At 39.2% G+C, this 72,089-nt stretch overlaps 1 protein-coding gene and 1 pseudogene across 1 annotated transcript; one reads left to right on the top strand and one right to left on the bottom strand.

The window, feature by feature from the left end:
• Positions 1-22,159: 22,159 nt before the first annotated feature.
• LOC109678402 (uncharacterized) lies at positions 22,160-58,668 on the top strand. Its single transcript, XM_074053399.1, has 4 exons — positions 22,160-22,260; positions 55,395-55,521; positions 55,729-55,777; positions 56,336-58,668. The coding sequence occupies exons 1-4, from the start codon at positions 22,240-22,242 to the stop codon at positions 57,942-57,944; spliced, it is 1,806 nt and encodes a 601-aa protein (XP_073909500.1). The 5' UTR covers positions 22,160-22,239; the 3' UTR covers positions 57,945-58,668.
• LOC141417069 (U6 spliceosomal RNA) lies at positions 28,563-28,663 on the bottom strand (annotated as a pseudogene).
• Positions 58,669-72,089: the final 13,421 nt, after the last annotated feature.

Below are 72,089 nucleotides of genomic sequence, written 5' to 3' on the forward strand. Positions count from 1 at the left end.
AGAAAATGATTCTATAATGGTAAAATAAGTAAAAGCACTCAAGAAAGCAGCCTGTTTCAGCCACAGTTCAGAAAGAGAAGGTTAAACATATTCCTATGCTTAGAGACTTTGTCTCTGCAGATGAAGCCCATGGCAACTCACTCTCAGTTAGGGAGAGAAAGAAACTTGAACAACCAGGATATATCACTCTGGGACCTCCACCACACACAACTCTCCCCACCTTCTACCAAGAAACAGCACCCTTTTCCATGAATTCAACTGTGACCATTTTCAAGCACTTATCCACAGTCATTTGAGAGCCCTGGCTTGTGCCAGAATATTTTTCTGATATCACTCTAATGGAAATGTGTGGTATTTCCTCAGAACCAACAAACTCTCCAATGCCAATGGGTATCTCATATTTAAATTCTGGTACAGTATGGATATTGTGCAGCAAAATAGGCTCAAAAATGAGCCCCACCACACTGGCTCCACTGCAGATGCCAGTCCAAAGCATATATTTGCTCTGTATGGCCACCATTCCTCCTCTTGAAGTTATCTGGGGTGGTATTTTGCATCACCTCACTGACATATATTCAGATACCACCAAAAAGGAGCCAAGGATAAACCAAGATGCTTCTACTGGTCAGGATATTCTAAGAGTTTTAACAACTCTGTGCCAGAACATGGTACAAAGAGGAAATATGATTTTTTAAGACATATCACACACTAAAATAATGTCAAGTATATAAAATCTTTCTTTGAGCAGATAGCAGAGCTGTCATGTTTTTACACTCTAATCATAGGCTTTCTCAAGTGTTACAAATTCCATTCTGACTAGACCAACACCTTGAGTGTAAATGAAAACAGCTGAAGTCTTACCCAAGCAAAGTCACCCTGGTAACAGTGGGAACTAAAGAAGCTTGCCCCACCATCCTTTCTGTTACCATTACATTTAGACATCCTTTTTAAATCTACAAGGTATACACTTTGCATTCTTCCACATTCTGCCTTAAATTCATTAGTTTACTTGATCAGCTGAAACAGAACACTTAGTCTTCAAAGTTTCTTAAAGAAATTCTCTCCTTTCTTCAGGCCCAAAATCATCACATGAATCCGTGCTTTATTGTCACCTGAAAGTCTGACATCAGGAAATTAGTCTTTGATCCTGGGGCTAATTCTGGCCATTACTTTGCCCCTGTGATCCGATCTTCTTTCTACTACTGTTTGCTCCTCCATAGGAAGCACAACAGTGCTCTGCTTCACTCTTCAGACACCTCTTGACTTTCCAGTTGCTACTGCGACCACTTTCAATAAGGTCAGGTTGTGTCTGTATCTGCATTTAATTTTTGAACCTACTGTCAAGACACAGGCCAAGTACAACATCATTTATGTCATATAAGGCAAAAACATCAAACTCTCAACACCTTCCCATTATCTCCTCTTCCCCATGTGTCCCAAACCCATGTGCACTGCCTCTACAGTGACTTGGGCAATGTGGTGCTGTAAATTTAGGGCTTAATTACAGGCTTAATCTGGAAATTGATTTGAGACCCTCCTTCTAATCACTGAGCATAATCAGCATTATAAACTCTGCCCCCAAGGACATTGGAGGAAGCTGGGGCCCCTAAGGACCAGAGATCTTCCCACACAGGTATGCAAGATCTTCCACCCACTACAGGGGGGAATGTCACAGGGTTCAGGTGCAGAGTTGTCCTGAGAGGGCTCTGGGCCTTGGCTATCACCCCCTGACATTGAGAACAGGACAGTGGAGTTTTCTCATCTACCCAATCCTTGCCAACCCCAGGGAAGAGAGGAATGAGTGCAAAAAAAGCACCAACAGCAACTTGGGGCACAGAATCCAGAGTTGCACTGGGGAGGCCAAGTCTGTAGCAGCAATTTCAGGTTGCACATGACCTCTTCATTCTCCTGGGCTGGGTAATGCTGGTCACAAATTCACCATTTCAGATCTCTGAGGTGACTTGTGTTCTGTCCACAACCCTAGTGCAACACACTGGTCACAGAAGAAGAAAGATGGAGTCACAGAATTGCTCTCAGCAGCACAGTGTGATCCAGAAACTGTCAGCACCAGAAAGTCATTTCTTATGTTAAGCAGAGGCCTGCCTGTACCAGTATCTGAATGGTCAGCCCTTATAATTCCCACCATCCACCTCTTCTCATTGGTTAGTGATTGGGACACATCCCCAGAGATCTGAGTAACAGGAGAAGTGATTCCTTTCCTAGCATAGTGCCAGGACCAAATCCAGCCATAGCCCTCAGCAGACCAGGCCTCATACCTGGTCCCTATTGAGCTCTTCTTGGGAATTCATTGTTGTTAAGCAGAACCTGTATTTCAGAGTGGAACCTGCTTCTTCCAGTAGGAAATGGGTTAAGGTGTATTCTTATGGAATTCCATACTCACTTTCCCAAAGGTACAGCCTATGATCTCAGAGAAATATTTCCTAGACCAGGCCAGGTGAGAACTCACTGGACCAGGAGGAAAGACCTGGCATTAGTATCTTGCTTGGTGCCTGATTTTAACACACCAAATTCATAATGTCTTATTTGGAAAAATCCAGGTAGAACACATTTATATATCAAGAAACTTTAATATAAGTGAGGGAGGAAATTACAAGGGGCCTGGTAATCTCTGCCAGAAGGTAGATGAGCAGCAAGCAGATCAGAGAGAGGGCTGAACTTTCAGTTTCAAGACATTTGGGGGGGGAAGCAATTCTGGGCTTTGAACTCAGGGTTTCGCTCTTGCTCTATCTTTTGAGCCATTATGCCAGCACTTTTTTCCATAGAATATTTTCAAGATAGGGTCCACAAAGTATCTGATTGTAATCCTCCTGGTCTCTGCCTCATGATTAGCTAGGATTCATTACCTGTATAAACCACTGTAGACTAGCAAACACTTTTAAATCCTTGGTAAACTCTGATAGGGGAAATATTTGGGCAGTTTCTGTAAGCCAATGAGAAATGAAGAGGGATTAGGGTTTTGCCTCTAGATAGAGTCATGGTTCAGTCCAATGTGTGAACAATCTGAGCATATTTGCAATTGAAAGGAACTTTGAAGGTATTAAAAATTTTTTTTGAAGCTTAGCTACTTAAGAGCCAGAGTCAGGAGGACTGAGGTTAAAAACCCAGCAAATTGTTCCCCATGTGGCCCTATCTCGAGAAAACCCATCACTAAAAAGGGCTAAAAGAGTGACTCAAGTGTAAGAGTCACAGCATATCAGAAGCAGGCCCTCAGTTAAAATCACAGTGCTGCCCAAAAAATAAAACAAAGCAAAAGTCTACCAAATCACTACTTATGAAAAACTAAGACAGTAGCAATATCCATGCATCTGACTATACTAACTCTCATAATTCTCTGTGCTTAACCTGACTCCTTTCCTGTGCTTGAAAAGGAGCCTAGAACCAATGCTTCCCATTATCCGTTTCTTAACTTCAGACATTCCTGCACACTTCTTTCAAATGCCAAATTTTTGCCTCAAACATAATGTGAAGTAATCAATGAAAATAATTTGAAAAGGATTTGTAAATATTTTTAAAGTGAATTTTGATGGATCTCAGCCTGAGTGAGCAAAACATATTTTAGTGTCACAATAGACCAAGATGAACCAAGCACTCGTGAATCAGGCTTGTAATGTTTGGTACTTGAGAGACTGACATCAGGAGGGTGGCAGTCAAGGCCAGCCTAGGAGATAGTTTGCAAGATCTCATCTAGAAAATAACCAGTGGAAAATGGACTGAAGCTGTGGTTCTTGCTGTTAAGCACCTTCTTTGCAAATGCCCCTGAGTTCACACCCCAGTTCTCAAAATAAAAGAAGCAAACAAACAAGTCCAATGTGATTACAGGAGAAAACTGATTTTTGCCAAAATTCATGTCTGTCCTATCCCAATTTCTTTCTCCTCCTGTTTTCTCCTTTTAAGGATGCAAAATCTTTGCCTTGAGATTCCTGTATACCTTACTTTTGGGGCTTCCCCATAGACTAATGTCATGCTCTAAGTTTATCAGTATTTCATCATAAGACAATGTCTAGAAACAACGTGCGCACAATTACCAGTTAAGTAAGTAAGGGCAAAAATTGTCCCCTCCACTCCAAAGGTAGGACATGTACATGTGGATCTGAATTTCCAATGAGTCTAGAAGTGGGTGGGATCCATCATGATAGAACAGTAATGATGCCATTTTATAAATCAGCAGTCACTTTATCCTCAGGTCTCACCTCTTGGAAAGTGGAGCCATTCCCAATAAAAAGCCCCACCCTTTACAAAATTTCCCATGCTCTCAGACAAGCTCCACCCAAGCTCCACCCCCATCAGGGATTCCTGTGCATGCACCAACCTCTTATTCTCCCTCTTCTATAAAAGCCACACCTGGCCCAGAATCGCTGCTGCTCCATCTTTCCCCCAGCCAGCCTGGCAGTTTGGGCCTGCCATTAAACTTTGCTGTATGGACGTGAGATTTTTCTCGTGAGCTTTCTTTGTGAGTGGTGTTTTTCCTAACATTTAGTGCCGTGACTCAGATCAGGGTGCAATCCCAGCTCTGACCTTGCTCTCCCAGCCTCCCTCACTCCATCCCTTTCTCTCTCTTTCTCTCTCTCTCAACTCCCATTCCCTTCTTCTGGGATCTGAGCTGTTTTGCTGGAACCCCTGATCCTAGGAAATGCCACTCCCTCACTAGCTCAGAGGGAATTTCCTTCTCCCCAGCATGCCTCCAATGGCCATCTATGTCCTCTCTCTCGGTGGGTCCTTCTTGCACGCAGAGCTGTGATCTCTCTCTCTCATTTCCTCAAAATCCTAGTTCCAGGTCTCATCTCACTCCTGTCCCTGGGAACCGAGGTCCCCACTAGGGACTGTGGACACCTGGGGTGAAGACATTCCCTCTGGGTACTCCACATCTCTCTCTCTCTCCTGAGGACCTGTTATTTTGGGGATGCCTGTCATATCTCTCCTTAGGTCAGGCCTCACCATGGGAGTTGGACCATCCCAAATTCCTTCAAATTCCCTATTGGGATGTCTTCTGGTCAACCTTTGGCCCCTCTGCCTAACACCTGATCTCAAGCCCTGAAAGCTCATTTTTCTCTGTAATCAGGCCTGGCCCCAATACCCATTAGACAATGCCTCCAAATGGCGACTTAATGGCACTTTTGATGCCAATATCTTAAGGGATTTATACAATTTCTGTGAGCATCTTGGTAAATGGAAGGAAATACCCTACACCCAATCCTTTTGCTATCTCCACACCAAACCCTCCCTCTGTACTTCCTGTTCCCCTGCACAGGTTCTATTAGCCTCTAAATAATGTTCTAAATGAACCAAATCCTCTCGTGAACCTCCTCCTTCCCCATGTAAGCAGACTTCTTGCACTGCTCAGGCTGCCTGTCTTTTCCTATCTTCCTGAAGGACTTTCCCATCATGGTGTCAAGCCACTCCTTGCCCACTCTGGCCTCAAGGTGATTCCAGCTCTGGGAGAGCTTCTGTTTCCTCCCTGTGGGCTGAGACCAAGCCTGGGGTTTATTCAGGTATACATCATGTTACACTGTGGGAGTCCTGTTTGATTGTGGCATCTGATGACTGCTTCTCTTCCCCTCCTTCATCTAATGCCCCTTTTTCCTGAAACAGTGACCAGAGAATGGAGGTTTCATGTTGCTGAAAGTGTTCCAGTACCAGTCAATAGGGGTGACCTAGAGGCACAGGTGATGGCATATCCCTCAGGCATATGTTATGACTCCAGGTTCTGCCTTCCACTCCCTTACCTAAGATGTCAGGACACCTTTTCTGCTTCCTCCATGGTCTTACCACTTGTTCTTTGTCTCTGTCTACCTTCCCTTCCCTGGTCTTACTGGGACCCTGCCTCCCATGAAAAACTTGTAGCATGGTACCTTATGACTTAAGTTATTTCAACTAGTTTGACAGGCCTCTCAGTCTAAAGTAACTTTAAATCTGCTGCTAGGCAAAGGCACTTACAAATAAACTGCAGTTGCCACACTAACACCCTAAGTCCAACCACACAACGGGGAGGAGGGAAAGCAAATAGGCATGTTCGTGCACAGTGGGAATGCCTGCCATAGCCAAGAGAATCCATAGGCCAACTCAATACATATCCTAGGCCACCAGCCGCACATGGTGGTGGCTGCAGCCCACCAATACTTCCCCTAGAATAAAAAGTGTGCTGAGTATACAGGAAGGAGGTAGGGACAATGGGCCCCAGGATCAGGCCTATGCAGTTAGGCTCACTTGTCCCAGGTGTGTGTGGAGGGCATCGGTACCTTGCACATGCCCTGCTCCCAGCCCCACCTCACACCTTGGGGCACAAGACCCAGCCCTTGTAAGCCAATTGTTAGCTCAAGGTTATAGTCCAAGAAATAACAAAATAAACATTATTGTGATCTTTAAACTTCTCATTTAAAATTTTCTATACCTTCTGCTGGTCATAAATTTATCCCTCCAAATATTAACACAAGTTGTCCCATATGGTACTGTTATTGGCCTGGGATGCCCTCTGAATGGTCTTCTCTAACTTTACAGATGATTTATTCCTTTGTTAAAAAGATAGTAGCCTTTATTAAAGAGGCTGCCTGCTGTTTGCTAAAAGACAGGATCCTAACATTTTGTTCTTTCTAGATGGGATCTGCACCTTCCAGTCTTCTGGCTTGTAGATGTTAAAAGTTTTGTACTGAGGCCTGGCCTCAATATGCCTTGGGTGACCAAGAGAAGTGACCTTCACAGGGTTCCTTAAGTTACAATACCATACTCCAATTAGACCTTTTCTACAAAATTTAAAAAAGTAAACTGAAGTCCCCTATACAAATTTCTACCTTCTTAAGCCACCCCAATATTCAGAACCTCCTAATGGGTGCTTCCCCCTTCAACAGGTAATGGTAGGAAGAGGGCAAGTCTTATGTCCCCTTCCAGTTATCAGATCTAAGGGAAATTAAAAAAAAATCTGGACAGCTGTTCTGATGCCCAGACAAATACATTCAAGACTTTATCTCTGTGATCCAAACCTTTCAATTGACGTGAAGGGATATTATGCTTCTTCTAGACCACACTCTTATCTCACTAGAAAAACAATAGGTTCTAGCCCAGGCCACTCAGGTTAGAAGTGATTACCATTTACAATGAGCCCCAATACTAGTGGCACCTGGAAATGAGGGACTAAAGGTGCCTACCTACAGGGGCACAGGCAGTCCACTTGACAGATCCACACTAAAAGGGGCCAGTGGTATGGCTCAAGCAGTAGAGTGCCACTTTGCAGGGATAAAGCCCTAAGTTCAAATCCAGTACAGGCAAAGACAAAAAAAGATATTTGGGGCTAAGGAAGTAGCTCAGTGGGAGAATGTCTGCCCAGCATGTGCAAAGCCCTGGGTTGAATTCCCCAACATTGCTAAATACAAAAAAAATTGTAAGGAAGATAAGTGGCATTAATGTCACTTCAGCCATCTCCTAGTGGAAGAAAGTAGTTTAACCTAGACCAGATCCCTCATTCTTCAAGTGAGGAAACTGAGGCCCAGAACAGTTCAGAGACCTGCTCTCCAGAGTGTCAGGTGTCAATGTAAAATAACAACTTTGCTTTATAGTAATGTCCTAAAGAAAATCCCCTTACTGTTCTACGGCATCTTAAGGACTCTATCAGAAAGCTTACCACAGTGGATCCAGTGTCACAAGTGAGAGAGGTTCTCCTCAAACATAAATTTCTAATAGTCAGCTCCAGATATTTGTAGAAAACAGTCTGTGGCTAAAGGAGAAAAGTCATTGGATCAACTAATACAACTAGCCATGTCTGTATACTATAACCAGGACATCAATAACAGAGAGAAAAGATAAGAGACATGACTTCATTGCTGCCCCCACCCAACTGGGGCCTATATCATAAACATGGTGGACAGCAGGGGCATTTCTGCAGAGAATGCTTAAGGGGGAACAACCCAGGAGATAGCCCTGCCCTCTCTGGAAAGGTAACCACTGGATGTCTAAGTGCCCCTATCTCCAGATGGAAGGCGAGATGCCACCTCCTATGGATTAATGGGTCCTGGCCCCCTGTCCATTTTGCATTTCTTTGCATAGATGTTGAGGAGCCTCATGGGAGTCCTATGGAAGAAAAAAAATAGATCATTTTCCAGCTAGATAGTGGAGCTCATTTCTCTGTTTTATCTTTCTCTCCTGGTCTCCAGTGCAATGACATGGTTATCATTTGGGGGCATATCTGGCAAGCCCCTAGCGTGCTATTTTACCAGGCCTCTGGCCTGCTCTTTGGGAGACCTCCTCTTCTGTCATTCTTTCCTCATAGTACCTAAAACTTCGGTGTCCCTGCTGAGGCGGGATTTACTATCTCAACTAAAAGCTCAAATTCTCCTCCCTCCAAGCAGCTATTTATGCTTCCCCCTCCTTCAGGAACAAATAGATTCCATAGTGTGGACTGATGATATGATGAGATGACTTTAGGGTGATTTTTTTTTTAGGGTGAGCCTGGAAGGCCCTCCCTATTCAAATAAAACTCAAAGATCCCTCACAATTTCCACACCCAAAACAATATCTCCTCAAGCCTGAGGAACAATGAGGCCTTATGCCTATCATAAATTCCTTAAAAAAACATAAGGGCTACTTATTAGTTGCTCCAGCCCAAATAATAAATTTAAAATTCTTATAAAAATGAATTTTAAAATTCAAGTTACAAAGTAAACAACTGGAAAGGATATAGATAGGTATCGAATGTATTTTTTGAGAAGTTAAATGAAAAAGGAATGGTTTTGAATGAAAAAGGATATTATAAAGAAAGGTTTGTCCTAAAGATTGTTTCAAATAGGAGGGATAAAGAGAAGCCATCAAAGCATTTAGTATGTTATATAAAGGTCTCAGTAAGTTTTTTAAAAGTATAATAAAAAGCTTTGATGTGTAATACAGTTAAAGTTGAGTATAATCTAAGAGTTGCCTAAAAGATTTTTAGGGTCATGTCAAACTAAAATCAAATCCCCTGTGTCTATAAAATAACAAGGTTTTCTTAATATTGTTCTGCTCTGAGTAACATCTACAAAAAACTGTTACAGAGAAGATTTTATTAGAGAAATTATTTGTGTTTTCTGCTGATCTTGTTAAGCTTTAAGTATTATTAAATCAGAGTTCATTTACATATTTGCTTATGTATCTTAAATGACCACCTTGTAACAGTGTTGTGTCTATACTTTATCTAAATATGGTACAAACATTTACAAAGTTATATACAAAATGAGCTAGTGCTCTCTTTTATCCAAAAGTGTTACATTTAACCTAAATCCTCACAGCCCCTGCCTCCCACAGGTCACCTACCTAGGTGTGCCTTAAAGGGACAGACTCACTCCCTGAGTCATGAGTGCATCAACTTAATCTTCCATTTCCCTCCCCCCATTACCATAAGACAGGTTAGAGCTTTCTTGGGAGTTACAGGATTTTGCAGAATTTAGATCCCTAGGTATGCAGTCCCTTAGCAGACACCTTTTTATGCTCCTCCTTATATTCCTATTTGGGTCTTAAATAATGTATGGCCACCCATGGCTCTTTAAAACTTCCTCCAACAGACCCTGCTCCTCTGGCTGACTACCTGCCTTACCTTATCAGGGAACTTCTCAGAGAACATGCAGATGAGATCCTGCCCCACTCTATAACAATTTCTGTTAAGCCAGGGAATCTTGTTCTCCTAAAGAATCTTCTACCCTCTCCATTGGGACTTCAGGGTACCAGCCCTCATCTGGTCATTCTCATGACACCCACTGCTGTCAAAAACAACATTTCACAGAGGTTCTCCTGGCCAATGCCCATCCTAATGCCTATGTTTCTTGCTCTCCTATTCTTAGGCTTCCTCCCTTGTATCATACTACGTGTCTGCTATTGCTAATCAAAAGCTTAACCAGTTGTACCTCCAGGGATATCAACCTACCAGGACGCCATAGGAGCCTGAGGATCCTGCCCGATACAACACCCCCTGCCAGCAGGAAGCAGCTAAATAGACTGATGCTTCACCCCAATTCCTGATCCTCAGTCCCTACCTTCATCATTATTAAAGAAAACATGGGGGAATGATAGAACAATAATGCTGCCATTTTATAAATCAGTGGCCAGTTTATCCTCAGGTCTCACCTCTTGGAAAATAGAGCCATTCCCAATAAACAGCCCTGCCCTTTAACAAAATTTCCCATGCTCTCAGACAAGCTCCACCAAAGCTCCACCCCCATCAGGGACCCCTGTGCATGTGCCAACCTCTTACCCTCCCTCTTCTTTAAAAGCCACACTTGGCCCAAAATCACTGCTGTGCCATCTTTCCCCTAGCCAGCCTGGCAGTTTGGGCCTGCCATTAAACTTTGTTCTAAGGACCTGAGACTTTTCTAATGGCTTTCATTGTGAGCGGCATTTTTCCTAACACATCGAAGTTCAGGGATTTACTGGCAGTGCTGGGAAGTGTTGTCTTGAAGGGACAGGACATTGAATTTAGCTCGTGCTTCACTTGAACCTGCAGGACTACAAAGGAAAACAAGTTCCAGAAAAGAGAAAGGAGATGTGAGCACAAAATCCATAAATAGTCAACAGTGTCCCATGACACAGCATTGTCACTTCACAGTCTTAGAGACAAGCATTTGCATACAGAGCAGCCCTGGGAGGGCTGCAGGCTGGAACGAAGTCACCACATGTGGACACAGGACAGAAGGGGGTTCCAGGCTCCAGATTCAGCCTCACACTCCAGGCAGTAGGGGACCTAAATCCCCAACAGTGGGATCAGGTCCCATGCTGTCAGCTCTAGCTAACAGGGGCTAAGGCAACACCACTCCAACTGCATTTTCTAAAGGCCTCTACCCCAGAACTACAGACGGACAGCCACACTCTCACAGTTTTCTGCTTCTCATGTATCCAGGTGACCTCCCTATAGCACTGCAGTCAGTAGAAATCACACAGCTGTTCTAGCTGAGTAGCCTGAGAACCCTTTCAGCAGAAGACAGAGAGCAAATATGGCGAGTATGTGGTAGGCAAGGTGGACTTGCTGCCACTGGTGCCCTCATTGGATTGTTGGTGCATGTGATTAATCACCTGCTCTGATTGGCTAACACATACAGGGCCTACATCCAAAGACTTGAGTCACAGAAAGGGGATCCTATATCTATTCTGTCCCTCAGCAGTCCTTGCCAGATCCCTTTTCCTTACATGGAGACCAGTTTCAGTTAGAGTGGAGAGGTAATTGCATTCAGCAGAATTTGTCCTTGTTCTCCAGACCAGGTACTTCCTTTTTGTCATGCTCATTGACATATTCCTGCTTGCATATTCCTGCTGAAATTGTCTGCTCAGAGTACTTCTGAATCAGTATTCCATGTTGAAAACCCATGTCAGTTAAGGAGGAGATACACAGGAATGCTAGGAGGCAAGAAATCAATGTAGGTTTGATGCTCTAACTCTAGATATCAGAATGAAGCAGATGGCCAGGACTTCCTCACAGCTCATGTTTCAATCTAACAATTTTCAGCCAAGAAATTAAAACACAGAAAAATATGAAATAAAACAGTAATTTCATGTATGGAGAAAATGGATTTTTATGGCAATTATATTTCATAAAAGATTTAAGAGAAATAAAAAGGAGGTATAGCTGAAGCAGTAGGGTGCTTACTGTGCAAGAATGAAATACAGATTTCAACTTATTCTGATCTAAAAAAAGATAGAAAGAAAAAGAGGAATTAAAAGTAAACTGTGTACAATTTCAGACAAGGATGTTGTGTTGCCCAGTCACAAGTAAATCCCACTTTCATGAGTTTGAAGAGATTTGTCAGCATGCTGAGTACAGTGACTCTGAAAAGGAAGACTTAAAGTGGATCTTTCCTTAATGATGATAAGAATAACCTAAGGATTTAATGTTTGGAATCCATAAAGCACTTCTAGCACCACCTCCTACCAAAAATAAATCTCCCCTTGTACAGATAAGTATTCATCAGAGAGAAAATCTCTTCAACACTTTAAGATGGTGACATCATTCCACTTACATGTTGCTTTCCCAAAGCCTGAGAGTCATTGATTTTCTCCATATGTGAATAGTTGGGCCATCTTGCAGGATATTCATGTCAAACCAAAACACTGTGGAGAAAACAGTCCAATGACGACCTGAACTATTACCTCAGGAAGGACAATTCTAAACATCATGCACATCTGTGTTCAGTGTCTGTGCAACTTCACACTGTCAACACTCCTCATGGAATGTTGATTTCTAGATATATTCATGCTACAGTACAAACATTGCATATCTGTGAAGATTCCATTTGATCATGAAGAGACAGGTAGTCTGCAGTTTTGGGCTGATAAATTCTTTGACAATAATTGAATCATGGTGGTTGGTGAGGTTTTCAAGTTAACCTTTACCTTTACTGATTTTCTGCTTTCTTCATGTGTCACTACCTGGTGTATTGAAGTGTTCAACTGAATTTTGGTTTTTTGGTGGGACTATTGTTTGTACTCAGCACTTCACACTTACAAAGCAAGCATTCTACTGCTTCAGCCACACCTCCAGTCAATTTTGTTCAGGTTATTTTAGAGATGGAGAACTATTTGCCAAGGCTGGACTTGAACCTCAATGCTCTTAATCTTGGTCTTCCAAGTAGCTAGAATTATAGACAGCAGACAGAGATGCACAACTCAAATTAAATTCTTGATTGATGATTTTCTTTGCAGTTTGATAATTTTTTGCAATCTTATAATCTGTTATATGATGTTATCCTATAGCTCTCTGGAAATTATTCTTCCTCTAGAAATGAAGTTTCTCATCCTTGACCAACTACTTCACATTAATGTCTTTTTATTTTATTTTATTTTTTGGTGGTGCTGGGGTTTGAACTCTGGGCCACATGCTTCCTATGGAAATGAAATTTTTAATTCTTTCACCAATTACTCCACACATACCACACTAAGATCTTTTATAAATTTGTATTTGGTGGTACTGTGGTTTGAACCCAGGGCCTCATGATTGCTATGCAGGTGCTCCATATCTTGACCTCCATGCTAGGCCTTTTTGTGTTGGGTATTTATGAGACAGGGTCTTCTGATCTATTCACTCTGGGCTGACTTCAAATCAAGATCACCCTGCTCTCTGCTTCCTTAGCAGCTAGGATTAGAGGTGTGAGTCACCAGTGCACAGCCACACTAAGGTCTTTATATTTAAAATGGCTTTCTTAAACATTACACAAGATCTTGTCTTGGATTTTAATCCACCATGTCTTTTACTTCATGTATTTAGATAATTCAAAATTAAAGGGATAATTGATATAGATGGAATTCTAGTACTATATTTGCAAATATTTCCTTTAGGGTGGACATGCTTCTGTGGTTTCAAAACTTTCCCTATATCTTTATCTTCTCTATTTTTCTCTAGTACTGGTGTTTGAACTCAGAGACTCAGACATGAGTCAGGCATGATACCAATTGAGCCTTTCCATTAGCCCTTTTTTGTGTTGGGTATTTTTTGCATAGTCCTGTTGCATGAGGCTGGATTCAACCTGAGACTCTCTTGACCTTGACTCCTGAGTAGCTGGGATTACAGGAGAGGACTACCAGTCCCTGGCTCTACCTTCCCATTTTAATTGTGCTTTCTCAATATTCCTTTTTGTTTTCACTGTTAGGATAGCAAATATATTTGTTTCCTATTTTTATCTTTCATGTTGCCATGTATATTTGCAACTTATGTCAATGCACTTTCCATATTTTGATTCATATGTGTGTGTTTGTATAATCTGTGTTATGAATTGAGCCCAATGCCTTACAACCACTAGGTGACATTTATAGTGGTGTGCTACACCTTTTAGACTTTTATTTTCAGAGAAAATCTCAATAAGTGGCCCTGACTGGCATTCAATTCATGGTATTTTGGCCAGAGCCTCCACACTAGCTGGGATATTAAGTGTGTACCAATACATCTGGGCCCTTCATTCACTTTTCTGTTATGTTGGCATCTGAACTCAGGCCTTGCACTTGCTAGGCAGGCACTGTACCCCTTGAGTTGCACTCCAATCCTTTTGTCCACTGTGAAATAACACTATCCAGGTGCAGGGGCAATGCAGGTATCTTGGAATGCTCCTCAGCCCTCCCTGCCATCCTATATGTGGTTGCTCTCATTAATCATTTTCCTCATCAGCAGATGTGAGTGGGCTGGTGATGTGACTAAATTCGTGGAGTACCTGCCTAGCAAGCATAAGGACATGAGTTCAAATCCGAGTACAAATAAAAACAAAATACAAGTACCCAGCATAATGTTGACATTTTTAATTTGGACATTTATGTATGATAACAAATGTGAATAAAGAATGAATTTGGGGGTCTGGTTGTGTAGGCATGTTAGGCCACATGCCTACTAAGCTTGAGGCCCTGAGTTCAAATACTATTATGCCCAAGGGAGAGAAAGGATTTGGTTGACCTTTGTTTAATTCTTTTAGCACTCTTTCTTTGAGTGCTTTTCATTTCTAAACATTTTTTGTTTTGTACCCAAAAACTTATTGTAATTCTTTTTAACGCAGGTGTCCATGTAACACATTCTCTAAATATTATTCTCTTTTAAGTTTGTCCTTCAGAATGCATAATTTTTATTGTTTTGTGAAGAGCTGTGCAGCTGGGCAGAATTATATGAGAGGATTCCCAAAGCCCAAGTCATGTTATGTGTGTTGGCGTGGAGTAGTGACTCATGCAGTGAAGCACCTGCTTTGGAGTTGCAAAGGTCTAATTTGGAACCCCCTTCTCATCAAATAAAAATTTGAAATAACTTTTTGTTGGTGGCATTAAAAAAGACACTGTAGGACATCAGTTACAAGGTGATTTTGTAAAGGATGGCAAAATTGAGGTGACTGAAATATGCTGATGCAAAGCAAAGAATAGGGGCTTTGTTTTTGTAATAATTATTGCATGGTGACATATGCCCTGTATTAGGAGCAACATGAAAGCATTGGCGGAGGATCATAGTTTGAGGCAGCCATAGGCAAAAATGGGAAACCATTGTTGAAAAATAACTAAAATAGCACAAAAGAGCTAGGGGCCTGGCTAAGATAGTAGTGTCTGCTTTGGAAATACAAAGTTCTGTGTACAATAGGAATTATTGCCAAAATAAATGAATAAAAGTAATACTACATTCTGGATAGTCAGAACTGTGATAGAAGGAAGCCCTGTCAAAACTTAATTCTAATTTCTAGAATCTTTAGTGGTGGTCACAGAAGTGGTTTTGTTGATTATGATTATTTTGGGTAAAGAGGAAATTTCAGTGATTGTGGTGGCATTGGTGCCACCCATGGTGGTGGTTAGTATAATGACAGTTGGGATGGCTAGTGAATTTGGAAATGAAGTAACAAATTTTGGCAGTAGTAAGACACTATGTCAAATTTGGCAGATAAAACAATAAATTTTCACATTTTGGACCCATGTGTGGAAGAAAGTTGGAGGCAGAAACTCTGGCCCTGATGGTGCTTGAGGCCAATATGGAAAATCAGGAAACTAAGGTGACTATGGTAGTTCTAGAAATAGTAGGCTGTATGGCAGAGGCTGAATATTTTAATTACTTCCAAGCCAAATTTTAAGAGAAGAGGAGAGCCAGAGAAGCAACAGAGAAGCTACATTTTACTGCTACATTTAGTGAGCTCAGCCTATAAATTGGTAGCATATCCCAACTGTCAGAAGAAACACATGTTGCAGTTTCATATGTCTTTTTCATCATTTGGGGATGAATTCTGGACACAATGCATGCTCAATATGCACTTCACCACTTGGAGCACAAAGCCAGTCCAGAAGACACATTTTAGGCCATACTCATGTGCAGGAATAAAAACTTGGAGGACTGTATTTGTGACTTACTGTACAACAGGTTCTTTTTTTTTTTTCATTTTTCTTTTATTATTCATATGTGCATACAAGGCTTGGTTCATTTCTCCCCCCTGCCCCCACCTCCTCCCTTACCACCCACTCCACCCCCTCCCTCTCCCCCCCTCAATACCCAGCAGAAACTATTTTGCCCTTATCTCTAATTTTGTTGTAGAGAGAGTATAAGCAATAATAGGAAGGAACAAGTGTTTTTGCTGGTTGAGATAAGGATAGCTATACAGGGCATTGACTCACATTGATTTCCTGTGCGTGGGTGTTACTTTCTAGGTTAATTCTTTTTTATTTCACCTTTTCTCTAGTTCCTGGTCCCCTTTTCCTATTGGCCTCAGTTGCTTTAAGGTATCTGCTTTAGTTTCTCTGCGTTAAGGGCAACAAATGCTAGCTAATTTTTTAGGCGTCTTACCTATCCTCACCCCTCCCTTGTGTGCTCTCGCTTTTATCATGTGCTCAAAGTCCAATCCCCTTGTTGTGTTTGCCCTTGATCTAATGTCCACATATGAGGGAGAACATACGATTTTTGGTCTTTTGAGCCAGGCTAACCTCACTCAGAATGATGTTCTCCAATTCCATCCATTTACCAGCGAATGATAACATTTCGTTCTTCTTCATGGCTGCCTAAAATTCCATTGTGTATAGATACCACATTTTCTTAATCCATTCGTCAGTGGTGGGACATCTTGGCTGTTTCCATAACTTGGCTATTGTGAATAGTGCCGCAATAAACATGGATGTGCAGGTGCCTCTGGAGTAACAATCTTTTGGGTATATCCCCAAGAGTGGTATTGCTGGATCAAATGGTAGATCGATGTCCAGCTTTTTAAGTAGCCTCCAAATTTTTTTCCAGAGTGGTTGTACTAGTCTACATTCCCACCAACAGTGTAAGAGGGTTCCTTTTTCCCCGCATCCTCGCCAACACCTGTTGTTGGTGGTGTTGCTGATGATGGCTATTCTAACAGGGGTGAGGTGGAATCTTAGCGTGGTTTTAATTTGCATTTCCTTTATTGCTAGAGATGGTGAGCATTTTTTCATGTGTTTTCTGGCCATTTGAATTTCTTCTTTTGAGAAAGTTCTGTTTAGTTCACGTGCCCATTTCTTTATTGGTTCATTAGTTTTGGGAGAATTTAGTTTTTTAAGTTCCCTATATATTCTGGTTATCAGTCCTTTGTCTGATGTATAGTTGGCAAATATTTTCTCCCACTCTGTGGGTGTTCTCTTCAGTTTAGAGACCATTTCTTTTGATGAACAGAAGCTTTTTAGTTTTATGAGGTCCCATTTATCTATGCTATCACTTAGTTGCTCTGCTGCTGGGGTTTCATTGAGAAAGTTCTTACCTATACCTACTAACTCCAGAGTATTTCCTACTCTTTCTTGTATCAACTTAAGAGTTTGGGGTCTGATATTAAGATCCTTGATCCATTTTGAGTTAATCTTGGTATAGGGTGATATACATGGATCTAGTTTCAGTTTTTTGCAGACTGCTAACCAGTTTTCCCAGCAGTTTTTGTTGAAGAGGCTGCTATTTCTCCATCGTATATTTTTAGCTCCTTTGTCAAAGATAAGTTGTTTATAGTTGTTTGGCTTCATATCTGGATCCTCTATTCTGTTCCACTGGTCTTCATGTCTGTTTTTGTGCCAGTACCATGCTGTTTTTATTGTTATTGTTTGTAATATAGTTTGAAGTCAGGTATTGTGATACCTCCAGCATTGTTCTTTTGACTGAGTATTGCCTTGGCTATTCATGGCCTCTTGTGTTTCCATATAAATTTAACAGTAGATTTTTCAATCTCTTTAATGAATGTCATTGGAATTTTGATGGGAATTGCATTAAACATGTAGATTACTTTGGGGAGTATCGACATTTTTACTATGTTGATTCTACCAATCCATGAGCATGGGAGATCTCTCCACTTTCTATAGTCTTCCTCAATCTCTTTCTTCAGAAGTGTATAGTTTTCCTTGTAGAGGTCTTTCACATCTTTTTTACGTTTACACCTAGGTATTTGATTTTGTTTGAGGCTATTGTAAATGGAATTGTTTTCACACATTCTTTTTCAGTTTGCTCATTGTTAGTGTATAGAAATGCTAATGATTTTTCTATGTTGATTTTATATCCTGCTACCTTGCTATGGCTATTGATGATGTCTAGAAGCTTCTGAGTAGAGTTTTTTGAGTCTTTAAGGTATAGGATCATATCGTCTGCAAATAGGGATATTTTGACAGTTTCTTTACCTATTTGTATTCCTTTTATTCCTTCTTCTTGCCTAATTGCTCTGGCTAGGAATTCCAGTACTATGTTGAATAGGAGTGGAGATAGTGGGCATCCTTGTCTGGTTCCTACAACAGGTTCTTTAGATTCTGTCCTTTGGAAAATGTGAAGTGTTCCAATTAGTGGTTTTATATGGACTTTAGTTGTGCACACATGCTACTTGTGGCTGCTCTTCAACTTCCAACCCTCTTCTGGACTCTCATGACTAGCTTTGACTCCAGACATGTGCCAACATTCCTGCCTCCCCATATCTCATCGAAATGCACATGTATATCCACATATCTCCCCTGTCACATTTACATACATGTGAGTATGCATATGCAAAGGACTTGGAACCAAACCCTGGAAATGCTATTTTTGGGGGTTTGGAACTGGGATTTGAACTGAGAGTGTCATACTTCCTAGGCAGGTGCTCTTACCACCTAAGGCAGTCCTCCAGCCCTTTTTTGTCTGATCAGTTCTTTTGAGATAGGGTCTTATGAACAATTTGACTTGTGCTGGATTTGAAATACAATCCTCCTGATCTCTGCCTCATGATTATAAGATTACAGGGGTAAGGCACTAGGACTGGGATTTCCTTGGTTATTTTGTCACAAAGACTCAGCTCACTATTTTTTGTGGTCCTGTGGTTTGAACTCAGGTGTTCATGCCTGCTAACCAGGCACTGTACCACCTGAGCCACACTGGCAGCTGGAGCTCACTATTTATCCCAGGCTGGCCTTATATTTCAAGATCCCTGCCTCAGCCTACAGATGCCTCATTACAGATGTGTCCTACCATGCCTAGCTTAACATTTAGGGTTTCTGATCAATGAAGCATATTGTGGGTAAAGTTAAGAGGTAGATGGTATATTGGGGAAACACATCTTCCCTGTCCAAAACTGATATGACAATATTATCTACAAATTAAGAAACCAGTTACATTTACAATAGGCATCTGTCTGCAAAAAGAAATATTTAATTGATAGAACAAATAATTTAGAAAAAGTTGCCCAGCCAAATGAAAGAAGAATGAAAAGAAAGGAGAAATGAAGAAAGAATAAGTAGGAAGAAGGAAGAAAGAAAGGAAGCAAAGAAGAGATGAACAGCAGAAACAAATGACAGCAACTGAAGCAAGGCATGGGGGGGACAAGTCTTCAAGTCAGCACTTGGGAAGGATCAGTCATGAAGATCAAAAATTCCAGGTCAGAACTGATGGCAGTGGCTCATGCCTGTCATCATAGCTACTCAGCATGGAGAGATCAGGAAGATTGAGGTTCAAAACCACCCCAGGTAAATAGTTTGCAAGACAGTATGTTGAAACTATCCAATACCACAAAGGTCTGTTGGAGTGGATCAAATGTTAGAGCCTGAGCTAGCATGCATGAGTCCTGAGTTCAAATCCCATTACCATAAAAAAAAATAAGTGTTGAAGATCAATCTGGGCTTCCCAGGGAATCCATGTCTTAAACCCACGCGCGCACACACACACACACACACACACACACACACTCATATAGATATACACACACACACACAAGGTTGATGATATAGCTCAGTCATACAGTGCTTGCTTAGCACCAAAAATAACCTGGATTACAGTCCAGTACAAAGAAATGTACATGATAGCATACTGTATGGTCCAGTAATGAACAGGATTACAGCAGCAATGGCAAGATCCAACAAGATTTCTCAACTTCAGCACTAGCAACATTAGGGGCTTGATATTAATTGTGGTCCATGTCCTGACCACTGCACAATGTTTAACAATATCAAGGTTCATCCACACGATGTCACTAAAACTAGTGCCTGCTTCATGTCATGACAAGAGAAAATCTCTCCACCCACACACATTTGTTCCCTAGGGATGAGAATTCTGGCAGAAAGAAGTATATGGTAGAGTTGCTAATTCACAATTGTTGGTCCCTGAGTTCAAACCCCAGAACAACAACAACAAAAAAATCCTGCAATAATTTAAAGGAGTATAACACAATCAATTGTGGCCCAGAATAAGGAAAAAACAGCCTATAGGATGCAAACACAAAATACCCTGCTAGTTAGCAAGGCAGATTACTTGAAATACCTCAGATCAAAATTTTGTTTCTTGGGGAAATTGAGGACCACCTCTGTGACTGCACCAAATACAACATTTAGAAACTTCACCTAGATTCTTACAAACCAACACAAATATAATATGAAATAAGACTCATTACTGACAACTCAGATAAAATTAGCTGTTTCCATTAAGCATGTGAAATCACAATGAACAAAGGAGAATGTGGCACATGTCCTTACAAATAGATCTATTTCAACATGTCACAGCATCTAGTTGGATGCATACAATTCTCTACTCCCAATGTTGGGGAAGATGGTATCCAAGATATGAGACACTGAGGCAGCATAGCAGGAAGCAACATTTATTATGCAGCACAGGCCCATCAGACTGCTGTCCAGAGGCTGAGCCCCAAGAGCAAAGTGGTCTCACCTTATATACCCTTGCAAGCTGGTTACAGAAGCAAAAAGCAAGGTCTAATCTATACATGGTTATATTTACATTTATTGGCTACTTTATCCTAGTGCTATGTAACTTTTCCCTTCCCCTTGCTTGGGTTTTATCTCTCTGCTATGCCATTTCTACCTCCCTGCTACTTTATCAGGACTCAAGCCTACACTGTTTTTTTTTCTGATCCTCCTCCCTGCTACACTTCCCCCCCTTTGATGCTTTGACCCACCCATGCATTAAACATGTAGATTACTTTTGGGAGTATAGACATTTTTACTATGTTGATTCTACCAATCCATGAGCATGGGAGATCTCTTTACTTTCTGTAGTCTTCCTCAATCTCTTTCTTTAGAAGTTTATAGTTTTCCTTGTAGAGGTCATTCACATCTTTTTTTAGGTTTACACCTAGGTATTTGATTTTTTTTTGAGGCTATTGTAAATGGAATTGTTTTCACACATTCTTTTTCAGTTTGCTCATTGTTAGTGTATAGAAATGCTAATGATTTTTCTATGTTGATTTTACATCCTGCTACCTTGCTATAGCTATTGATGATGTCCAGAAGCTTCTGAGTAGAGGTTTTTGAGTTTTTAAGGTATAGGATCATGTCATCTGCAAATAGGGATATTTTGACAGTTTCTTTACCTATTTGTATTCCTTTTATTCCTTCTTCTTGCCTAATTGCTCTGGCTAGGAATTCCAGTACTGTGATGAATAGGAGTGGAGATAGCAGGCATCCTTGTCTGGTTCCTGATTTTAGAGGGAATGGTTTCAGTTTTTCTCCGTTAAGTATAATGCTGGCTGTATATCATTTGTTCTTGTTTGTTTCCTTGTTTTATTTTTGGGGTCTGAAGTTTGAACTCATAGCTTAGCATTTACAGAGCAGGTGCTCAACTGCTTGAACCACATCTCCAGTCTATTTTATCTGGTTCTTTTTGAGGGGGGTGCATACATGAACTAAGTAAATTACTTTTTTTGGCAATGTGTTTTCATTTTCTTGGGTGCAAATGATTAGGTTGAAACACGTGGTATGAGAAATTCCTGGCCATCTGCTTCATTCCAGTTTCCAGAATTTGACCATCAGCCCTACATCAACTACCTGTGTCCTAGATACCTGAGTCTCCTCTCCTTAACAGACATGATGAATTTTCTCCTAGCCATATTGTGTCTAGAATTCTCTGAGCAAGCCTGTTGTCCCATTTTCTGGAGGAGTATGCAGGAAGGTCACAGTGAGTAAGATAAGAGGCAGGCGCTGGGTCCAGAGGGCAAGGACAAGTTCTGCTGAATGTAATTATCTGACAGACTAAAAAGTATCTCCAACAAAGAAAGCCTGATTGGCATGAGCTACTGGTTCTTTCATTTTCAATTCACCAGTTGAAAATGTTAGTTAGCACATCCTAAACCACTCCAGGGTCCCATCACTCAAGGGATTGGGGGTGGGCCCTGGACCCATTAGCCAATCACAGCGGCTGTTCAATCCTCTACCCACCGGTCCAATGAGGAGCGGCAGTGGGAGGCGATTCACGATGCCTTCCTCATTAATCGCCATATTTGCCATGTGCCTGCTGGAGGGACCTTGCTCAGGCTACACAGCTCAGGAAACTGTGAAATCTTCTGACTGCAGGACCATAGGGACGTCACGTGGATGCTTCAGAAGCCGGAAATGGTGAGCAGTGACTGGGCATCTGCAGTGCTGGGTGGAGGGACAGTTGGATCCAGAAGCAGCGGTGGTTTTGACTGGGCCGAGTCTGTTCCGGAGTCTGCGACCTGATCACATGGTTGGGGCCTTAATTCTGCGGGCAACTGGAGGGTGGCGATGAACTGGGAGCTTTGAGCCTATCTTGTGTCTTTATGAGGTTACTTAATCCCAGCCCACAGCCCTGCTGGGACTCTCCATCTGCAAATTTCTTTCTTGCAGACTGAGGTTGCTTGGAGTCTCCTGAGTACTTACGGAGTTTGTTCTGGGACAGAGCGCTCCTGTGCAGTGTCTCCATAAATCCTTACTGGGACCTGGCTTCCCTTTGAGTCCATCAGGTTCAAAAGAAGCCTGGGCCAAACTCTATGCCCTGTCCCCTCAATGCAGTGCTTCTCAGTGCTGCTAATCAGTCCCTAAATTTCCACGAATTCTGCACACTTTTAGAGTAATTGAAAATGCGAATCCACGTGTGCACGTGGTTGGCTTCTGAGTGGAGGGGCACTTTTTGCCCTTCCTGATTTAACTGTTAATTTTCCACAGGTTGTTTTACAAATATGGTTCATAATGAAATGCTAATTAACTTAGACCATGACTTTAAGAGAATTACTTTAGGGGGAAAGCCCCAAAAGTAAGGTATGTAGGCATCTCAAGTCAGAAGGGAAATTTGCCCTCAAAAAGAAGAGAAAACAGAAGAAATAAATAGGGAGTGGACAGACAAGGAGATTGGCAAGGACAGTTTTCTCCTGTGATCATCTTGGTCTTGTTTCCTTGTTACTTGTTTCATTTTGGGAGATCTAAGTTTAAAATCACAGAGCAGCACTTAACTGCTTGAACCATGTCTCCAGTCTCTTTTGCTCTGTATATTTTGGAGATGGGGTTTCCTAAAGTATTTTTCCTAGCTGACCTTGACCGTCATCCTGATCAGTCTCCCGAATACCTAGGTTTATAGACAGGAGCTAGCAGTGCTAGGATCTTTGTGGTCTGGTTGGGTCTGGAGACCTAAGACAGATGAGTGAGTATCGCATCCCCCATGGAGAGCAATATCATTCCTGCATCCTGAGGAGGTGGAGGCCTGCACTCCTGCATCCTGAGAGGGAGCTGTAAACTGCATTTCTGCATCCTAAAGAAAGATACAGGGTCTGATAGATCTGCCATAGGACTGGTGAGCAAAATGCTCTCAAGATTGTTTCCCCTCCTCCAATAAAGGTGCAAACGAAACCAGTTCACCTGAGAAAGCCTGCGAATCCATGGCCAATGAGAAAAACCCACCTAATCCAGAGTTAGAATGGCCATAAAAACCCCAGCCTTCACCTGAGCTGGGAGCTACCAGCTTCCTGGCTTCCCAGCTGTGCTCTAGTTGAAGTCTTTACTTTCTCTCTTCTAAATCCTACTTTATATATACTGGCTTTGGCTTATCAATCAACTTCCTCATGAGGCAGTACCCTGGCCTGTGAAGGCAAGGACACTTGACCCTGGCCCACAGCACTTCCACACTGGCACAAAAGAGTTGTTTTTTTTTTTTTTTTTTTTACTGCACTTGAATTTGAACTCAGGTCCTCGTGCTTGCTTGGTAAATGCTCTTACCACTTGTGTGACTCCTATCCTTTTTTTCTGATGGGTTGTTTTCAAGATAGGGTCTCAAGAACTTTTTGCTAGCATGGGCTTTGAACCAAGACCCTCCTGATCTCTGTCCGCTGAACAGCTAGGATTACAGGCAGGAACCACAGGGACCTGGGTTCTTCATGAACTTATGATGACATGAATGTGTGATTTGTTTGATGACTCAGGGTCAGATTCCTCAAATTCACTTTACAAGTATTTACAAATCATTTTCAAGATATTTGCAATGATTACTTCATAGTCATTTTTGATGCCAAAAAAGGACATTTAGGAAGTGTGTGGAAGAAGTTTGCAAAGGGGCTAATGGGAAGAATGTTGGTTCTGTGATTCTTTTGTAGTGCAGAAATGATTGGAAATGTGAGTTAATTGCAGATATTTATGAGTGTTACAACCTCAGAATATATTATTCCACCACTTTCCTTTGTGTTGAGGTACATGGTTTGGCAGAGTGTAGTTTGTGCCAATGAAGACAAGTTTGGGAGGCCCAGGCTCAGAGAAAGACACCTTTATATTTTTCCTGATGGGGCAAAAAGTTGATGCATTTGGAAGGTGATGTGGGTGTGTAGTATAAATTAAAAATTTTAGTCCTTGTGTCAGTTTCTAGCAGAGATTCTGAAATCCTTGAAATTTCTGAGGCAATAGGATTGTATTTTGTTGTTTTCCTAAGCCCCATTGAGGCAATGTTTGCATTTATTCTAATGACTTGTCTCAGAGTAGTAGCTTTGTATGACTTTAGAAAGGTGACTAGTGTGACCAGACATAGGAAACATGTTCTATGGCTTGTTGTCTGTTTCACACTGCCCAGAAGCTGGAGGGACTGTGCTAAGTCAGGAGGTGTCAAGTTTAAATTGAAAGACAGTAAGTCAGTGTTTGAAATTTGGTTGGTGTTGGTAATACCACATATTTGTTAGCAGAAGTGATGACAAAGAAATACAGCACAACTAATAACATTTGAGGTCTTTGAGTGTCCATTCTTGGTCCTTAATGCCTTGCGTGAGGTGAATTCAGGGAAGGCACTGGAGTTGAGCAAAAGTTAAACCTGGTTCCTGAAGGAAAGAGTACACATTGAACAGACTTCATAGGTAGCAGTTAGGCATAAACCTTGTGGATATATTATGCAAACCTAAAATTGTGGAAGAGATCAGATTTCTGAAAGTAAACATTGCAATTACTACATCTCAATGTACGTTGACAAAGATTAAGATAGATCAGTAAGGTCATAGGAAGTTAGAAGGTGACTGAGTATTTCCCTCACCTTAAAGTGGGTGTATGACAACAGTTTCTGGAGCAACAGATCTCTCATGAAGATTCAAGCCCATAAACCATATACCTTGTGGTAAGATTGACCCAAAAAATTTTGCTCATTTTCATTTTGTAAAGTTGCCCTAGTGTTTTACACTATAAGCAGAATATTCCTTTAGGGTGGAGATTTTAGGATTGATGCTCTGTAGAGTATGGATAATTTAAATTTACTAGGGAGTTTTGATAGTGTATGAATTTACCTGAACTTTTATGAATGTTTTCTTATTCTGTGATTTGACAACAGGTGGAATGTTCTAATTTATTACACTTGTCCATGTAGCATTAAATAGCTTCTTTGAATGCTGATATTTGTACTATACTGATGAACTGTGGTGTTGAGCACTTTTTCCTACTTGTTCCTTCATGTTACTCTCACCCCTTCCTCTCTGCCTCTCATTTTTCTTTTGCTGTTCCATTTTTCTGTGTAAATGGTGGTCTACTATTAATGTGAAGTTTGGATGGTTATTTTTAATTCACCAAAATGATGTGCTGTGCATTTAGCTGGTGTAGTACAATCTTGCTGAAATCCTTTATATACCTATTTATTTACTTATTTTTTACTCAGGGTCCTGTGATTGCTGAGGCATGCACTACACCACTTGAGTCAGTCTGACAGGTGCACTCCTTTATTTATTATATTATCCCATTTTCTGTTCCCCTTTATGATACCAAGTATGTGTAAAATGTATTGTTAGTAATTGCCTGAATACGTAAAATCCTTTTCTAAGTAAACTACATGCATTTCAATTAAAGATATGCTGCTTCATGGACAGGGCAAGAATATTGGTATGTTCACCACTATTGTTCTTCCCATATTTAACTGTTCCCATATATAACCCATATATAATTATTCTTACTAATTTTTCCTTTTACAAGGTATCACCTAGTCCATAGTTAAATTTCAATGACTTTTAGCAAAGGTTTTCCTTGAATACCAGTAGTGGGGAAGAAAGTAAAGAATTTTCATTCATTTCTTATTTTCCTAAAACTATTTTTCTCTATGTGATCTAAGCTCTTAGCTTACATGTGTTTGTTTCACTCTAGAGAACTTTAAACAACTTACAAAATTCAGATACTGGTGACACATTCTACGAATTTTAAAGTGTTTTCTTTCTTTTCTGGCTGCATTCTTTAATCATTTTCATGTTGATTTTTTTTGTTCTTCTTATTCTTGTTCTCCATTAAGCACCTTTACTGTTGGTTTCATTGAATTTATTGTATCTCCATCTTCATAATTTCTATATAATCCTTTTATGATTTCTAAGTCTGTACTGATATTAACTTCTTTGTGCATAGTATTTACACTTTGGTATTTGCTTAACATGCTTGCCTACAATCCTTTGATTCTACTTTAGACAGTCCCAAGAAAGGCTTTGTGAAATGAGTTCACTGCCTGAGATTTTTCAGCAATCAATATTCTCATTCTGAAAATAGAACTTTGGAGGCAGCTTAAGCCCTGAGCTCATGTTCACCATCTGCAGGGTACAGACACGAGATTTAAATAGGCAAAGAACTGGGGGTAGGGACCAAAGATATGCATAGTTAAACAGTTCCAGTCACAGGTGTGGTCTATAACTGAGCTGTAGGTTTGGGAGAGGTTCTGGTGTTGTTATCTGGAGGATGGTCCATCCAGAGGTGGGTCTACTGTTGGGGGTCGATTTGGTTTCATGTCATGAAGAAAATAAATATCTATTTTCTCCTTCCTAGATTCTGAGGGGGTTGCAAGGTGAATGGAGAGAATGGCTCAGAGAAAAAGTGATTGAAAATGGAGACTTGCCATGTTTTTTCCCACTTTTGTTTAATTCATGGACTGAGTATGGAGTCCATGTTTTTTAGCAAAGCAGTCTAAGGAACTCCTACAATGCATTTTGACTGACAATCCACATTTCTCTGTCTCTTCATATTTGTTTTTATTTGTTCCTTGTGTGTGAAAAGTGAATATGATATTATCTTCATGCAGTTTTACTATTTTCCTGTTTCTTCACCATGTTTCCCTTTTTCTCATGAGGAAAATTTGCACTATCATATGCAACAGGTATTTCATCATGATTTTTCTGGTTTATTGTTTTTAGTGGTCCTATGATTTGAACTCAAGGTCCCATGCTTGATAGGCAGGCACTTTTTCACTTGAGTCACTCCACCAGCTCTGTGATTTCTAAAACATTCAAGTTTTATCATTCCCATTTCAGTGTATACATATGAATTTGATATCCATAGCTATAGACTTTATGTGGTGCCCACAAGACCTCATTCAGGAAAGAACATGAATGCTCAGGATTCATAGTGTTCTGTGTTCTAAAGTTACTCCAGTTTACTTCTTCCATATGTATATTAGGTCCCAGCATCCAGAACATGAAATCGCATACAATATGCTACATTACTGTCTCCAAAATAATGTTTTTGTAAACATTTACAGTAATCAAAAACTAGATCTTAATATTTTGTGCTCTGTATCTTGAATTTGAGTATATTTGTCTCATTTTTCCCATGACTCTGTTGTACTTATGTTAAAGAAATGCTAGCTCTCCACAAATTGCATATTTTTACTCTATCACAAAAATTCAGCCTATTATGTACTGTTTTTACCATGTGAGCCTTGCCATGTACTTTAGGTTCTCTTCCTATGGGATCTGTCTAAGGAACATAGCAGAAACATGGAAATAATCATAGTTATCACAGAGAGTGTATTTTAGTTTACCATCCTGTAGGCTCCCTGTCATGAACCTTGTAGAAATGTGCAAATAATTATTTTTATAATGGAGGCAAATTCAGTAGTAGGGTGATGTTGGTGTAAATTGCTTCAGAACAGTCTCTCCTTTTTACAGTTAAATTGTTCAAGTTCATTCCAAGAATGGTTCCCAGATACCAGTAGACATGGATTTCTTCTCATGCGTTTATAACATTATTCAGTCTTAGGCCACTTGGTGTTAGTTTTATGGGAACAAGAAGTAGGAATTTGTACTGAGAAGTGCTAGTATCCCAATGTACAACATGCAATTGTTGGGACCAGTTACCAAATAGGTGTTTTACTGTCAATTTAAAAAATAGTTCCAGTGAGGTGTCAGAAGTACTATTTGATTTGTAAATGTAGATGGAGAATGAGATCATGATGACCTTGAACTGAAATAAGTATTTGATGGATCCTTCATCATGTTACATTCTTGCAAAGAAAGTTCCTTTCTTAGCTGGCATGATTTTCATGGTTCTTCTTGCAGATGATTTGGGATGGGGTAGGAGCCAATGACTTTTGAGAATGTGCTGCTACTTGTCTTTGGCTTGGTTTCATTCACAGATATGATAGATGTAACTCTGTTATTTATGTTTGAGTTTCATGGATACTGTCTTTTTGTAAAAATAGGTAATGCATCAAGAAGTTGCATGTCATCCTTGTGTGTGGCCATGTTAATCTTTGTACCTTTCCAATTTCAGTATATGTGCTGCTTAAGTGAACATGATAGTATTTTATTCAGGTCAGATCATTTGATAATATATGGGGAACAGATTAAAGCCTATGAGAACTGGATGTAAGCAAAGTGAGGTGCTGTTAATTGCTTTTACCTGTAAGCCAAGATAGGCACAACTCCCAGCCATGAAACAGAGAAAAGCTGAACAAGCTGTGCTTGCTAAGTTTCATTCAGAGAAGCAAGAATGCAGGTTTCTCTTGTTGCAGTGTCACACTCCTCCCCTTCTCTGCCCTGTATGCTGCTGTTTATAAAAGACCCCTTAAGGAGGAAGAGGGGCTTTTGCTTGGCTTTTTGCTTTTGCTTTGGGGAAGAAGCTTTTACTTTGGGTTTGGTGTGGGATGATTTTGGAAGGGAAAAGAATTGTTGAAGGGAAAAGAATTGCTAAAGTTGGATTCATAGAAAGTCTGCTCTGAGATGTTTAACATAGACTTTAGAAAGCAAAGCTAAGAAAGAACTTCATGTGCAGGGCTCAGGAAAGCTAAGCTAAAGAAAAAACAAAGAGAACATGGGACAGTTCACAGTGCGAGTCCAAGGACCAAGACTTAAGTTATGATATGCAGGTTGTAGGCCTGGCTGTTTGCAATTTTGTGTACCAAGACTTTGAGAGAGCTAAAGGGGGATGGGACAGTGCAAGCCTGGGGGAAAAAGACTTCAAAAGCAATTAAGCTAAAGGTAAACTAAGAACAAACATGGGACAGTGGAAGCCTAAGGAAAGAGGATTTAAGCAAGGTTTTAAAGAAGTGAAAGGATTAAAGCCTTAAAGAATCAAGATAAAGAAGTAATGAGACTTGTGTGTCTCCACCAGAGCACTCAACACACCTGACCCCACTGTCTGTCTGTCTGTCCTGTGTCTTTTCTGAAACCTCCAGTTGCCCCCAGTTAAGCCCAGTTAGGTCCAGTAATAACCAGGAAGGAGAGAGAAAATCTCTTGAGAAAAAATAAGTTGTTTCTTTTTTTTAATTTAAATCTGTGTTGGATTTATGAGTGAATTCAAATACATTTTTCAAAATTTTCCACTAGGCTTTAATTTGATGCAACATTTGAGAATTTGTCCTTAATATGTTTCCCTACCAATGACCCAAATGGAAAGAGATTTCCTCTGTCTCCTGCATATCTGACCAGTTTCCCCCCACATGGAGCTCTGCTCTGATCTCACTTGAGACCTTTCCCATGTAGCTATATCAGCACTAATGGCCAGCACTCACTGGATCAGCAACTGACCCTTGTTGGGAGTTCCCAGACGTAGGACAATGCAGGGACCTTTGAATGCTAAAGTTCCAGACTCAGGAGCTTGTCAGTATGGCCTGCCACCACTGCACCTTGACATTATGCTTAGAAGAAGAGAGAACTTTCCTAGTGCCACCATGAGAAGAAGAGTCCATGTGTCTTTAGACTCTATACTGACAGTGTTCATTGTGGTTCTTCAGTCTCATTTTTCTTTCATTTTAGCTTCTGGTCTTTGCTACACACCGAGGCTCTCTTTTTCTCCAAGTGTGCACTATGTACATATTATGAGGTTCATATATTTCTATTTTCCATGGAACTGCACTGAATATTTTGTGAGGCTCCTTATTTCTGTTACTTAAGTCTGCTCCCTGATCCTGTGGATGCCACAGGCTCATGCTTTTTACCTCTCTCTCTCCTGATCCTCAGTTGTCTACTTTGTATAGGGTGCTGTCCATAACTGAACCTCCAGTGCCTTACCATCATTGCCCAATTTGAAAAATAATGCTTCACCATCTTTCTGGCACTGTGCCTCAGAGGTACTAATAATTCATTGGTACACTAGTCCAGTCCACCATCTTCACATTTATTAATGACTTGTGCAGATATTGATCCCTCCCTTCAATCATATTTACATGCTCTGTGTTTTATGTGTTATTGATATGATTTCATTTGTTGTTGTGTCTCTATTAGAAATCATTTCTTCACTGGTAGAATTGCTGAAGTGGTAGAGCATCTGCCTAGCAAGCATGTAGCTAGGAGTTCAAATCCCAGTACTGCCAAAAGAAAAAAAAGGTTTCTTCAGAGTTACCAGAAGGGTTACATAAAATATATTATGGCTATTCAAAATTTAGCAAACAAAACTTAGCTTTAGTTGAATATAAAGATAATTTACTTTTATTTTCTTCCCACTCCACATTTGATATATTATGACCACACTTTACATCTTTCTATACTTTATATTCATTAAGAAATAATATATGCTCATTTGTTTTTAATGTTTGTTTCCCACTGAGGTTAAAAAAAACAATTCATATTACTCTGCTTTGAACACAGGGCAGGCACTCTGCCACTATGCCAGCCCTGAAGTTAAAAAATTTAATGCTGCCCTACAGCATAACAGTATTCTAAACATGACTAAGATTTAGTTTTGTCCAGTGGGATTAATATAATTTTCATGCCATTTTAAGGTCACTTTGTATAATTTTTGCTTTGTCATATGGAAATTGTCTCACCACCTTCTTAAGGAGGACACACAGAATATTCTATACAGATCATCAGCTTTGATAAATGTAGAAGAGACAGCACAAGCCTGAGGAATCCATACTTCAATTAGGACAAGTGGGTTTTATTGTTGTCCTCACCTAAAAACAGAGTTCCATGGTCTATCTGTTTGTGCATAGATGCTCAGAGCACAATTTTGGTTGATGTATTACCTACCAATACTGACTCATAGCAGAAATGTTTACCTGTTTGATTTATTTTCTTATTTGATGATTGAACTCTTCATGTACTGTGAGAAAAGGAACAAAAATCAGTGAGCTTTTTTAGCATACACTAATTATGCAAATTAATGGATCTCGGGGCTTTACACTTGCTTGGCAGGTAACTGTACTACTTGAGTCACACATCTAGCCCTTGTCTCTTTGGCTATTTTTTGAGAGCAGGTGTTTCCCAGTTTTTGTTTTTGTTTTTGTTTTTATTGACTTGGACTGACTGGATCCAATCCTCCTCATCTCAGCCTCACAAGCACCTCAGTTTACAGACAATGGCCATTGGAGTCTGGTTCAGTATCTTTTCATACATCTGTGTGGTGTACTTTGATCAGAAACACTCTTCTACACACCTCCTGCTTATACTTTTCCTTTCCTCAGATAGTCCCTACTGTTTTCACATCTTTTAAAATAGTCATATGTCACAGAAAAACTCTTCTTACATAGAATTATTTACACAATTCTTTTTATATAGATACTTGAATCATAAAACTATTCAAGATATTAATGTAAACTTTATAGATACATTGTAAAACTTTTGAAAGGTACAAAAAATATAGAATTTTGTATAAACATGAATTCTCCATATAAATGTAGAAGATAAATAAATGTTCTTATTTGAAAAATTCACGGAATAAATTATCTTTGTATCATAATACATGAGACAAAATGGTGAGCAGAAAGCACTCACCTGGTACATCTCATTGGCCCTAGATCTTGATACTCACAAAGATAGTAATTTTGCTTGGCACCTGTGGATCATACTTAAAGGCTAATTACTTGGAAAGCTGAGATTGGGAAGATTGTATTGAAGGGTAGCATGGGTGAAAAAGTGACCCCCATCTTTAAATAATCAGAGCAAAATGGGCTGTAATAGAGCACCAGGTTTAGAAACACCAAGCCATGAGTTAAAACCCAAATCCCACAACCCAAAACAAGCTAAAAAGTAACATATGTAGTGTACTTTATACTTTCCTCAGACTGGTGCATTTTACTGTAAGCAAGTGAAATTGGTCTAACACAGGAGGGAAGGTTCTATATTCAGTCCTGCACAGAACCTATTAAGAAAAGGGTTTGTGGTAGAAAAAAATGCCTTGGTATTTATACAGTCTTCATGGATCTGAAGGGTGACATTTACAAGGAAATGCTTTGCTAATGAAATGAGCAATTGGTATATAGCTAGGGAAAGGGCTAGACAGGGACATATAGGGAAAGGAAGATAATGATAATTCCACATAAACAATGAATTTTGCATGGTATTACCAGGATGCAGAAAATGGAAAAAATGGTGGCTACACCTGATGGGCCTGGAGGCTCTTATTCAGAAAATAGAAAAGCACAGAGAAGGTGCTACTACTGATAATTTTGAGATCTTCAGGAAAAGAGATAAGATGATGTCCCAGGGGCTGGTGAAGAAATCATGGAATGAAAAAGGTGTTGACAGTTATTCTAAATGGATCTTAGCAAGTTTGAAATGGCAGATTCCAGGTGCTGGGAGAATAGGAAACAGTATATTAGTGAGTTTTCTCCCTGTAACAAACTCTTGAGGTAGTGAAGCTATAAGAATTAACATTGATTTTTGGTTGCTAGTTATGGAGGTTCCATCTATGATGAAATGGCTCTGTGGGATTTGGACACGGGGCGTGGCAGCACATTGGGTGAGGAGCATGAGATGGAGCAAAACCATAAACACCACAGCAGGGAGCAGAAGAGCAGAAGTAGAGTAGGGTCCATTGAACTCCCTTGATGGCTTGTCTCCAAAGACCCGAAGGCTTGTACTTGGCCCCAACTCTTAATAAGTTTGAAAACCTTCCAATAATCCCAAGCAAGGGACAAATCCCTCACTCATTTGCCTTTGGGTGACATTGGTTCAAACAAAACCAGGTAGGAGGGAATGGGGCATGTTTTGAAAATAAGCAGTAAGTTACAGCAACAATAAAGAGTCATACTTTCCATACATGAAGACATGTTTGACAATCTATTCATTACAAGATTGGACTTTTATCTAGGCATGCATGGAAGTGGGGTCATGCTGTCATTTCACGAAGTCTGTGAAATTAGGCTTAGAGAAAGACTTACGGAAGCAGGTGTATAAAAGAGTTTATGAATAGATCACTTCCTTTTTATCAGAATGTTAAAGTATCTCCATGTGATTTTTCACTGTTTAAGGTCAATATTGAAGGAGGGAGCATCATTATGCAAGGAAAAGGGGGCAGCAGGCATGCTGAGGCCCCAGATTTAAACTGTTAGGTGTGCCTCCTGCAACACCTGGGTCTATTGCACTGTGAGGCACCAATCAGTTGTTCAAATTGGTATTGAAGCTTGGGAATAGGCTGTATCTTCTGTGTGTAGGTCTTCATTGTAACTTGAGGTCAAACAGACACCTTGTCTGAACTACTCCAAAGAGTTTTTATTTTAATCATTTTTTTTAATCATCACTTTTTCTTTATACAGTTCTGGTGAGAACACTACACTTTCTCCTTGTTCACATGTTCTTACTTTGTTTGGGTAATACAGTTTAGGTTGAGATTTCAGGTGTATAAATGCTTGTCCATGAAGAGAAGTGCATGATCCCAATTCCTGAAATGTGACAAAATCAGGCCTTTCCTCCTGGTCAAGTGAGTCCTTACCTGGCCTGGCCCAGAACTGCAACTTTTCTGAGCCCAAAGGTTGTCCCTATAGGAAAATGAGTGTGAAATTCTCTCAGCTTGTTGCTGGCTCAATTTCCCAGTGGAATATGTGTGTGGAATGTCTGAGGTTTTTAAGGGGGTAATGGGTAGATTTTGGTTCTGTGCTCCTTTTGTAGCTAAGAAAAAATTGTGATGTCTGGGTTAATCACAGCTTTTTATGAGGGTTATGTTATTCAGGATAAATCATTCTACCAGTTTCCTTTTGCCTTCAGGTAATTGGGTACACAGTATGATTTCTGCCATTGAAGTCAAATCTGAGAAACCCAGGTTGAGAGAAAGACATTATTACATTTGTTTTTTTTCAGATTTTAAAATAACCTTTATTTGTTTTTTAGTTAACATATGCATTATTGGAAACAAACACATAAAGATAAGAAAAAATTCACCTGTAGCCACAAGCCATATAATTTGAATGTCCTAAATTCTGTATATACACACAATGATCCACTTTAGGAAACTCAGATCATATGGTCTGACATGCTTGTTCACTCATTGTGGATGCTCAGCAACACAAAGTCCCAAAACTACATGAATATTTTGATAATGAAATATGTACTCTAGCCACTCAATCTGTTAGACAATAATGATAATCCTGCCTTCCTTGGGGTCAAAAATTTCACTAAAGACTTAAATGGCAACAGGCCTCTCTCTAGGCAGAAGTGTCGGCAAAGTTACAATATTGCATTTCCACAATTCTCCACTTACCATGAGACATAAAGCCACAAAGTACACTTTGCATAGTTTCTAAGACCATTCATTGTAACATCTATGCTATTAAAATATTACCAAGAAGGCATGTTCAATGAATTAGTGTATCTCTGTTGTACAGCCAGAAGCTACATGCATGTCAGTGGCTCTCATCAAACCATAAATCTGAGCACACCTGCACATTACTCTCCCTGTGGACTTCCTTCTGCCCCACTGCTGCCAGCCTAATGAACAAGTACTACACACATTGCCTGGAGGTAGTGACAATTCCATGTCCAAGATGCATCCCTTCTGTTGATTACAATCTACTTACAAGTTCCCTAATTCAGTAGCTCTATGTTTCATTATACTCTGTCACCTCAGACATGTATCAACTTAGATTTTATAACAATGAACTTTGTGCACAATAAACATGATTACCTTAATCAAATGCACGTATGAACTTTGGTTATAATTAAGATTCATCTACATCTGGAGACACTAGCAAAGAGCCCTCCCTCACCCATAGAGTAGATATTTACTACCTCTAATTTTCAGAAAGACAATTTCATACTCTTTCATGGTGCAAAGCATTTGCATATATTGCATATATGATGTGTGTATGTAGTTCAATTTAAGTATTTCTGTGTTTGTATCAGTGTCTAGCACAGACATTCTGAAATCTATGGAATTTCTGAGGCTTTAGGATTATATATAGTTGTACTTCATATGCCCCATTCAGGCAATGCTGGAATTGACTCTAATGATTTGTGTCAGGGTGCCACCTCTCTAAATATTCAGTAGAATGACTGGTGACCAGACAGAGAAAACACATGCTATAGCCTTGTGTCTGTTTCAAACTGATGCACAGAAATTGTAGTGAGAGTGCTCATTGAGGTGTAGTAGAAATGTTGATTGTTATTGACAACCACATATCTGTTTTCAGAGGTATGGCAAAGAAATACAGCACAGATCGTAGCCTTCAGGGTCTTTGGGAGGAAGGTATTTTAATGTTACCAGAGTATCCATTCTTGGTACTTACATCTTTCTTTTTTTTTTTTTTTCTTGTTTGATACTTATGTCTCATGTGACACAAATGCAGGCAGGACACAGAAGTACAGTGACAGTGAAGCAAGGTTTGTTAAGGAAGAAAGGTGCTTTGAAATTTTGAAATAGACTTTATAGGTAGCTGTTAGGCAGTGACCGTGTGGATATACAAAGCAAACCTAAAAACTGTCCAAGGAATTCCTTCACCTGATGCATTTCCTTTTCCTTTGACCTTGAAAATTATGTGGAAAGAAAAGTTTCTTTAAGACTTTTCCAATCAGGTACATTCTGATATTAGGAAGAAAAACTGGTCCAACACAGACAGCGTATTATATCAGTGTCACCAAGAAAAATACTTGTGGCAGCAAAAACTGCTTTCATAAATTCTGCCTTTAAAGGATGATATTTCATAGGAAAATACCTGTTTCTGAAATGAGGAAAATGCATATAAATGTAGCGTCAGTTGAAGGAAGAATGTATAGGAAAGGAAGATCATAAATATTCCCATGAGTAAATTATAGAAAGGTTATACAAAGAGCCTAAAATGGAAGAAGTGGTATCTACGAACAATGGGTCTGGGGCCTGTGCTTAGCCAGAAAGCTGAAAAGCATGTGAGAGAAGATGACCCTACTGATGACAATTTTGAGATATTCTGAAGAAGAGGGAAAATGATGGCTGTAAGACTGGAGAAGAAGTCCACAGAATGAAAAGTGGTGTTGAAAATGCCCTGTACATTGATCTCCTCACATTCAGAATATCAGTTACCAGATGCTGGGGAATGAGGAAGGAATACATTAACACCTATCCACACTATGGCCAAGTCATGAGGTTGAAGCCTCTTGATTAAAATTGTTTTAGGAAGTTATGCTGGTGCATATTTGATCAAATGGCTCTATTACTTTTGGACATGGGGCCAGGCAGCACATGGTGTGGGAAGCATGTCATGAAGGAAAATAATTCACATCATGGCAGGGAGCAAAAGAGCGGAAGCAGAGAAACCTAGGATCCAATGAACTCCCTTGACAGCCTATCTCCAAAGATCTGCAGACTCATACTGATTCCTTTCTCTTACATGAGCCAACACCTTCCAATAGTCCCAAGCAAGAGCCAAAATCGCTCACATTTTGTGAATACTGGTCCCAGCCATCCCAGGGAGGAAGGAACAGAGATAGGTTTGTCAATAGTTAGTAAGTTCAGTGACAATAAGGACTAGTAAGTTCTATACATGCAGATGTGGTTGCTGTTTTATCCATTCAAAGATTACAAAACTGGATGTTTTTCTAGGCAGTATTTGTTTGGCATGCTTAGAGTTCCTAGGGTCAAATTGTAATTTCAATATGTGAATAAAGTATGTGAAAGTCAGGTTTAGAAAGACTCTTAGAAGCAGGCTCATGAGCAAATTATGTTATGAATATGACAGTTTCTTTGCTTTTGAAGTTTAAATTGACTCCATGTAAAAGTCCCTGTATTAGCTATTAAGATATGAATGATGGAGCATTACTACCAACCTAAGAAGAGGGGATAGAAGGCATATCAAGGCCCCAGACTTAAATCGTTAAGTGTCCCTTCCACATCATCAGACACCATTTTTCAGTGGGGCAAAATTTCAGTGTTCAGTCTGGCTCTCAGTCTTGTATATTCAGTACCTTCTGAATGTGTGTCATCAGTGTAACCTTGCAAATTTGTGTCAGTCTACTTCTCTGAACTGTTTCAAAGTGTTTTTATAAGTTTGTGTGTGTGTATTTATTCTTCAGTCTTTGATCAACATTGTTTTGAAGGTTAAGTTTCTCCTTGTACTTAATAATTGTGTTTACCTGTTGGTATATTCTTATGTACTTGGTTAATCAATTGTAGCTTGAGAGATCAGGTGTAAGAAATCCTTATCCATTAAGTCAAGTGTCTGATCCCCATTTCCTGAAGTGGGATAATAAGGCAGGCTAAGATCGGGAGAGACTGAGACTTTGATAATGTAACATTAATTTCACAGTGAAAAATTTTCTCTCTCTGAAACTCAATTGGAAGAAAAAAATTATTGGCACTGGGGTTTGAACTCAGGGTATTATGCTTGCTAGGCCAATGCTCTTACCACTTGAGACACCCCACCAATCTTTTTATGGTGGGTTTTTTCAAGATAGGGTCTCCCAAGCTATTTGTCCAGAATTTTCTTTGAACCAAGATCCTCCTAATCTCTGCCTCCCGGGTAGATAGGATTACAGGCATGAGTCAACAGCACCCCTGCCTACAAAATAATTTGTAATAGCTACCAAGACTCCCTTTGATCACAAGTATGCACTGACTGTTCACGCCTGAGCCTGAGCCACCACCCCAGACCTGGAGACCACACTTATCCCTCCTCATGCACCATTGGCCATCAGAAACTGGCCAAGTCTTTCCCCTCCCACAGGTTACCAAGTGCTTAAAAGTCTTTGCCTCATGCCAGTGGATCACTCCTGTTATCCTTGCTACTCAGGAGGAAGAGATCAGGAGGATGTAGTTAGTTCATGGGAGCAAATCTCCAAATATCCAACAGAGGAAAGGGCTAATGGAGTGATTCCAGTTGTACAGCATCTGCCTACTAAGCATGAGCTTCTGAGTTCAAATTTTATTACTGCCCCCCCACCCCCAAAAGCCTTGAAACAAAAAGCCCACCCTAATTGTCCCCTGCTCACTACTGTTCTACTGCATATGGCAGAGATCACAACACACACTAGGATTCTTTCCCTCACATATGATAAAATTCTTTAATGCACCCATGTGTTCTGCCTGGAATGTTTCACAACATACATGAAGAATCTGGTTGTCTTATCACCAGGGAACATGCAAGATTTCAAAACCAGGACTTTCTTCCTAGTCCAGTGAGTTCTCCCCTAGCCTGACCTAAGAATCACTCCTCTTAGGTAACAATCTGTCCCACTAGGAATGTGATCATGGAATTATCTCAGGATATTCCTGGCCCCAGCTCCCAGTGGAAGAAGCAGTGTCCATTCTGAAGAGCAGGTTCTTGTTAACTACAATTAATATCAAATCTGGGCTGGGTAAGGACCAGGGAGGAGGCCTGGACTACTGAGGACTGTGACTGGAATCTGGTATTTGGTTCTAGCACTGTGCCAAGTAGGGGAGCACTTGTTCTGTAACTCAGATCTCAGTGTATGGGGCTCAGGTCATTAGCCAATTAAAAGGACTGGAGGGAAGAAACTGTAAGAACAGATGAATCAGAAACTTTACAAATTCGTTAATGGAGGAAATGCTTTCCTGGCTCTGTCAATTTCTGAGTTGACAGAAATTGTTGTGTTGCCGAGAGCAATTCTGCAACTCTCCTATTGTGACCTGTAGGTGGCACCAGGAGGGTGGGCAGAACTCTAAACACCACCCAAGCCTGAAATGGTGAGTTTTTGACTGGTGTACCCTGTCCTGGGAGGATGAGGTTACAACCATCCAGAAACAGTTGCTATAGACAACAGGCCTCCCCACTATACTCCCCTCTGGAGTCTGTGAGCATTGCTGCAGCTTTGCACTCCTCTGCAAAGAGGGGGGTAGCATATGGGTGAATTCTAGCAACTTGTCCTCTTTGTGCAGGCAATTGCCCCTGGCCCAGAGCCATCTTGGGGCACTCTGCACCTGACCCCCTATTTCTCAACAGAAAGTAGGCAAAATTTGTGGGTTCCTGCATGGGAGGAGCTGTGGTCCTTTGAGGTTCTCACTTCCTCTAATATCCACAGGGGAGAGGTGATTGCCCTGAATTGCCTAAATGTTTCAAAATGGGCTCTCAAATTGAGGGCCCCTACACCTTGTCTTTTAGAGCAATCATTAATCCCTAAATTTACAGCTATTTTTGCATTGCCCAACTCACAGGAAAGACGATGCACATGCATTTGAATTTTGTGAAGGTGAAATATTGGGAAGGTGTGGAGGATTGGAGGTTTTTGCCCTCTCTGACATAAATTTTGTTGCCTTGCCTGTGTGTAGACTGTATGTTGAAAAATTAATTCCGGATATAGGCAGGATGTGACCTTATGGAAAGAGAGGTGGCAGTAGCAGTTTTCATGTCTTTTGAGATATTAAAAATATTTATTTTTTTTAATGTAAAATATGTATTTTAATCTCTATTGAGGATTTAACCTCTCTTGGAGGTTTTCCAACTATGCCTTTGCTGTTGATTTCCTGTTGTATTGCAACATGGTCTGCAATCCTATTTTGGTCCTCTTCCTCCTACCAAACTCCTAACTTTGGATATCAATCCACTTCCAGTAGATTTGCTATTCTTTTTTACTCCCCCTTCTTTTCCGTCAAGAGTTTTCCATAGGACACCATGTAGGGAATTCTGAATATATGTAGTTGTGTTTGATAAACTCCACTCAAGCTCTGTTTAATTTAGTCTAATGACATTAGGGAGGTGACTGGTGACCAGAGAACAAACATATGGTATGGCCTGGTATCTTTTTTAAACAAATGCCCTGAAGTTGTAGGGAGTGTACTAAGAATGAGTGGTGTCAGATTTGAATTGTATGAAACCCAGTTGGTTTTGGAAAGTTAATTGTTATCGACAACACCATGTATTTGTTGTCAGAAGTGATAGCAAAGAAATACAATGCTGGTTATAACATTTAGGTTCTTTATTGAATGTTTGGCAGTGTTACCAGAGTGTCCATTCTTGGTGCCTAGGTCTTGTGTGAGATGAGCACAGGGAAAACACAGAAGTAGAGTGAGAGTGACACAAAGTTCATCAAGAAAAGAATATATTTTCATAGATTTCATAGGTAGCAGGTAGATAGTAACCATGTGGGTATACAAAGAAAACCTATCAGAGAGGAGAAATCAAAAGGTTTCTGATAACCCACATTGTAACTAAAATGTCCCCAACTTACATTGAACAAAGATTGAAATATCCTCACAAGGTCCCAAGATGTCACCAATGGCAACAGTTCCTGGAGCAACAGATATTTACTTTAAAAATATTCAAGAAACAGGAAGCAGTGGCTCATGTTGGTAATCCTTGCTATTCAAGAGGCAGAGATCAGGATGATTGCGCTTTGAAGCCAGCCCAGGTAAATAGTTCATGAGACCCTTTCTGCAAAAATCCTTCACAAAAATAGGGTTGATGGAGTGGCTCAAGTTGATGGCCCTGAGTTCAAGCCCCAGTACCTCCAAAAGCAAAGAAAGAAACAAAAAATGCTTAAGACCATAAGCCATATTCCTAATGATGGGGAGGACAGAAAATTTTGATACATTTTAATTACATAAAGTTACACTATCCTTGTTCCACTCTCAGCAGAATTTTCTTTTAAGAGGGCAACGGAGGATTGCTACTCTGTAAATTATGGATAGTTTAAATTTAGTAGGAAGTTTAGATGGTGTATGGATTTGTGATCTGAAATTTTATACATTTGCTTATTGTGTTTTTTCTCAATACTTGCAATGTTCTCAGTTATTACACTTGTCTTTTGGCATTAAACAGCTTCTTTGTTTGCTGTCATGTGCCCTGTAGTGATGACTTCTGGTGGTGTTTCTCCTATTTCTTCATGTTATTTAAAATTGGACCTCCCTCTTTCTCTCACATCCCAACTCATCTCTCCTGTCCTCCCTGTCTTCCTTCTTTAGCTATTTCAATGTTCTATATAACTGGTGTTCTAGTTTTCAATTGTAGCCCACTTGCTCATAATAAACTTAGCAATATGAAGTATTGTGTATTAAGCTGTGTTTCTCCAGTCATACTCAAATCCTTTATTTACTTACATATTCATTTATTTTTGTTGGTACAGTGGGGTGAACACAGAGCCTTGTGATTACTAGGCAAGCATTATACCATTTGAGACACTCTGCCACCTGCAGTCCTTTATTAAAGTAATTAATTACATTATCACATTTTCTCTCCCACAGGATATCAAGTATTTTTCAAATGTATGGTTATTTCCTGAACATATAAAATCCTTTTAGAAGTTAGCTAAATGCACTTCAAATAACAATGTGCTGGTTGATGCAGGTACATTATTATGTTCTCCTCTCTTTATCCATACCCCATATCATGAGCTATGATCGATGGGATGTGGTCTGGGGTTTCCCTATACCCAGGTCTCTGTTTATCTATGTTCCATTCACTCACTCTTCCTGTTCTCCTAAACAAAAATACTCCCCCCTTTCCAGGTTTTTCTGTCTTCCATTGAAAACCTCCTTCTCTAACTTCAACGTATCCCTATGTCATCCTTACATCTTTCCTCATCTCACAAGATATAAAAAGTGTTTAACTTTGAAACTCTCCTCTCTAAATCTGTCTCAGCCATGATGGAGGTTACTTTTACCCTCCTAATCTATAGCATGCTATTGTGTCCTCTCCCAGACTGTTGATATGAGTGAGGACAACAGGGACAGAAATGGACAAGGAGAAATGGAAAGAAAAGTCCTGCTCAAGTCACACTGTCAGTTCTCTTAGCCTCCTCAGTGACTGACATGGTCCCAGGACTGCAAACATGAAATCAATTGCAAATATAAATAACATGTGGCTGATGATGGGAGCTACTTTTCTTCCCTGACCTGCTGGTCTTCCACCTAAAACTAAGCCTCTAAATGTGCCTAAACACCTTAACAGTTTTCTCCTTTAAGTCTTGCTTTGGGGAAGGGTTTATTTCCCATTGCCAATATGTCAAGACCAGGAGAGGGAACAGGGCATATGCAGGTTGCTGCTTGTGGTGACCCTGGGGTGGTCTGTTCATTCTTCTTGGCAAGGCACCATGTGGTCTGGATTATGGACCCATGCCCTCAGCCTCACTTGCACACAGACTGAAGGGAGCAAAGACAGAATTTCAGTTCTGTGTCTAAAAATGCCCTGTGTAATTAAATTTAAAATCTCAGTTCCAGTGGTAAATGTAAAGCCTTTAGTATCTTTGAGTGCACTCAGAATTAATGTGATTTTTTTTGTGTCATTGGATGAATTTTGTATATGTCTGTTGTATGAGTAACCTATTAGATACAAAAATCTGATAAATATGGCAGCATTCATTTTGGAGACTATGACTGTCTAAAAAAACTTTCCTAGACTTGATTCTTCTTTAGCTATCAAGCTGCCAAAATGAGTCCTAAAAGAACAGAATGGAATAAGCATCAATTTGATCCTAAAAATTAAAAAATAACTGACCATTTTAATTGTGGCCTCTTTTGTAATGAACTCTGTGCATGGTTAAATTGACATTCATGGTATGCCTAATTTAAAACTTTCGTGCATATACATGTGTTTTACATCATTATTATGCTTCTTATTATTGGATTAATCCCAAGAAATGAAAGGCTTCTGTTCCCTCCCCTACCTCTTCTGCTGTTACTTAAATGAAAAGACAGTTTTTCAATGTTTTATGTCTATCAGGTCTAACTAAAATACAGGCATTATTTTGCAGATAGTAACCGCAATCTGTTTCATTTTGTCATGAGTGTAATTTACATTGAGTTCTTTTATAGTTAAACCCATTAAAAAGTGTCTTTAAGTTACTTACAGATAAACAGTTTAAAATTGCCTTTCTTCAGGGGTCTGCCCAGTAAAAACATAAGGGTAATTGGAAAAACAATTTTATTTGAATTTAAATTTCATGTTAAAGTCATTTTAAAAATACAGGTTACAAAGTCAACAAATCAACAAGTAGAAAGGAAATAGAAAGGGATTGAGCATGTATTTTGGGGGAAAAGTTGAAGGGAAAAAGACAGTAAGGTTGGCTGTGATCTACCTGAAAGATTTTCCAGTGTCGGGCTGGTGGAGTGCCTGAAGTGGTAGAGCACCTGCCTAGCAAACAGGAGGCACTGAGTTCAAACCCCAGTACCACAAAACAAACAAATAACAACAAGATTTTTGAGGGTCATGTTAAACTAAACTTGATTCTCTGTGTTCTATTGTTCTACCCTGAGTAAGATCTGTAAAAAATGATTGTATGTAAAAGTGTAATCAGTGTAAATACTTGTGTTTTCTGTTGATCTTGTGAAACTCTTAAACACCACTAAATCAGAGTTCAATTAAGTATTTGCTCACGTGAAGATCTCTTAAGTGACCATCTTATACCTGTGCTCTGTGTCTAGACTTTATCTAAATACTGTACAGACATTTGCAAATTTAAATGTGCCAGTTTATCTAAAAGGATCAGCTAAGGCTCTCTTTTATCCAAAAGTATTACACTTAAATTTTGGCATACAAAATGGTTAATGAAACTTTTGATAGTTGTGCTCTTTTTAATCAGTAACAGTCAGAAAAATTCTGTCACTTGAGCAATCCTGCTCTTTCTAGACTGGTATATATTTGTCTTAGCCAGAGAAGTGTTTCTATATATATATATATAAAATTTTCTTGAGTATTAGGAAATAAGGTTATTTGGCATCACATGCATTTTTCCCTTAACTTCTAAGAGATCCAAAATTAATGATGCTAGACTTTTGCAAGCTTTTGTCCATGTGTTCCTAATTCTAACAAGGAACATTTGGTGCTGCTGTTTTAATGCTGTCAGTCATAACTATTTTCCTAAAAATGCTGTCTGCAATAGAAATAACTACATGTTCTCAAAATTACCAAACTACTTTTCAGTACTTTAACCATAGTTATTCTAAATCTTCTCATCCATGGTCTGTGTGCATCTTTGGAGCATTTGCAATCAAACCCCAAAAGGAGTCTTCCAAGTACCTCATTTTCAGTGCACTTAGCTGACTGCTTAGGTGGAACACCCTACAGATAACAACTCTGGAACCTCTCGCAGAACAGGGACTGAGATGGTGACCAACATGTCACACCATGGTTGGAACCTTTTGCTAAGCATGTCTTTGTCCCCTGCCCCCAGTTCTTTTGTCTACTTAAACCTACAGCCAGTGTCTGTTCCAAATTCCCTTGGTTTTCCCTTCTCATGTTGATTGCCATTGACCCATGTGCATTTCACTGCATGTCACTTTATCTCCCAAAGCCTACATTCCTTCACACAGGTTGCCACCCAAAACCTTGGGCCAAGAATTCTGGTGTTATATCAATGCTGCTTTACTTCAGCCAGATAATGATTGTTCATGATAACACTAAGAGACTTCCAGACATGCTGCCAATCTCCAACAACCAACAATGACCAGCTGGGAACAGTGGTCATCCTGGGCTATGTGGATGCCATGTGTCCTCCACTTTGTTTTCCAGAGGCCACAGGCTTTTGTCCACAATAAAGCTTGTGCTGGCATTGGAGCTGAACGCCCACCTATCCATTCTATGTCATTCATTCATTTCTACCACATCCATTTTCCAGTTTTCTACCATTGTTAAGAAACTCTTGTTAACAATTTACACAATTTAGACACTGGTGACATATTTGGTTTATTTTATATTGTTTTCTTTCTCTTCAGAGTGCATAATTTTAATAATTTTCTCTTTCTGTGAGATCAGATGGTATATCCTTGGCCACTGATTATGGAATTCCCTCTAGAGACTGCTGGCCAAATTTCAAATTGTAAGAAGCAGTTTCCACCCTGAAAATTCAGGAGAAAGTTCTGCTTATGTACAATGAATCCCAGGCTGGGCTGTGTATTGACCAGAATGGAGGCTATAGCTGGAAACAGGTATTTCCTCCTAGCACTCTGCCAAAAGAAGATTTCTTTTCCAGTTAATTGTCCTGGATCAGAATCCAAGGGAAGTGCTGCAAGAAGCAAAGTATAGGGAAAGACCAACAAGAGGCCATCAGGATGAAGTCCCACTTCTTAACACAAAATGCATTTCCTGATGCTCCATTTTCTGGATCACTCTGGGCTTCTGAGATCCATCTCTGTGATGCAGTTTCTCACTGTGCATTGCTTTTTCCACGGATGATGTGGGAGAACTGGCCACCATAGAAGCAGGAGATGGTAAGTATCTGACCTGCATCACAGACTAGGAAGGATCAGAGGTTGGACATTGGCCTCGATGGCTGGGATAGAACTCGGCGTCTCCATCACAGCCCTGAAGCCTGTAGGTCATGTCATTGGTGCTGCTGCTTGTCACTTGTTCTTCTCTTTTTTAGGGCTGGGGCTTGGTGGAGGGTTTGAAACATATCATTTTGGCAGCCACCTCCTTGTAATGTGTTCCAGACCCAGAACACCATCAGGGAGCTCTTCATTTGAGCTCATGCCTCTCCAGACTGTGGAGATGGCAGAGGTCATGGGTCTTGTATAGACTGATCTGTGGTCCTTGGGTTCCCTGATCCTTCAGATCTCTAGGTACATCTGATTTACCTGAGTAAATATTTGAAGTCTCAAATCCAGCATCAGTTCCCCAACCAAGTACTTTTTATGACTATAATAAACCCCTAAATTTACAGTTATTCCTGCCTTGCCCAACTCAGTGAATAGGGATTGCATATGCATTTGGTGTTCAAATTGAAAAATAGATTGGGGGATGTGTTTAGAGTTTGAGATTCTTGCCTTCTCTGATATAATTGTGCTTGATATAATTGGCCTTGGCTTATGCCTAGACTGTATTTTCACAAATGAAATGCAGATTGAGGTAAGACATGTACTTAGGAAAAGGACGTCACAATGTTGGGATAAAACCAACTGGAAGACTGTCAGAAGCAAAGACCCTCAAGTTGCTGAAAACAGAAACACAAGAGAATTATATACTTCCCTATTTAGCTCTGTCTTGACAGACTCTGCCACACATTTTTGATCATGGACATGCCGTTTGGAACTCAAGCCAGGCTCCCTAGTTATTTAGTGTTATTTTAGTTATTATTCATGTAGGGCCTCCCATTTTGACCATGACTGCTTCATACTATAATCCATGCACAGATAATTCCCTTGTTGGTAGAATTGTTTGTAAAACCCATGTTGTACAGTTATTATCTGAGTTGAAGTTGCATTAACTTTTTGCCCAGGTTGATCTCAAACCATGATCCTACCAATTTTTGTCTCCCAAGTATATTAGTAGACAGCCCTATGCCACCACATACCAGCACACACTAGAATATTTCTGAAATACAATTTTTCCTTGGTGTCATGATCATTGATGTTTACAAAAACAAACTCCCTTTTTTTTGCATTGCAACTGGAGCTGTGATTTAAGACACTTAACTTTTGCCATCCTTTACAAAATCATCTTATAATCGATTATTTTCATTATCTTCTTTAATGCTACCAACAATGGTATATTTCACCGTTTTTGGTGGAATTATGTTTTGAACAAAGGGCTTTGCACTTGTAAAGCAGGTACTCTACTTCTTAAGTCACACCTCACATTTCAGAGATGACTTGGATTTTGAAAATCTTCTCTTTTGAAAGCTCTCTGTGATTCCACACCTCTTCGTAAAGTAATTGACATTGTTCATTCTGACAAGAGCATGAAAATGACAACAGAGTGAGCATGACTATCTCCTAGACCAGCTGTCCTTTCCCATGATTGACACTGTCTTCAGGTGACCATAAAATGTGGTGGTTGTGTTGCCTCAGTTTGAGGGTAGGTCATAGAATTCAGAAGTGTAAAAAGACAATGTTCAGGAAAGCTTGCTTATTAAGTGTTCTGTTTCATCTGATCAATTAAGGTAAAGTTTTTGAGGTAGAAAGTGGGACTATCAAAAGTGTGAGCCCTACCTTGTTTTAGGGTTACTGAGGAAAGATATGTAAGTTTAATGGGAATACAAAAGATGGTGTCATTTAATCACGAGTGTTTTTTAGGATTACTTTGTTTGGTAATATTTTAGCTGTTTGTATTTTCTTTTTTTTGTTTTGTTTTTAGTACTGTGGTTTGAACTCAGTGTCTCACACTTGCTAGGCTGGCCGTGTACCACTTGAGCCCCTGCACCAACAAGTTGTTTGCTTTTTCATTAAGGGAGTTGGTCTTGTCAGAACGTATCTCTTGTGACAATTGAGAAAGCCTGTGAAGTACAGTGGAAAAACAAGACACATTCCGTTCTGTCTGCTAGAACACAGGTTTTTATTATCTTGAGGGTTTTTTTGAGTGTATGCAATTGGTGTCATAGCTACAGCTTCTCTTCTACTTTTTGGTGCACCAGCCTTTTTTTGTGAAGGGTTTTTTAAAGATATGGTCTCTCAAACCATTTTCCTGATCTGGCTTCAAAACATGATCCTCCCTATCTCTTCTTCCAGAGTAGCTAGGATTACAGGTGTTAGCCACCGGTGCCAAGCTTGTTCTTACTTTCTTGGGTGATAATGGGTAGATTGAGAGAACAGGTATGAGAAATCCTTATCCAACCAAAACATTTTAAAAAACAGGAGAAAAATGCAGAAAATAAGGATAGGTATCACAGCATGTTCATCAGCCAACTGATTAGTCAACACCAAATAAAAATATATTTCATGAACACAATGAATTTTTCCCAAAGAATAACGTAAAAGTACAGAACTCAACAAAGTCTGCTGTTCCCTGAGAAGGTGTGTTTCCAGTGTGAAGCTTCATAGTACCTGAAGTCAGGTGAGCCACAGGTCAATGCTGATAGGTGTTCTTTCCTCTCTAAAGATATAACTGTGGCTATCATGGGACCATTTTCTCTTCAGTGTTTTGACTTTGGCTTGCATAGTTATTCTGGATTTACACTTCTCCATGAACACATGAAGAATACCTGTGAGGGTCAGAGTCAAAGATAGCTACATTTTGGTAGTCTCATAAAGACTGAGTTTTTCCATTTGACATTTTGTTAGTAGAAACTTCAAGAGACTGAATTGAGATGTTCAATTGAGATGTTCTGTATAAAGTGTAGAGACTAGAGTTTTCTCAGTAGGAGATGGGAGAAAAAGGACATGATGGGTTCCAGAGTTATAGCCTCAGGTTTTTATGATGATCAATAGAAACTTATGCCTTGCAGGCTAATTTTCAGTACTGAGTGTATTCTTTATCCATGAAGGTTTTATGGAATTATTGCACTATGCAGGTTATCCCAAATTAAGGAATGCAGATGTCCCAATTGGTAGGCAGTAAAGATCTTCTGTTTATAAGAAAGGAGAAGAACTTAGGAAGTAACAGATGATGACAGGTGGGCAAACAAACTTTCAGTGTCAGAAAATTATTCCCTGTGATAATTCTGTTCTGAGGGTGACAGAAAAGAGGGCTTTTCTGCTGATTCAGGGTGGGTAACAGTAAGCATGACTGCAGGAAGAACACCAAACTTTAAAATGTTTGCTTCATTAGCATTTTCTTTGTACAAACTGAGAAAATCTGAGAGGCATAATCTAACAGAAAGACAAGTTTGGGTTCTTTCTGTTACTTAATGCTTTTGTGCATTTGAGAGATGTAGGTTGTTAGTAAAATTTTTACAATTTGGTTATTCTGTGAGTTTCTGGCATACAGATGACCACTACTTTTAAGACCTTTGGAACTTGATTAACTGATCAAATGCATAAATTTTTGACATTAAAAGTGATGTAACAACAGACAAAAGACATAGGGAACTACTTAGTGAATTAATCTAAGGATAATTCTGAAATACATGGAAAGATCTGCACATGCATGCACATGAGTTGTCTAGATGCCCTGGTAGATGTGAATAAAATGTTTCTGTACACAAATTAGTACATTAGTTGGCTACCACCTTAATCCTTTCCCTACTTTTCCTATTTGACTCTTCTGTTTTGTTCTTCTATTTTTGACCCTTTGGAATTAGAAAAAGTATTAAATCTATTCCATAAAAAAGTCTTCTGGGTACTGTCTTTGAGTGTTTTTCACAAACCATCTTGTGTGATGTTGAAACAAACTATTTTCACATCTGTTTCTGTGGTCATGGTTTTGGGCCTTTTCTAGATGTCTTCTGCACGATGTGAAAAATTGTTGTGATTAACATTCATAATACATCCAGTGGGTAATAGAAACAATTTCAGGACTTTGTTTCATAATTATAATTAGAGAAATGTCAGTGGAGACTGTATCAATTGCCACTTCTTTTATGTACTTGGATTTTGAACACTTATTTTGCTTAGCCAACTCCTTAATCATGGGCCTAGATCTTGATTTGTACCTGGTATTTTATGTTGAAGAGACATGTGCATTTCTCAATTACATTCTCATCCATTAGTGTATACATTTCACTAATCCTTAAGTTTGGCTTGTATTGCAGATATTTAGCCTCATTTTTTGTATGTTGTCAATCTAATCTTTTAACATTCCACATTCACTTTGTATGTTCCTTGCATGGAGACTTTCAAAATGTTCCTCTTTTTGTGCTGCTTTCAGACAGAAACTTCATGCATAGCTCTTGAACTGTGCTAGTCCGGTCCTACTTTAGTTTTGCAAATGTTGGGATGACATGCATGTGACACCATAACTTCAAGAGTATTCAGATTTAATCTTCCCTATTTCCCATGCAGTGCATCATTGTCCATGACATTGTAGAATACAATGTGTATTTTCAAGGAGAAACCAGGTTCCAGATTTTGTGTTTTAGTTACCATTGTATGATGTTTTTTTTTGTCATGAATCAATTTTCTCCTTGACTAATACCAGTCAAGGGAAGACTGGTTCCCTTTCCACTGAGGCCTATTAGTTAATCTGTTTCTTGTAATACAGTGTTCTTGGTAATGTAGTTTGAACATTGTTTATTAATATTAGACAATAGAACATTGTGTTCTTTGCTTTGCTGTCTCCCATTCTTCCTCATTATTATTCTGTCTTTGTTGACAATGGCTCTTGCTATGTACATCACTCCAATTTTTTTTAATGTGCATACAATGTTTGGGTCAATTCTCCTCCCTTCCTCCACCGCCTCCCTTACCCCTCCCTCCCCCCCACTCCCTCCCTTTCCCCCTCACCCCCTCACTACCTGGCAGAAACTATTTTGTCCTTATCTCTAATTTTGTTATAGACAGAGTATAAGAAATAATAGGAAGGACCAAGGGTTTTTGCTAGTTGAGCTAAGCATAGCTATACAGGGAGTTGACTCACTGTGTCAACTCCCTGTATTATCACTGTGTTATCTTCTAGGTTCATTCTTCTTGATCTAACCTTTTCTCTAGTTCCTGGTCCCCTTCTTCTATTGGCCTCAGTTGCTTTAAAGTATCTGCTTTAGTTTCTCTGCATTGAGGGCAACAGATGCTATCTAGGTTTTTAGGTGTCTTACCTATCCTCATACCTCGCTTGTGTGCTCTCACTTTTATCATGTCTCAAAGTCCAATCCTGTTGTTGTGCTTGCCCTTGATCTAATGTCCACATATGAGGGAGAACATATGATTTTTGGTCATTTGGGCCAGGCTAACCTCACTCAGAAGGATGTTCTCCAATTCCATTCATTTTGAAGTGAAGGATAAAATTTTGTTCTTCTTCATGGCTGCATAAAATTCCATTGTGTATAAATACCACATTTTCTTAATCCATTCATCAGTAGTGGGGCATCATGGCTGTTTCCATATCTTGGCTATTGTGAATAGTGCTGCAATAAACATGGGTGTGCAGGTGCCTCTGGAGTAACCTGTGTCACAGTCTTCTGGGTATATCCCCAAGAGTGGTATTTCTGGATCGTATGGTAGATCAATGTTTAGCCTTTTAAGTAGCTTCAAATTTTTTCCAGAGTAGTTGTAGTAGTTTACATTCCCACCAGCAGTGTAAGAGGGTTCCTTTTTACCCACATCCTCACCAACACTTGTTGTTGGTGGTGTTGCTAATGATAGCTATTCTAACAGGGTGAGGTGGAATGTTAGTGTGGTTTTAATTTGCATTTCCTTTATTGCTAGAGATGGTGAGCATTTTTGCATGTATGTTTTTTCCATTTGAATTTCTTCTTTTGAGAAATTTCTCTTTAGTTCACTTGCCCATTTCTTTATTGGTTCATTAATTTTGGGAGAATTTAGTTTTTTAAGTTCCCTGTATATTTTGGTTATCAGTCCTTTGTCTGATGTGTAGCTGTCAAGTATTTCCTCCCACTCTGTGGGTGGTCTCTTCAGTTTAGACACCATTTCTTTTGGTCAGAAGAAGCTTTTTAGTTTTATGAAGTCCCATTTATCTATGCTATCTTTTAGTTGCTGTGCTGCTGAGTATCCATTGAGAAAATTTTTACCTATACCTTGTTTTTCTAGGATTTTGAGATGTATCATTAAGTTATTGATTTGGGATCTTTCAGTCTTTTTAATATATGCACTCATGGGTATAAACTTTCCTTCAGGACTGCCTTTGCTGTGTCCCATAAGTTCCGGTAGATTGTGTTTTCATTTTCATCCACTTCCAGGAACTTTTTAATTTCCTTTTTTATTTCATCAATGACCCATTATTCTTTAAGCAATGAGTTATTCAGATCCCAGCTGTTTGCATGTTTTTTGTCTTTACTTTTGTTGTTTGTTTTATTTTTATTGCATTGTGATCAGATAGAATGCATGGTATAATTTCTATTTTCTTATATTTGCTGAGGCTTGCTTTGTGCCATAGGATATGATGTATTTTGGGGAAGGTTCCATGGGCTGCTGAGAAGAATGTATATTGTGTAGAAGTTGGATGAAATGTTCTGTTGATATCAAGTGGGTCCATTTGATCTATTGTATATTTTAGATCTAGGATTTCTTTATTGATTTTTTTGTTTGAATGACCTATCTATTGATGATAATGGGGTGTTAAAGTCTCCCACAACCACTGTATTGGAGTTAATATATGCTTTTAGGTCTTCCAGGGTATGATTCATGAAAATGGGTTCGTTGACATTGGTGCATATAGGTTGATAACTGTTTTTTCCTTTTGGTCTATTTCCCCTTTTATTAGTATGGAATATCCTTCTTTATCTCATTTGATCAATGTAGGTTTGAAGTCTACTTTGTCAGAGATAAGTATAGCCACTCCTGCCTGTTTTCAGGGCCATTGGCTTGGGAAATCTTCTTCCAGCCTTTCATCCTAAGCCTATGCTCATTTCTGTCAGTGAGATGGGTCTCTTGTAAGCAACAAATTGTTGAATCTTCCTTTTATAATCCATTTTGTCAAATGGTTCCTTTTGATGGGGGGAAATAAGTCCATTAATATTACATGTTAGTACTGATAGATATGTGGTGGTTCCTGTCATTTAGTTGTCTTAGTTATTTGAAGGTTTGATTGTGTGTACCTAAGTTGAGGTTACTCTCAATGAAAACTGGTTTCCCTGTTTTTTCTGCCTTCCCGTCATTGCCCTTGGTGTTGTTATTGTCCCTGTACTGTGTGCAATTAAGTATTTTCTAGCTTTTAATAATAACAATGGTGATATTTAGTATAGAAGGGTGAGAGGAGATGGAAAGCAAAGAAGTTAATGAGAAAGCGAAAAAGAAATAAAGAAGTAGAAAAAAACAAAGGAAACAAACAACAAAAGTTTCAAAGATATAAACAGGGAGAGATAGTGTACTAATCAGCAGTAAGGTGAACAGGCATTAGAGACAGAGAGAGGATTGAAAACAAAAAAACCCAAATAAATAAATAATAAAAATAAAAAGTAAATAAATGAAAGAAGAATAAAATATATTAAAAAAATCTCAAAGTTCAAATGCAATAAAGTGTCAGTCTTAATAATTTTGTTGTTCGTCCCTCAGCCTCCAATCCTGGACATGGTGTTCTTCTATTGTTGTCTCATCAAAGGGGAGCAAAAATTTAACTAAACAAAACAAAACAGCACAAAACAAACAAACAAAAAAAACCCACAAAGTGTCCCAAGTTCAAATGCAGTACAGTTTCAGTAAGTTTTTCAGCATGCAGGTGTCGTTTGGTTATTGTCTCATCAAAGGGAGAGCAAAAAAAAAAAAAAGACTCTGGAGAAAGTTCTCTGAATGGCTATCTGAGGCTGTGACTCGCCTGTCCACTGCTGTCATCCTGCTGTTGCTGGAGGCTTACTCTCCAGTGCTTGAGCCTCTCCTACAAGCTTTCCCCTTTCCAAGCACAGTGGGGGAGGTGACACTGCACCTGCTTTCTTAGGCCTGCATGTTTGTTTACAGTTTATGTGGGAAGTGGGTCTTCCCCCATCTCCTGTGGCATTTTCTTCCCTCTGCCAAATTTACAAGCTTTCTCACTCCTGATTGCTGGGCGTGTGCCACCACTTCTGCCTTCTCCAGGCAGCTTGTTTATTTACAACTTACATGGAAAGTGGTCTTACCCCTCCCCTGGGGAATTTTCCTCCCTTCACCACTTTTACAAGCTTTCCTGCTCCTGATTGCCAGGTGTGTGCAGCCACTCCTGCCTTCTCCAGCTGGCTTGTGTGGGATTTCCCCTCACCCCCCTTCGGCACTCCGGGTGCCCTGCCCTCTTTGCTATGTGTCTTTTTTGTTGTTATTGCGTATTTTTTAGTTTCTCTTTTTTTCCCTGGGTGGTGATTGGTCTGTCTAGGGGGCTGTGCTGATCCGGCCCAGGATTGTCTGTGGGAGTACTGCATACTACTTAGCTCACCTTGTGGTCCGTATCTTCCCACGCTGTCTGGGTGCTGGCATCTGGCAGCAGACTGGCAGCCCTCCTGGTTTCTCCATTTAACATGAAGTGGAGAGGCTATGCACAGGCTGGAGGTGTGGAGGAGTCAAAGTTTTGTCACTTCTGAGTGGTTATTCTTGTAAGGTTATCTCCAGCGTCTCTCCAAGATTTAACTTTAGCAGGCACCATTTCTGGTTCCTCCCTCTAGCCGCCATCTTGGACTTCTTCCACTCCAATGTCTAACCTGTGATTCTTCTTGTGGAATTATGAGATTAGGCCTCCACAAGTGGCTCAAGGAATCACTCTGTGATTCCAATTATTTTTCATTGCAGTTTGCAATTTATCACACTGATTACACTTTGTAAAGTAGTTTGTTTATGAGTTTTAAGGTGTATTTTAGAAATTGCAAAATTGTGTCCATCTAGTTTTATGGGATGATTTGTTGAAATCCCTCTATTTTTAGGGACACATGCCACATTTCTCCTTTCTACATTATGTTATTGCATGCTAATGGCAAAACTGTAACTTTATCTGTATGATTCTTCATGAGACTGATTTAACTTTAAATTTGGGTTGGTCTGTTCTAAAGCAGGTAGAAACTTCCAAATGTTCTCTTGATACAGTCACTATGGAAGTGCTGAATTCCAAAAAGAAAAATTGTTTTGGAAAGAGATATTAAATACTGTTTCTCATACCAACTTTCTGTTCATAAGCATGAGTGCATTGTTGGTTCTCTTACTATAGACTCTCTGGTGAACATTTCAGAAATGTGCAAATAATCATAAATAGTATGTATACAATAGGATATTTTTGGAAGAAATTGCTTCAGTACACAATCCCCTTTTTACACTTCCTATTTGGTTTTGTGAGGTTGATCGCATTAGCATTTCTGCAATGCCAGTAGACATAAAATTTTTACTCATGTATTAGAAACATTATTCCTGTAGTCTATTTGTACCTGTTATTACTCCAATAGGAAATAAGAAGAAATAATTTGTTAGTAGATTCCTAAAATCTCAGTGTATAACATGTAATTTTTGTGACCATGTTCTGCTTTGAATTTAACAAATAGGTTCAGAGAGTTGTCAGAATTATTATGATGTGCCTGTGAGTAGACATGGAGAATGAGAATGTGCTAAAAATAGAATGCATTGAATATGTGGAGAGCACATCAGTGTGTGAATTTATTACACAGAGATTGTCTGTTTCCACTACTGTTAACACTCAAAATTCTTCTCACAATGTGTGTGGGACATATTAGGAGCCCCTGACCTTTGAGGATCTTGCTGTGAAGTTCACCCCAGAAGAATGGGCCTGCTTGGATCCTTCCCAAAAGAAGCTTTACAGAGAAGTCATGCTTGAAACCTGTAGCAACCTGTCCTACATAGGTAAATAGGGGATCATTACCTTATTCAAATTGTGCACTACTTTTCTGGGTCATTGGTGGTGTTGCTTCATGAGGTGTTTAAAAAGTAATGGTTCATATATATGCATGATCATATTATACCATGAAAACAGCTGATCTCTCAAATTGTTCTTTATATTGATTAAATACTAATGATTTCTCCATGTCTATATCTTACAAACAAACCCAGAAAATGACAATATAGAAGAGGACATCAGGAATCCCAGAAGAAATATGAGGTAATTTCTACTCATAAACAAAATATTGAACATCTGATGTGGCATTGAAAAGAATGTTGAAAAACAAGAAAATGAGACTACAAATTCTACTTATAAATTGCTGAAATCAGTGAAAAGTTTCTCTAAGATTGGAAAAATAAGTTAAGCATCCACAATCAGAAAATTCAATGTCTGATATTTGCCATTTTTCCTAATAGGTTTTGTCCTAAGAAGTCACAAGAGACACTGTCCTATTGCTCAAAATACAAAATACCCCCTTGCTGTACACAAACTAATTTAACGATATTATATAAAATTTCCATACAGTGGGCTTATCATGTGTAGGTATAGGCAGGCACATTTTTCAACATGATTTTGACCCAATGCATCAGAATAAGTACTTTAACTGTGTGTCAACGTAGTAAAAGTGGAAATAGTATCATGGAAGCACATAGGAACACTGTTTTGATAATAGCTTTCCTCAGGCCCTGCTGCAGAACACATAGTACATTTGTGTTAATAGCTTCAGTTAATAAATCATTAATAGAATAGCAATTGTAATCTTTGTGTGTTTTCCAGACCAGAAGTGTTAGAGAAACTGTATGAACATAAACAACATATTCAGTGTGGAGAATCCTTTCAACAGACTTCAGAAAACCCTCTAATCAAGGAAACTCTGCTTAAAAAACCACGACATAAAAGCAATATTTGTAATGCTTATGAGAAAACCTTAACTAATGGCAAGGCTCTTCTAATCCATGAAAAGATACACAATGCAGTGAATTTTCAGGGAAGGAAACAATGTGGAAAAGCCTTCAGTCCATCTGGTACCTTTCACCCTCAATCCAGTAACCTTCATGTTCATGAAAGAACTGACAGTGGAGAAAAACCCTATGGATATAAACAATGTTGGAAAGTTTTCCCTGAAGCCAGCTACCTTCGAATTCATGAAAGAACTCACACTGGAGAGAAACCCTATGGATGTGAGAAATGTGGGAAAGTCTTCAGTCATGCATGTTACCTTCGTTATCATGAAAGAAGTCACAGTGGAGAGAAACCCTATGGATGTAAGCAATGTGGTAAAGTTTTCTCTCTATCCACTTACCTTAGAGTTCATGAAAGAACTCACAGTGGAAAGAAACCCTATGGATGTAAGCAATGTGGGAAAGTTTTCACTGTAGCCAGATACCTTCGAAATCATGAAAGAACTCACAGTGCAGAAAAACCCTATGAATGTAAGAAATGTGGGAAAGCCTTCAGTCATGCATGTTATCTTCGTTATCATGAAAGAAGTCACAGTGGAGAGAAACCCTATGGATGTAAGCAATGTGGTAAAGTTTTCTCTCTATCCAGTTACCTTCGAATTCATGAAAGAACTCACAGTAGAGAGAAATCCTATGGATGTAAGCAATGTGGGAAAGTTTTCAGTCTAGACAGATACCTTCGAAATCATGAAAGAACTCACAGTGCAGAAAAACCCCATGAATGTAAGAAATGTGGGAAAGCCTTCAGTCATGCATGTTATCTTCGTTATCATGAAAGAAGTCACAGTGAAGAGAAACCCTATGGATGTAAGCAATGTGGTAAAGTTTTCTCTATATCCACTTACCTTCGAATTCATGAAAAAACTCACAGTAGAGAAAAACCCTATGGATGTAAGCAATGTGGGAAAGTTTTCACTCTAGACAGATACCTTCGAAATCATGAAAGAACTCACAGTGCAGAAAAACCCTATGGATGTAAGAAGTGTGGGAAAGCCTTCACTCGTGCATGTCACCTTCGTTACCATGAACGAACACACAGTGAAGAAAAACCCTATGGATGTAAGCAATGTGGGAAAGTTTTCACTCTAGCCAGTTACCTTCGAATTCATGAAGGAACTCACAGTGAAGAAAAACCCTTTGCATGTAATCAGTGCAAGAAAGTTTTCACTCAAGCCAGATACCTTCGAATTCATGAAAGAACTCACACTGGAGAGAAACCCTATGGATGTAAGAAATGTGGGAAAGGTTTTGCTCAAGCCAGTTGCCTTCGAATTCATGAGAGAACTCACAGTGGAGAAAAACCATATGAATGTCAGCAATGTGGGAAAGTTTTCACTCTAGCCAGTTACCTTCGAGGTCATGAAAGAACTCACAGTGGAGAAAAACTCTATGGATATAAGAAATATGGGAAGGTTTTTCCGTGAAGTCATTGCCTTTGAATTTATGAAAGAATTCACGCTAGAGAGTAACTCTATGGATGTAACAGACGTGGGAAATTCTTCGCTCATGGGTATTATCTTAGATATCATGAAAGAACTCACCATGAAGAAAAACCCTATGGATGTAAGCAATGTGGGGAAGACTAATCAAGCCATTCACATTCAAATACATGTAAGAACTCATGCTGGAGAGAAACGTATGGAAGTAAGCAGTGTGCGAAAGCCTTTAATTGAGCCAGTCACCTTCAGAGATATAGTAGAACTCACACTATAGAGAAACCCTATGAATGTAAGCAATGTGGGAAGCCTACACTTCTTCCAGTACCCTTCATATTCATGAAAGAATTCATACTGGAGAGAAACTTTATGCATGTCAGCAATGTGGGAAAGCATGTATTGATTCACTGTCATGCATGAACCAAGGTACAAATTAAATGTTTCAAAGAAGGATGTTTCCACAAAGTGTCTTTTCTCTTAGACAAAACATCTACTTTTTGAATTCTTACAGGAGTCTTCATTCCAAAGACTTTGGTCATACTTGTAACCCTTGATTTTCCATCTGACTATTCTTTTTAACTTAAAAATCATGCATGAAAAAAAAACTTCATGTTTTCCACTCACATAGGCAGAAGCTGTAAGTAAATAAAGTATGCCACACTGAATGACACTTTTAAGATCATATCCTAAGACCTCAGTTCACCTGGGCAATGCCTCGTATTTTATCATTGGGTATTACAGAAGTTAATTTTCTCAAGTACCTCTCTGCAAGAACTGGTATAAAACATGGCCCCACTTTTCAAGGAGATAGATCTACTAAACCTCCAATAGTCAAGAATCCAGCAAATGTCAAATTTGGAAAATACTTTGCAAAATTTCAGGACAAACAATTGTAAAATAAGGTACAAATATTTATACTGTGCAGAAATCTCCTAAATCCTCTGTTAGTTATACATTAGGCCAGCAACCCTATCTTCTAATATACCCACTTGTCATGTATATTTGGAATGTAATAAACACATTATAAACTACAGACTCATCCTTAAACTCAACACAAGCATATAGACCGAATAACAGGTATACAATTATTGACAAATTTCTGACTGTAAAATGTGTTCAGAGACATTAAAGAAATAATGCTTATTGTTAAAGCACATATACTAGTTCTTTCTAAGTGTAAACTAATGCAGCTGGGTGGTCCTAACAAGAATATAGGGTAGTAATCCACTGTGGAATTATTCCCAAATTTTGCACATGATATATAAAGAAACATTCTTTTAGTTGGACTTGGATCATTCAGGGTAATTTGAAGTGTCATGTAAATTATGTCCATTCTGAAGTTGCATCCCTTGCTCCTTTCCTTTTTTCTACAGTAAATACAGAACAATTTTCATTTCCCAATATTGACAAGCCATCAGACCCACTTTCCTAAGGCCACCTGAGCTTGACATTCATTCCTATGACACAATGAGAAACAATCTGACAACAGTAACAGCTGTGTGTGTGTGTGAGAGAGATAGCTGTCCATTCCACTCGAAGAGCAGTCATGTATGTATGTGTATGTCTATTACTAATGGTTCTGGCATATGGGCCATATTTGGAAATTGAGGGGTTCAGTGGCAGGACCGAGAATCACAGGCCTCAAAGGACAGATTGTTAATTTAGTTATTGATTACTCTCATTTCATAGGAAACCCAGAACTCACCTGAGAGAAAGAGGAGAGAGGGGGCACTGCACTGGAATGCACCTTCTGCACACAAATTTCATAAATAAGCCTATGAGATCCAATGACTACCCTGCATCACCACACAGATGAGGAGTATCAGGTTTGAGTGTGGATCATTCCAGAGAGAACTATGGGCCAGAATGAAGTCACTTCTCACAGGGACAAGACAGGATAGGACAGTGTTCCTGACTCCCTGCCTGGCCCCCTCCCCTGCAATTTCAGGGCCTCCAAGCAAGTGGCATCAAAAAGAGCAACCAATTCACACACTGAAAAGATGACTGTGACCTTCTTTGCCTAACTGCAGAGAATGGCCATAGTGTCACCTTTTTCTAAGGTAATGCAGCCAAATGTCCTCTAAGGTTCTGCACTCAGTGTAAATCACTCAGCTGCCAAACCGATGTGTCTGAGAGGACTCATCATAGGAAAGTCAGCAATTTGGCAGGTAACTTCCTGCCCAATTCTGCATCCTGTAACATTTACTGTGGCACTCACTATTGGTACATACAGGCTTGAAACAGCCTCTCTGACAGTGTAACCACTCAGGAAAAGAACCTCAAGGCATTTAACAGAATAAGGATGCTTTTCCTGGCCAATCTATAGGACAGTACCCAGCAACAGCCAATGCTCAGGCTTCTTATTTCTCAAAACTTGTCCTGGCCCCTTGCCCCATCCCTCCCTATTCATGAAGTATGAATCTAGAATAACTATGCATATCAAAATCAAAACACGGTATAAAAACCAGTCCTATTATAACCACAGTTAATCCTACAGGAAGGAGAGAACACCCACCAGCATTTACCTGTGACTCACTTGATTTCAAGCACTAAACACTGTCACACTGGTAACTCCCCTACTCCAGGAATGCAAGACACTCTGGGGTTCTATAAATTGACATTATTTAAAGTGCATGTTATAGCTTAGAATGTGACAAACCTGTGGGAGTATTCATTGCATTCATAAAAATTTTTTCTTTCCCTGTGATGACTGATGAATTCTGTAACAATTGCATCCAGTTGGCTGATGAGCATGTCAAGTTATCTGTCATTATTTTTGCACATATTTTTCTTTTTAGTGGGATTAAGCTTTGAATTCAAGGCTTCATGTTTATAAACCAGGTTCCATCCACTTTTGCTTTGGTTACTTTTGGAGATGGGGTCTCATGAACTATGTGTATTTAACCAAAAACATTGAAATATGAAAAGAGGTGAATCCTAGAGAAAAGAAATGAACAGCTCAGTGGCAGGTCAATTTCCTAACTTTGGGGTCCATCACCAGCACATGAAGAAACTAAACAAAATGATACTAACAAAAAAGAAATGGACTTAATGAAATCATGTTCTAATTAACCCTATCAGAATATTATTGCATTTATCATTTTTATTGGTTTCTTCCTAGTATTATCTTCCCTACTTCAAACTAGTAAATTAATAACTGAGATGTCTTCCAACAATAGTTTTTTCAACTTCCAATATAAATGATTGTTATAATGTCCCAGACAAATGGGAGAACTTGATGCATCTTGGTTGCTCACACCTGTCATCCCAGCTTCTTGTTAGGCTGAGGAAAGTAGGATCATGGTTTCAGGCCACCCTGTACAAATAGTTCTGGACACCCTATCTGTAAATTGTAGAGAAGAATAAGCTTCGCTATTTCTTAAATGATAGAGCTCCTTTCTTAGAAAGGGAAATCCTGTATTCAAATCCCATTCCCACAAAAACTTGAAAAAAATCTTTTCTTTCTTATTAAGTTAATAAGTAGTTTTATTAGGCTGACAAATTCTATTGGGTCTATGATGTCACTTATTTGCACCATGTTAACACAACTGTATATCAACACATATATGGTCATCTCATTTTGAGTAAGAGGAATGAATACTGAATTTTGATATTAAAATGTCATTCCATCTTCCCTTGGGCAAATATTTCTATGTGCTCAAAGCTAGTATATGCAGATGGAGAGCTTGGTTATGCCTTACCTGTTCTGAGACCCAGGATTACTCAGCGTAAACACAGTAAACTTTGCACACAAACCAAACCTTCTCATTGATCGGCAAACACTAAAAATACCAAAGAAATGTAACCAAGTTATTTTTGTAAGAAAAGTGCTTAAACAAAATGCTAACTGAAACTGCTAGCAGGAATATAGAGGAATGTCATCAACAAACAGCCCATGTGGTCACCTGTCTACATAAGGCAAGGGGTATAGAAGGAGAATGTTGGGGATTTTTGTGCCACGATTTAGTAAAAGAATTCATGAAGAGAAGAAAATAGAATAAGCAAGAGGTTTATTTTTGAAGCAGTGGGCAAGTGAATACAGGGTAGTCCTACTACTCTGATATGAGAGTTGGGTAGTTCTTTTACATGATGGAAAGCAAAAGAAAATCAAAGGTGCACCCTCTAGCAGGAGGGTGGGAAGACTCAAGTAGGAATATTGCACTGGGAGCCTTGAGAACTCAAGCATTTATTGTGGTCTGCTCAGATGGGAATGTGCATTCCTATAAAACTGGTCTCTGTGTGATGAACTCTTACAGTGTGAGCTAGATGCTGGTGATTCAAGCCTGTATTCCTAATTGTTAGGGTGAGTATAGGGCAGTACGTGAGGACTGGACCCTTCCTCATCACATTTGGCTTTCTGAAAACAACGCTGCCCCTGAAGTATAGCAAAATTCACCTTTAGCCATTTACTAGGAATTTCCTACCCAGCCTCATAAAAAGACCCCATTATCTCGTGAGTGGCCGAGGGTGATGGAGGATATTCCTGTCCATTGCCTTCCTGGAAGTTCACCCTGGGACTCTTTTCTTGGATGTCTCACATTAAATTCCTATATGTATCCATGGTCTTCAAGCAACTATGGGCTCCAGCTTTCTTGTTGGGACTGTCCGAAGGAATTATTCTCCCTATAAAGCCTGTGCTGAGGTATTGAGCCATCCATAGGTTGCTTCTTTCAATCTAATGTCTCTGTCTCTTCATCTATGTCTGCATGCATTGCAGTCCAACATGCCTCTTTTTCCAGGTAACAGTAGGTACTTAGGAGAGAGAAATCAGGATGATTGCAGTTTGAAGCCAGCCTGGGCAATTAGTTCCTGAGGCAACTATTTCAAATCACAGTATTCCTAAAGAAAACCTCTCATACATTTGTGTCATGTCATCACAGTGTCCTAGATGTGGGTTTGGAGCAGGTTTTGGCTTGGATGGTCAGGCTGAGGCTGTTGTTTTTTGTAGGATCTCAGATTTTCAGTTCAGCAAGACCCTCCTGCATCACAGGCATTTGTTAATATTAGCTGTTAGTCCAGAATGTGATTCCTTATAAGAGAAGCCATGGTTCTCAACTATCATGTTCCCATTAGTCCTCATCAGAGACTTCCTACTTGTTAGCCAAGAGAGTCTCATCACAGCAGCCATGATTCCATTCTCTTTGCCATCCAATGAAAGAAAAGGTGAGACTACTCTCATTTTAGGTAGATAACTGAATTGCTGCCTTTTTTCAGGGTTTCTCCAATAAATTTTTCGTGTGGGTTTAAAGATTATTGCAAATATTAGTTTGGTAATAATTTGCCTATTCTCTTACATGGAGTGTGTATACATTTTAAAAAGCATACAAAACTCAGGAAGACCTGAAAAAGTGAAGAGATGGCTACCTTGTGGTATTATGTGAAATTATTAACTCCTGAAAAATAGTCTATATCATAAGTGAGTTACATATAAATTTGTGACATAGGAATGAATTACAGGTTTCCATTTATTCTGTTGAAAAGGAATATATTTTGAACTTTATTTAACTCACATACTACTTTTGACTTGATTAACATAAGAGAAATAACTGCACATTAAAATAAGACATCTAAAATTGACATTTCTTTTGTTCTCTAAATATCATATTCATGCTTAATGTATTCTGATAACTAATAGAGCAAAGAAATTAAAAGAACACTTAAGTCATATTTTTATATAAGTGAATGGTCACAGAGACCTGTTTACACCACTTATGAAGGTAGCAAAAATAGGAAAATAGACTGCTGAGGGAGGTATAGAAAGGTTAATGGGGAAGCTACGGAGAAATTTTACTCTCATTGCTAGAGGTTTGGTCAGGCTGAGTCTCTGGGCCGTTCATAGCCTTTGATAGGCTGCTTTCCACATTGTTCATTTGGGAAAGGGGCATTGAGGGGAATATATGTTCATCATCATTAACATATATCAATTTAAGCATGAATAGATCTGATGAACATGTAAAAATGAACTAAGTGGCCACAGTACAATGATCACTGTGAGGGCTTGGATGACTACTATCCCTGTGTACTATCACTTCTTTAAAACATCTTGGCTTTAGTATGTTCTTGAGCTCTGCTACAGTTGACTCCATCTGGATTGTGACAACTTTACCCTCTTGTCCCCAAACTGTCAGTGAAAAGCTTCCTCTGACTTTTTCCCTTTAACTTTTTCCCCAAAATACATACTCAATGCCTTTCTATATCCTTTGTATTTATTGATTTATTGACTTTGTAACTTGTATTTTTTAAATGATTTTTTATAAGAATTTTAAATTTAAATAATATTTTTTGAATTACCCTTCTAATTTTATTATGCAGACCTATGAAGTAACAGCAGAAGGAGTGGTGGAGAACAGAAGAATTTCATTTCTTGGCATTAACACAATAAGAATCATCCTAAAGATGAATAAAGACATGCATATGCAAGAATGTTTTAAATTAGCCATGCAATCAGTATCAATTGAAGCATACATAGAGTTCAAGAACATGTAAAAATTTACTAAGTGGCTACAAGTGCAATGATCACTTATTTTTAAACTTTTAGGAGCAGATTGAGATGTTTCCCAGGCTTTTCTTTTAGGACTCATTGTGGTCAGCTTGATATGTAAAGCAAAAGACCATTTTAGGAATGTGTTTTGAATCAGTTTCAATCACCAATAAGACTTGCCATAGCTATCAGATTTTTTTATCTAATAAGTTAATCATGCAACAGGCATACAAAATTCACCCAACAACACTAAACAGTTACATTAATTTTGAATGCACTCAAAGATATTGAAGGCTTTACGTTTACTGCTTGAAGGTTTTTTTTTTTATTTCTAATAATCATTTACCTTGGGTTACAGTAGCTTTGTTATTAGGCAAACCTTTAAAGTAAATTTAGGGAGTCTACTCTTGGTTTAGGATTGGCATCCTATATACTTGCCTGGACAAAGAATATAAAATGCAAATCAAGTACCTTAGTTTATAGTAAAGTTTTAAATTAGAATTTTTATGACAGGCTGAAAAAAGGGCAGACTGTTGTGGTAAAAAGGATTACATCTCCATTGAAACTGTTGACAGAAATCATGGAAAAGGTGAATTAACTTCTGAAGTATTTTAGGTAAGGAGCCTGGTGAAAAAAGTCCAAATGCCTTATTGAACCCATAGCAGAATGCATGAAGGCTGTCCTTTTGCCTTTTAGGTATTGTCATAACCAAGGAAACTGATATTTTAATTTAAATAAATGGGGTATTTTTAGACATAGAATGGAAATTTTTTCTTTGGTCTTCTCAAAATGTATGCAAGTTAGGTTGAGGGCAAGGGTCCATAATCCTAACCATATGGTACCTTGCCCAAGAGAATGAATGGGTCAGCCCAGGGCCACCACCTGCTGCAACCTGGATATGACCTGTTCCCTCTCCTGGGTTTGACATATTTACAATGGGAAAACAGTCTTTCTCCAAAGCAAGACTTAAAGGAGAAAAATTGTTTACATGTTCAGGCACATTTAGAGCCTTAGTTTTAAGTGGAAGACAAGGAGGTCTGGACAGAAAAGTAGGCCTAGTAGGGACTGTATTATTTGGTATATACATGCTACATGAATCTCCAATCATTGTGCAAACTCCTCACTTTTTTGTCAAAATCAAGTCTAATGCTAGCCAGTTATCCTAAACCATCTCTTACTAGTCAGTCTTAATTGTTCTGCTGTTCTTTTGATAGTGTCCCTGATATAGATAAGAAACCTTTGTTGGTTATAATGTAACATGGAGGAGGCTCAGAAAAGAAACAGACAGGCTATGTTCTGACAATGAGGCAGGGGGAAGGGATGGGAACTTAAAGAGTTGAAACATGAAGAATGTCACATAGCACTGGGGAAATGAAATAGCCAATAAAGTCACATGCAGCCATATATGGGTTGAGTTGCTTTTTGCTTCTGTAATTTGCTTACAGGATATATAAGGTGAGATCTCTTGGTTCTCTGGGTTCAGCCTTTGAACAAAAGTCCATTGGGTCTGTGCTGCCGCAATAAAATGTTGCTTACTGCCAAACTGCTTCGTGTCCATATCTCAGCTAGAGATTCCCTCAACAATAATAAATATTGTTAATCCAATCAACATTTTTTTCATGGTGAAACACTAAAAGAGTTCTGATTCAAATCCTGCTGTAATTTGATTTTTGAGACACATTCCCAGAGATCTAAGTAACAGGAGAAGTGATTCACTTCATAGTAGAGGGCCAGGACCAAATACCATTCTCCAGCCATAGCCCTCAGCCGACCAGGCCTTCTACCTTGTAACTTCCCAGCTTAGATTGGGATTACATTGTTGTTAAGCAGAAACTCCTCTTCAGAGTGGAACTTGCTTCTCCTTGTAGGAAACGGGTTCAAGAATGTTCTTAGCAAATTCCATACTCACTTTCCCATGAGGGCAGCCAATGTCTTCAGAGAAATGGTTCATATGCCAAGCCAGATTAAGACTCACTGTACCAGGAGGCAAGGCCTGGCTTTGGTATCTTGTGTGGTCCTTGATTTAATAAACCCAGACTCATCATGTCCTACTTGGTGAAGTCCAGGCAGAACACATTAAAATATCAAGGAACTTTCACATAAGTGAGGAGGAGATCACAGGGGCCCTGTAATCTATGCCAGAAGGTAGAGGAGTTGCAAGTAGGGCAGAGGACTGTAGTTTCAGTTTCAAGACATTTCGGGGGGGGGGTGAGTTTTGGTCTTTGAACTTAGGGTTTCACTCTTGCTCAACGTTTTGAGTCATTATGCCAGCAGTTTTATTTGTAGGATATTTTCGAGTTAGGAGCCACATATTATTTGACTGCAATCCACCTGATCTCTGCCTCATGAATAGGTAAGAGTAATTACCTCCATCAGCCAATGCAGACTAGCAAACACTTAAATCCTTGGTAAACTTTCAGATGGGAAAGGTTTGGGCATGGTTTGATAGTCAATGGTAATGAAGAAGGATTAGGGTTGTGCCTCTAGATGGGGTCACATTTCAGCCCAATGTGTGAGCAATCTGAGCATATTTACAATCGAACGTAACTTTTAGGGTATTAAATTTTTTTCCAGCTAGGCATTGCTCGCTCAGGCTTTAATTTAAGCTACTTAAGAGCCTGAGTCAGGAAGATTGAGTTTAGAAGTCCAGCAAGTTATTCATGAGACTCTATCTAAAAACAAAACAAAAAAAGGGCTAAAAGAGTGGCTCATATCAGGGGCAGGTCCCCAGTTAAAACCACAGTGGTGCCCAAAAAAATCAAACCACTACTTAGGATAAGTAATACAGTAGTAATATCCATACATTGGACTATACTAACTCATAATCTACTGTGATTAGCCCTGACTTCTTTTCTGTGCTAGAAAAGGAGACTAGAACCAACACATCCCATTATCCCATTCGTAACCTCAGACAAATACCAACTTTGTGCCCAAAAATTGGATGGAGAAATCCGTGACAATTTTTAAATGATTTCTAAATAGTTTTAGAGAATTTTGATAGCCTGAGTCAGCAAACACATTTTAATGTCACAATAGACCAAGATGAACCAAGCACTGGTGACTCACGCTTAATAATCTTTGGATCTCATCTTGAAAATAACCAGTGTAAAACGGGCTAAACATGTGCTTCTAGCTGTTCAGCACCTTTTTTGCAAATGCCCTTTAGTTCATACCCCAGGCCTCAAAGTAAAACAAGCAAAGAAACAAGACATATTTGATCACAAAAGAAATGTGATTTTTGCCACAATTCATGTCTGTCCTATCCCAATTTATTTCTCCTCTGGTTTTCTCCTTTTAAAAAATGCAAATCCTCATTTCCTTGAGGTTCCTGTATACCTTACTTTTGATGTTTCCCCATAGAGTAATATTCTTTACATCATGTTCTAAGTTTATCACCATTTCATTATAAGATCAAGTTTAGAAACAATGTGTGCAAAATTACCAGTTAAGTAAGGAAGGGCAAAAATTGCCCCCTCTTCTCCATAGCCAGTAATTTGAAATTTGGTAATTAAAGGAAAAACAGAAGAACTATTATTTAAACACCTCAAGACCTGTGAAATGAAAATGGAAGAACTCACTGACATCATCAAAAGACCAAACCTGAGAATCATGGGCATTGGAGAAGGAGGAGAGGTGCAAGCAAAGGGAATGCATAATATATTCAACAATATAATAACAGAAAATTTCCCAACTCTAGAGAACTCTTTTCCCATACAGATTCAAGAGGCCTCCAGAACACCAAACAGACCAGACCAAAATAGATCTACCCCACAGCATATTATCATTAAAAGAACAAATATAGAGACCTGAGAAAGAATATTGAAGGCTGTAAAAGAGAAGAAACAAATAACATAAAACCATCAAAACCACAGCAGACTTCTCAACAGAAACATTAAAGGCAAGAAGAGCTTGGGGTGAGATCTTCCAGGTACAAAATAACTTCAACCCTAGGATACTCTACCTACCAAAACTATAATTTAAAATAGATGGAGCAATAAAAGTCTTGCATGATAAGCAGAAACTAAAACAATACGTGACCACAAAGCCACCATGACAAAAGATTCTTCATGGGCTTCTGCACACAGAAAGTGAAATCCAAAATAACCATGAAAGAGCAGGCAGCACCAAACTACAGGAAAAGAAAAAGCAAGGAAGAGAGTAACCTCAACATAGGTACACATAAACAACCCTTCAAACTACTATGACAACTAAATAACAGGAATAACCACATACATATCAGTACTAACACTTAATGTTAATGGGCTTAATTCCCCCATCAAAAAGCACTGTTTGATGAAATGGATTAAAAAGGAAGATCCAACAATTTGTTGCTTACAGGAGACCCATTTCACCAACAGAAATAATCAGAGGCTTAGGATGAAAGGCTGGAAGAAGATTTACCAAATCAATGGCCCCCAAAAACAGGCAGGAGTAGCAATACTTATCCCTTACAAAGTATACTTCAATATACATTGATCAAATGAGATAAAGTAGGACATTCCATACTAACAAAAGGGGAAATAGACCAAAAGGAAATGATAATTATCAACCAATATGCACCAATGTCAATGCACCCAATTTTCTCAAACATACCCTGAAGGACCTAAAAGCATATTAACTACAAGATAGTGGACATGGGAGACTTTAACACCCCATTATCATCAATAGATAGGGCATCCAAACAAAAAATCAATAAAGAATTCCTAGATCTAAAATAATGGGCTTAATTCCCCATCAAAAAGCACCATTTGACGAAATGGATTAAAAAGGAAGATCCAACAATTTGTTGCTTACTGGAGACACATTTCACTGACATAAATAAGCATAGGCTTAGGATGAAAGGCTGGAAGAAGATTTACCAAGCCAATGGCCCTGAAAACAGGCAGGAGTAGCAATACTTATCTTTTACAAAGTAGACTTCAATTTACATTGATCAAATGAGATAAAGAAGAACATTCCATACTAATAAAAGGGGAAATAGACCAAAAGGAAATAATAATTATCAACCAATATGAACCCAATGTCAATGCACCCAATTTCATCAAACATACCCTGAAGGATCTAAAAGCATATATTAACTCCAACATAGTGGTCATGGAAGACTTTAGGGCATCCAAACAAAAAATCAATAAAGAATTCCTAGATCTAAAATATACAATAGATCAAACGGACCAAGTGGATGTCCACAAAACATTTCATCCAACTTCTACACAATATACATTCTTCTCAGCAGCCCATGGAACCTTCTTCAAAATAGATCAGATCCTAGGGCACAAGCCTCAGCAAATACAAGAGAATAGAAATTATACCATGCATTCTATCTGATCACAATGCAATAAACTAGAACTCAACAACAAAAGTAAAGACAAAGACCGTGCAAACAGCTGGAAACTGAATAACTCATTGTTTAATGAACAGTGGGTCATTGATAAAATAAAAGAGGAAATGAAAAAATACCTGGAAGTAAGTAGATGAAAATGAAAACACAGTCTACCGGAACTTATGGGACACAGCAAAGGCAGTCCTGAAGGAAAGTTTATAGCCATGAGTGCATATATTAAAAAGACTGAAAGATCCCAAATCAATGGCCTAATGATACATCTCAAACTCTTAGAAAAAGAAGACCAAGCAAATCTAAAACAAATAGAAGGAGAGAAACAAAAAAAAAATAAGAGCTGAAATCAATGAAATAGAAACAAACAAACAAAAATACAAAGAATTAATGAAATAAATAGTTGGTTCTTTGAAAAAATAAACAAGATTGACAGACCCCTGGCAAACCTGACTAAACTGAGGAGAGAAAAAACCCAAATTAGTAGAATCAGGAATGCAAAAGGGGAGATAACAACAAACACCATGGAAGTCCAGGAAATCATCAGAGACTACTTCGAGAAACTATATTCAAATAAATTTGAAAAACTTAAAGAAATGGACAGATTTCTAGATACATATGATCATGCAAAACTGAACCAAGAGGATATTAATCACCTGAATAGATCTATAACACAAAATGAAATTGAAGCAGCAATCAAGAGTCTCCCCAAAAAGAAAAGTCCAGGACCTCACGGATTCTCTGCTGAATTCTATCAGACCTTTAAAGAAGAACTCATACCAAACCTCCTAAAACTGTTCCATGAAATAGAAAGGGAAGGAAAACTGCCTAATACATTTTATGAAGCCAGTATTACACTCATCCCAAAACCAGGCAAAGACACCTCCAAAAAGGAGAACTATAGGCCAATCTCCTTAATGAACATTGATGCAAAAATCCTCAACAAAATAATGGCAAACCGAATTCAACAACACATCAAAAAATCATCACAACCAAGTAGGCTTCATCCTAGGAATGCTGGGGTGGTTCAACATACGAAAATCAATAAATGTAATAAACCACATTAATAGAACCAAACACAAAAACCACTTGATTAATAAATGCAGAAAAACTGCTGGGAAAATTGGTTAGCAGTCTGCAAAAAACTGAAACTAGATCCATGTATATCACCCTATACCAAGGGTAGCATAGATAAATGGGACTTCATAAAACTAAAAAGCTTCTGCTCAGCAAATGAAATGGTCTGTAATCTGAAGAGAACACCCACAGAGTGGGAGAAAATATTTGCCAGCTACACATCAGAGAAAGGACTGATAACCAGAATATATAGGGAACTTAAAAAACCAAATTCTCCCAAAAGTAATGAACCAATAAAGAAATGGGCAAGTGAACTAAACAGAACTTTCTCAAAAGAAGAAATTCAAATGGCCAAAGAACACATGAAAAAATTCTCACCATGTCTAGCAAGAAAGGAAATGCAAATTAAAACCACACTAAGATTCCACCTCACTCCTGTTAGAATAGCCATCATTAGCAACACCACCAATAACAGGTGTTGGCGAGGTTGTGGAGTAAAAGGAACCCTCTTATACTGCTGGTGGGAATGTCAACTAGTACCATCACTCTGCAAAAAAAATTTGGAAGCTCCTTAAAAAGCTAAACATTGATCTACCATATGATCCAGCAATACCACTCTTGGGGATATACTCAAAAGAATGTGACACAGGTTATTCCAGAGGCACCTGCACATCCATGTTTATTGCGGCACTATTCACAATAGCCAAGATATGGAAACAGCCCAGATGCCCCACTACTGACGAATGGATTAAGAAAATGTGGTATTTATACACAGTGGAATTTTATGCAGCCATGACGGAGAGTGAAATATTATCATTCGCTGGTAAATGGATGGGATTGGAGAACATCCTTCTGAGTGAGGTTAGCCTGGCCCAAAAGACCAAAAATCATATGTTCTCCCTCATATGTGGACATTAGATCATGGGCATACACAACAAGGGGATTGGACCATGAGCAAATGATAAAAGTGGGAGCACACAAGGGAGGGGTGAGGATAGGTAAGACACCTAAAAAGTTCCTAGCATTTGTTGCCCTTAATGTAGAGAAACTAAAGCAGATACCTTAAAAGCAACTGAGTCCAATAGGAAAAGGGGACCAGGAACTAGAGCAAAGGTTAGACAAAAAAGAATTAACCTAGAAGGTAACACACATGCACAGGAAATCAATGTGAATCAACTCCCTGTATAGCTATCCTTATCTCACTAGCAAAAACCCTTGTTCCTTCCTATTATTGCTTATACTC

The sequence above is a fragment of the Castor canadensis genome, chromosome 14, assembly GCF_047511655.1.
Source record: "Castor canadensis chromosome 14, mCasCan1.hap1v2, whole genome shotgun sequence".
Classification (NCBI taxonomy): domain Eukaryota; kingdom Metazoa; phylum Chordata; class Mammalia; order Rodentia; family Castoridae; genus Castor; species Castor canadensis.

What these genes read in the sequence shown, in the direction of transcription:
- LOC109678402 (XM_074053399.1), top strand. Translation starts at nt 22,240, where the DNA reads ATGCTTCAGAAGCCGGAAATG. An exon ending in TGCTTCAGAAGCCGGAAATG is followed by an intron (nt 22,261 to 55,394) that starts GTGAGCAGTGAC and finishes GGGACATATTAG; the next exon opens with GAGCCCCTGACCTTTGAGGA. An exon ending in TAGCAACCTGTCCTACATAG is followed by an intron (nt 55,522 to 55,728) that starts GTAAATAGGGGA and finishes AAACAAACCCAG; the next exon opens with AAAATGACAATATAGAAGAG.